The 70765-nt window shown below is 33.4% G+C and overlaps 10 protein-coding genes and 1 non-coding gene across 20 annotated transcripts; 5 read left to right on the forward strand and 6 right to left on the reverse strand.

Annotated features, from left to right (window-relative positions):
• Positions 1–2194: 2194 nt before the first annotated feature.
• LOC140976262 (uncharacterized) lies at positions 2195–5807 on the reverse strand. The gene is made up of 9 exons (XM_073440273.1): positions 5353–5807; positions 4890–4936; positions 3865–3967; positions 3523–3609; positions 3111–3194; positions 2931–2984; positions 2607–2687; positions 2445–2490; positions 2195–2357 (listed from the first exon to the last, which is right to left on the reverse strand). Exons 1-9 carry the CDS (start codon positions 5686–5688, stop codon positions 2302–2304), a joined length of 894 nt encoding a protein of 297 aa, XP_073296374.1. The 5' UTR covers positions 5689–5807; the 3' UTR covers positions 2195–2301.
• Positions 5808–6668: 861 nt separating this feature from the next.
• Positions 6669–9163, reverse strand: LOC140976261 (uncharacterized). The gene is made up of 5 exons (XM_073440272.1): positions 8552–9163; positions 8437–8481; positions 8067–8351; positions 7797–7975; positions 6669–6968 (listed from the first exon to the last, which is right to left on the reverse strand). Exons 1-5 carry the CDS (start codon positions 8778–8780, stop codon positions 6777–6779), a joined length of 930 nt encoding a protein of 309 aa, XP_073296373.1. The 5' UTR covers positions 8781–9163; the 3' UTR covers positions 6669–6776.
• A 2585-nt stretch (positions 9164–11748) lies between these two features.
• LOC140976263 (uncharacterized) lies at positions 11749–17080 on the reverse strand. Of its 6 annotated transcripts, none has more exons than XM_073440278.1 (7): positions 16034–17080; positions 14548–14847; positions 14290–14391; positions 13710–13790; positions 12989–13090; positions 12759–12844; positions 11749–12120 (listed from the first exon to the last, which is right to left on the reverse strand). In XM_073440278.1, exons 1-5 carry the CDS (start codon positions 16854–16856, stop codon positions 13062–13064), a joined length of 1335 nt encoding a protein of 444 aa, XP_073296379.1. In that variant the 5' UTR covers positions 16857–17080; the 3' UTR covers positions 11749–12120; positions 12759–12844; positions 12989–13061. The 6 variants fall into 6 exon arrangements, with proteins under 6 accessions (XP_073296379.1, XP_073296381.1, XP_073296380.1 ...); XM_073440280.1 differs by lacking the exon at positions 13710–13790 and adding an exon at positions 13648–13709 and having other exon boundaries at positions 11750–12120; positions 12759–12839; positions 14290–14415; positions 16034–17079; XM_073440279.1 differs by lacking the exon at positions 13710–13790 and adding an exon at positions 13648–13709 and having other exon boundaries at positions 11750–12120; positions 14290–14415; positions 16034–17079.
• A 3515-nt stretch (positions 17081–20595) lies between these two features.
• Positions 20596–22259, forward strand: LOC140976264 (transcription factor AS1-like). Its single transcript, XM_073440281.1, has one exon. It carries the CDS (start codon positions 20887–20889, stop codon positions 22051–22053), a length of 1167 nt encoding a protein of 388 aa, XP_073296382.1. The 5' UTR covers positions 20596–20886; the 3' UTR covers positions 22054–22259.
• A 66-nt stretch (positions 22260–22325) lies between these two features.
• Positions 22326–22397, forward strand: TRNAD-GUC (transfer RNA aspartic acid (anticodon GUC)). The gene has a single exon. It is a non-coding gene; the product is annotated as a tRNA-Asp (tRNA).
• A 487-nt stretch (positions 22398–22884) lies between these two features.
• On the reverse strand, positions 22885–27302 carry LOC140976265 (dolichyl-diphosphooligosaccharide--protein glycosyltransferase 48 kDa subunit-like). Its single transcript, XM_073440282.1, has 13 exons — positions 26938–27302; positions 26685–26821; positions 25854–25979; positions 25432–25485; positions 25179–25292; positions 24950–25005; positions 24785–24826; positions 24243–24318; positions 24067–24138; positions 23781–23906; positions 23597–23701; positions 23223–23306; positions 22885–23108 (listed from the first exon to the last, which is right to left on the reverse strand). The coding sequence occupies exons 1-13, from the start codon at positions 27221–27223 to the stop codon at positions 23061–23063; spliced, it is 1326 nt and encodes a 441-aa protein (XP_073296383.1). The 5' UTR covers positions 27224–27302; the 3' UTR covers positions 22885–23060.
• A 646-nt stretch (positions 27303–27948) lies between these two features.
• Positions 27949–29098, forward strand: LOC140977740 (BES1/BZR1 homolog protein 2-like). Its single transcript, XM_073442480.1, has one exon. It carries the CDS (start codon positions 27982–27984, stop codon positions 28858–28860), a length of 879 nt encoding a protein of 292 aa, XP_073298581.1. The 5' UTR covers positions 27949–27981; the 3' UTR covers positions 28861–29098.
• Positions 29099–30665: 1567 nt separating this feature from the next.
• On the forward strand, positions 30666–32366 carry LOC140976266 (anthocyanidin 3-O-glucosyltransferase 5-like). The gene has a single exon (XM_073440283.1). It carries the CDS (start codon positions 30797–30799, stop codon positions 32246–32248), a length of 1452 nt encoding a protein of 483 aa, XP_073296384.1. The 5' UTR covers positions 30666–30796; the 3' UTR covers positions 32249–32366.
• Positions 32367–37107: 4741 nt separating this feature from the next.
• Positions 37108–55315, reverse strand: LOC140976267 (aminopeptidase P1-like). 4 transcript variants are annotated; one of them, XM_073440284.1, is made up of 16 exons: positions 55082–55315; positions 54819–54882; positions 54266–54405; positions 53274–53558; positions 53047–53169; positions 52665–52979; positions 51636–51722; positions 50563–50627; positions 49642–49708; positions 49261–49395; positions 49055–49135; positions 48021–48075; positions 47771–47875; positions 45200–45271; positions 44540–44664; positions 44032–44418 (listed from the first exon to the last, which is right to left on the reverse strand). In XM_073440284.1, the coding sequence occupies exons 1-16, from the start codon at positions 55175–55177 to the stop codon at positions 44257–44259; spliced, it is 1977 nt and encodes a 658-aa protein (XP_073296385.1). In that variant the 5' UTR covers positions 55178–55315; the 3' UTR covers positions 44032–44256. The 4 variants fall into 4 exon arrangements, with proteins under 4 accessions (XP_073296389.1, XP_073296385.1, XP_073296387.1 ...); XM_073440286.1 differs by having other exon boundaries at positions 54266–54399; positions 54813–54882; XM_073440288.1 differs by lacking the exons at positions 44032–44418; positions 44540–44664 and adding an exon at positions 37108–37442.
• LOC140976268 (uncharacterized) lies at positions 37449–38676 on the forward strand. Its single transcript, XM_073440289.1, has 2 exons — positions 37449–38464; positions 38595–38676. The coding sequence occupies exons 1-2, from the start codon at positions 37743–37745 to the stop codon at positions 38596–38598; spliced, it is 726 nt and encodes a 241-aa protein (XP_073296390.1). The 5' UTR covers positions 37449–37742; the 3' UTR covers positions 38599–38676.
• LOC140977511 (serine/threonine-protein phosphatase 7 long form homolog) lies at positions 38914–41226 on the reverse strand. Of its 2 annotated transcripts, none has more exons than XM_073442254.1 (5): positions 40389–41226; positions 40186–40304; positions 40057–40099; positions 39465–39908; positions 38914–39374 (listed from the first exon to the last, which is right to left on the reverse strand). In XM_073442254.1, the coding sequence occupies exons 1-5, from the start codon at positions 41133–41135 to the stop codon at positions 38967–38969; spliced, it is 1761 nt and encodes a 586-aa protein (XP_073298355.1). In that variant the 5' UTR covers positions 41136–41226; the 3' UTR covers positions 38914–38966. The 2 variants fall into 2 exon arrangements, with proteins under 2 accessions (XP_073298355.1, XP_073298354.1); XM_073442253.1 differs by having other exon boundaries at positions 38915–39374; positions 40012–40099; positions 40389–41224.
• Positions 55316–70765: the final 15450 nt, after the last annotated feature.

The raw sequence follows: 70765 nt of genomic DNA on the forward strand, positions 1-70765 counted from the left end.
TTATTATTATCATTAAATAATATTCATTATTATATGTCTCTTTGTTTATTTTCATATATTAATTCATTGATGAAATCTATATCTAACACGGTTTTAAAATAAATCAAATGAAGATGAAGTTTACACTCTTATTCAAAATTTTATGATTATCTAATTTTTGAGTAGGTCTTCTGTGAGACGGTTTCATGGATATATATCTATTATACAGGTCGATCCAGTCATTTATGGAATGAAAAAAAATGTTTTTTCATGGTTCGGATCGGATAAGAGACATGTTTCAAAAAATTGACTCGTGAAACAAAATCATAAGAGTTTATATCTCAATATTATTTTTAATTTGAGTAAATTAACATTCATGAATAATGTAAATAATAAAAATAATTAATAAATATCTCGTTGTTTGTTTGTTTTTTCCATGTATTAATTAATATATTCTAAAATAAATTGAAAAAAAATGAAATATAGTATATTTTTTTAAATGAAATTTGCATTCTATTTTTAAAATAGTAAATTGAAAAAAATAAATGTTTTTTTCCGTCTATTAATGGACAAAAACTTGTGTGAGACGGTCTCCCGGGTCGTATTTTGTGAGACGAATCTATTATTTGAGTCAACCATGAAAAAATATTACTTTTATGCTAAGAGTATTAATTTTTATTGTGAATATTGGTAGGATTGACCCATCTCACAGATAAAGATTTGTGAGATCATCTGACAAGAGACATACTCCTATTAATGACTTGTAAAATAAATTGAAGAAAAATAAAATTTAACCACATTTTTTTGGAATGAAATTTAAATTTAACCTTTATTTTTTGAAATGAAATTTACACTACATTTTTTTAAAAAAAAACTATATCTATAATGAAATTTAAAATAATAATGATAATACTAATAATAATAATAATAATAATAAACACATGTTTTATTGTTAGTTTTTCCCAATTAATATATGAAAACGAACAGAAAAAAGACATGCGTTTATTAATATTATTTAACGAAGATAAGGACATATATGTAAATTCACACAATTATATTAGAGTTTTCAAATTTATTAGTCGTGTATTATTTACGTTATTAATAGATCTTAATTTACTCAATTTAAAAATAAAAATTAGCCCAAAAACTCTTATGAGACTGTTTCACGAGTCAGCAGCTTGACGCACGAGAACTTCTCAGGAGTTCACCCATAATACATGCTTAATCCAACAAAATTGAATGATAGTAAAAGATTAATATTTTAGTTCAAACATTTCTTGATCTTTATGTTAAAAGTTATATTTGTTAACCAAAACACGACTTTTATTTATTACAATTGTGCTCTACCGTGCAAAGCTCTACACTAAGCTAATGATGAACATGATGAGGATTGCACTGACGCGAGTGTCAATAGGCCAAACAGTAAAACCTTATGTGTGACTAACATAAATAATTGTTTGATACCATAAGAGAACATTTCAAAAAAAAAAAAAACAAAATGAGTTTAAACTGATTATATGTGTAATAATTACTCTTATATACATCAAAGTGATAGAAAAATGAGGAATAAAAATGAATTCAAATCATTTTAGGTGAAACAAATTGCTCTTACATTTACGGTTACTTAAAATGATTCATAAAATTTTTAAAATTTTATTATGTTTTTTTAAATATTTTTTTCTCGAAAAATAAAAGTTTTTTAAAAAAGTACAATTATATTCAGGTTTTATGTCTTGTCAAATTTCCACCAATAAACACTTGTAGAACTTGTAGCTACTTTTTCAAGGACGTGGTTTATGTATATAATTTTATAACTTCAAAATATATTATGAGGATCAAAATTTTTTTTTACTTTGAATACTCATACTCTAATTATTATTATTATTATTTTTATAGATTTAAGGTTGTGATATTAAAATAGGCGTCACAGTGATATTCAAAATATATTTCTGATTATGAATCACATTAATAAATATTTTTATGTTAAGACAGAATATTACAACAATATATACTTATATATATAACCTAAAACAATTCAATTATATTATTATCCAAGAACTCAGACAAAAATAAAATTTAAACTTTATCTAGGTATTATAGATTGAATTTATTTTTGAAAAATAAAAGATAGTGAAAGTAAATTGATATTTATTATCTTCATATCATCTTTTTATGTTCCACACGTGCACGTGCGCACGTGCGCATCTTCTAGTATATATATATATATATTGCTGTACATATTGCCATAAAAATGTACATTGTTCATTTAGAAAGTATTACAGTCGGGTTTCCATAGAGGACTTGTAAAACTTGCCTAAATATTTACGGTGTTGTGTTGGAAATTAGCTTGACCTCGTATAAATTGTTCTGTCCCTCGGCTGCATCCACAAACTCAAAGCCGTTTTACTTAAAACTTGAAACAGATATATATTATGTACTTTAATAGACAAGGTGACAGTACTTACCAATTTCAGCTGTGATTCCTGGTCCGAAGAATGTAGTAAACTTTGCCTGGAAGTGAGCAAATTTTGAACTTAGCTAGGGGACATTTGGAATTTCAGAAGAGTAGCAATATCATGGAGAATCATAATATTAATTTTGTTTACATAGGATTACTGTTATCCTACCTGTCTTTGCTCAAAATCAGACAGACTCAGGGCTTTAGCCTCAAATACCAATGTCAAACAGTATAGACCATCCTCAATAACCTAAAACAAACAAATAAACCACAAGTTCAATAAGAACAGCCTGTCAAAATTTGCAAAACAAAAATCATGACAGTAATCCAAAGTGCAACTTATCAATAAAAATTAAGTTGTCGAGTATAATTGTAGATGACTGTCTATTAGTGAAAAAGCTCATAAATACAAGTTTGATATGGGAGATTAAACTTATTGATATAGTCACATTCGCATAGCATTAGGAACATAAAGCAAGTTTTGGGCTCATACTTCTTCCCGGATACTTTGTAGAATAGGAGCACTCCTGCGCGATATTCCTCCACCCTAACAGACAATGGAGATCCCATATCAATTGTTCGAAGTTCAAAATTTTAATTTGTTAATGATTAAATCTTTTGAATTTGGACCGAGTTTGGAAGGATGCAAAAGAAAACCAAGGGGTTTAACTACCTGGCCATATTGGAAAATTCGCTTTAATGCTTCTTCCAGATGCTGTTCGTCCCCATACCGGTATCTTGTAACATCATTTCTAACCTAACAAATATGAGGAAATGGTGTTATTGGGCATAACAAGGCAGGGAAAACTAGAAGTGCATGGATGATGATATAAAGCTTGCAATTATAACCGAGAATATGTTAGTTCATTATGATATCTAAACATGTCAATTAAAATAATAGCCCTTCAAAAACGAACTGATTACCTAAATACAGAAAGCAGGGGAAGATCATGTGCTGTAATGCAAAGTTGAGGGGATCTAGTAGTATCTTAGAGTATGGACGTTGAGAATAGTAACAAGCAATGACCAAAACAAATTACGAAGAAGAAACTCTACTAGGAATATGATATAAAGATGAAACTTGCCTGCTTAAGAATTTCAGTTGCACATTTTTCTCTCAGCTTCTGAGCATCCGAGTAGGTCAAGCAGGGCACTGGCTTAAGCTCTGCATACTAGAAAATAATATAAAGCTACGAACATCATAAGTAAGGCAAGGACAAGATAGCATGATAAGTGTTTCGTTCTCAACTTCAGCAAGTAAAATGAGCAGAGATCTTCCTTGTGCATCATGCATAGGTAAAATTACGAACAAATATTACGATGTAAAAATAAGTATACAAGCATAATCTACAGCAAATGGACAAGTATTTATAATGATCTAATGAAATACAATGTGGAGTGTACATCAAAACCAAGAAGATATTAACCTTCAGAGCCATGCCAATTACTCCGAGAGGAAAGCCGTAGGTCAGCATCAGCGCCGACCATTCAGATCCTGGGAGGACGTTGAAGTATGCCCCGAAGCCATAGCTGTGTAAGAACATCAATCAAAATAATCAATTTTATTCATGACATATTTACTACTTGAAAATCATGTTTAGCAAAACATATGAACAGAAGTCTACGAAAACAACCAACGTTAGAAACACTCTTATAAATAAATATTCAAAATTTTGATGCACACACAAAAATATAGAGCAATTGTATGGTATTTTGTAAAGACCACAAAACACAAAAAGTTTAAATTTTTCACGTGACTGCTGCAAGAATGGTTAGAAACTTAGAATGTTGTTTGTATATGGAATCACTTCATTACTGGAGAAGATGAAAAAGAAATCACTTTTTTCCAAAATACATAAACTTGTCAAAATTTTAGAGTCCACAACCTCACATTCAAGTGTAAGTCCAAGTAATATATGGAAAGATCACATAATACATTGGACTGTTTTTTGAATGGCTTGGTCTGGGGAGTGCCTCAACATCAGCCTCGAGGCAGGATGCACAAATAAACCCCAAGGCAGAAATATTTGACCAGTCCTAGAAAATCATATATATTTAAAAAAGACTAAATAAAGCAAGTGAACTCGATGCACACTTTGGCTAATCTCTTCTGAAGGACCGAATGTGACCAGTCATCCTATGACCTATCCCTCATGCTTCAAACAACATGTAAGTTGGAAAGAAATGATTGCAGTCCTTCAACTCCGCCACAATAATTTTCATATTGGTGGCGTAAATTCCAAGTAGAAAAAATTGTTAGTTTCTTTTCCTTTTCTGGAACCTCTCTTTCATGTTCTCTTTTAATTGTGAAAAGTAGTCTAGCCTATGTACCTGGGGGGAAAAAACAAGAAAAGCCTTGATTATGTGGATGCGGTGGTCTTTTTCCTCTCAACGATGAAATTAGGTTAGACAAGACACAAGCTTTCACACAAAAAGAAAAGAATATACTCACGAGAGAAGCGTCACGCCAACACCTAATCCAATGACACCAAAAGAAACCTGTACATAACAATAGGAAGTTAGTCGTCGTGAAGGAAAATGCTTACTATCTTGAGGTTTCACAAATGATTGGAAATTTGTCAGATAAATAGAAGCAGACATAAACTCTTATCTGATATCCTTAACATGTGATTACAAGAGCTAAATATTAATCTTTAATTCTGTATGCAATTAACTGAGTGAATCTTGAAAGTTGAAACAAACAGAATAATACTGAATTAACACATCCTATACAGCATCTCCTTTTGAAAACTGAAAATTTTGAAAAACATAAAGCAGCACACGGCTCAAAAGGCTTTCATAGTTTGATAACGTGGATTGAAAAGCTCTAGAAGCTCGGCAAAACAAATCCAAATGCAAAAACTCGAAACAGCCGAAACATTAGGAAACACATTACAGAAAAAGTAAACAGGTACCTTGGCGAGCGAAAACTCATTATCCGGAACAGTGTCTTTCTTGATGTTTGCAGCAGCATTGGCCACAGAAGAGGACGGCTGAGTCGATTCTGCAGCTCTGGGGACAAGTTTGAGTTTCATTGCAGCTTGATTTTTTAACAAAATTGAACCTTGATTTCTGGCAGTAAAGCAAACTACATCGGAGAGGTCGGGTTCGATAGACTTTGATGAAGGCAACAGCCGTAAATAGGTGCGTCCGGAAGTCCCGAAACGCAGAGCGCTGAGTGTCATTCCTCCTCCTCCTCCTCCGCCACCACTAGACATAGTCGCCGCCGCGGCCGCCGGTTTCATTTGCATCCGTGAGAAGCGAGTGGTGGTGTTATCCAGAGATTGGAGGGAAGGAAAAATTAATTGTGGCCACTCTTTAACAGCCAAATCTTTGGGGTGAGTCCATGCTGCACAGGCACTTCCTTGTTTTTAAACAAGATAATTAGGTAATCATTTCAATTGAACTTCATCAATTTTTTTTTATTTTATAATGAGACGATCGATCGATCTATCTTATACAATATTTCAAGGTTCTAGTCTCGTCCTCTTCAACTCACCCATATTTGATGACGTGACCATTTTGAGGGTTCGATATGCATATTCTACTAGCGAAAGTCATTTAAGAAAATCTATCCATTGGATTGAGCTGAAATACGCTATTAAAGAAGTCTTTAAAGTATATTTTGAACACTCTTGTTATGTCAAAATTGAGATATCATGATTGGAGATTATTTTGATGGATTACGATTGTATGGTTTTTACTGGTAGAGGTTTTCCAAGTTTGAATTCCTCGTATCCCTTATATTTTGTCATTGTGCCTGCATGAATATAGTTGCTCTATTTGTCATAGTTTCTTGTTAAGCTCACACAAAAGAAGGATTGTCGTTGTTTGTTTGAACTATTAGTTAAGCTGTGTAAACCTTTGCCACGCTCGTTCCTAGTTGATTGGTCTATGTCTTTGAGCATTTCGAAGTGGCCACCATCTCAATTATATTACAATGTTGCTAAACGATCATGGATGATATTGCATACAACTTAAGTTGAATGATCATTAATAATTCATATTTTTCATCAGCTAGCAACTCCTGTCCTGAAATGGACCAACCAAACTTACTTGAGCCAACAATTGCAGATTACTGTAATGGGATGTTTGTTTCACAGAAAATCAAGCAAGTAAAGAAAAGAAAGAAGATTATAGTTTCGAAGCACAAAGGACAAAATTTATTTATCTAAACCAGACGATTGTGCTGCCAGCCCATCCNGGTGGGGGGTGGGTTTGGAATAGTTGAAAATGGAGCACCTTTCTGTTTTAGGATGAACAAGTTACAATGCATTGTTTTTTAGCAACCACTTATTTATAGGGTAAAAAATGGTAGAATGGTCAGTCTTTTATTGGTTTATTTTTGGCCCTTTTTCGTCTTTGTTCTCATCCACAAACCCTTCAATGATATAATTGATAGGCATCCCACAGCTCCCTGGCTGCTGCTGCTGCTGCACATGATGCACATTATCTGCTTCCTCATTTTCTTTGTCTCTGCTGCTTCGTTTCTTTCTGTGTACTGTTTGTCTGTTGTTTCTTTCTCTTCTAGCTAACGGGGCCATTTGCACCAGAAGCATTCATGTCAGATTTGAGTGCTATGTGATAGATTTCTTGGTGTTATCTTGAAATTCTCGTGGGGTGGATAATGGATTTGTGAAGTAAAAAGATTAACTTACAAGTAACAAAAGGTTGTTCTTATCCTCCAATAAGAACAGATTTTGACCATTGGTGAAAGGGGAAAAGACAAAAAGTATAATCTATGGAAGATGAAGATACAGAACAAGATCAAGAGTGTGACCACATAAGTACACATGTGCTCTGGCACATGCTTGAGGGACCATTTGTGAGCCCCCCACCCCCAAAATCATTTGGAAAGGTTGCTAAATTCATTTTAGTCCTGTACCCCCAAAATTTACGGTTGATAGTAAAAATAATTTAGCGATATCTGAGTCGAATGTATAATACTAGTAGAAAACAAAGTTCTTGATCCGTTCCTAATATAAAGCGCATAGGAACCATTCAACATATAAGAAGACGTGTCAGAGAAAAACTTTGAATAGGAGATCTATGTGACTTGAAAGTTTGGAGTCATGCTATAACATGGTGCGAGAAGAAAGGTCGAGGCGTATCGAATTTCCCAATTAGAACGCAACTTAAAGTAAACTGTACAACTTTCCTAGACTATTGCATGTGATAATCTTTCAAGCTTAGGATACCTGTAGAAATTCATTTGGGACCATTTTTTCTACAACTTGCTAGCTTTATTGGGACCAAGAAAGTGTTGCTTCTGATTTTATTCATTTCTTGAACCTCTAACTCTGCATAGATGCTAACTCTTCAATTTAATATAAGATACTTATGGTAACTTAATTTTTACCTCTGTCTCCGACTTCGAGTTTTCACTGAAGCAAGCAGATGAATCTCCACCTTCTACATCACTATGTTTTATTGACCTTTCTTCAATTGAAGGAGTTGGAGCAGGACTAGGACTGCTTGAACTAACATCAACTGGAGTGCTCTGCGTGCCCACATCTCTAGTCGTGCGCCGTTGTTTCTCTAAGTTCGAACGAAAACATAACCGTGACTAATGCAAATCAACACTATAGAAATTGGAAGTTACAAAAAAAAAAAAAAACAAAGATAAGACCTTGAACTATGATTTTCGTTTCATCCTCAAGTTCAATTATTGGGGACTTGGCATGAAACTGCTGCAAGTGAGAAGGATAAATGAGTGGTGCGGACATTGTGATCCTACTCGTTACGTTTCGAAACGTTCTCCCGCTTAGTGTCTTTGCAGATAAACATTCCAAAGGGACTTCTCCTGATAAGGGATTGCTGATATACTTTTCTGCGTCGTTCCATTTGGAGCTGAGGGTGGCAACTCCGTCGGTTGGTATATACTCCCACGAATACACAGTTCTGGCCTGTAATGCTGCACACAAATAGCCAAACTTGTTCTTTAAAAGTGGAAACAAGAAATCTGTGATGTAAATTCAATTTTCCTCGTGAATTCTTACCTTTTAAGGCAGTGGTAAATGAATACGTTGAAGGGTTAATTTCCTCTGCATCAGTTCAAGAAAATAAGAACTCGGAAAAGTTTTAAGAACTCGGAAAATAAGAAATATGTGTTACCTCTTGCTGTGTATCCTGGTGAGGAAGCAGTACTAGAAATGGCCATATTTGATGCTAGATCTTCTCTAAAACTCCTTAAATTTGACGCCGAAAATCTTCTCGAATGCGTGTTTTCGCGGGAAATCCGGGCCTTGAGTGCCCATTCTTTCAAGCTGAAATCCGTGTCGTCGTGTCGCCGTGAAGTAATCTGGCATTGCTCCATGGAATCTCTAGTCAAAATGGATGACATGTTTGGTTTGGCTTCACTTTATAGAACATGCTGCAACTTGGTGTGTGCTCTTGTAGGAATGCTGCAGAAGATGCCTTAGAGCTCAGCTGCTTTTCAAGAAACTTTAAAATTTGGCCAAAGAATTCAAATTTATCAATTCTCTGCTCTCAGATTCAAACTTTCTTGTTTCTTTTTTCGGGCAATGCAGGAAAAAAGACCCCTTTCCTGAATTTAGAGAGTAAAAAGTGAAAATTTTCAAGAATATTCAATGCTTAAATATTTGTCTATAACTTTTTATCTATTATAATGATACTGTCGAATATGAACGAAAATTGCGTAGAGGGTTGGTGCAGAAGCATTGTTACAAGTTGGCTAATTGATTGACCAAAATATGCTCGGTCGGCCAATGGACGACTCCATATTAGTTCTTGTGATAACGAGGTTCCCTCCTTTGTCATGTGTCATGAATCTCTCTCGAATGATGGCGAAAAAACCCTCCACTCTCGTATAATCGAAAATAAGTTCACTCAGTTCACAAAAGATATCAAGTTCGAGTCTTTACCAATAATGAATCCGATCAAACTCGGCTTCAAGTTCATTAGTTTAAATCTAAATGTTTATTAAGTTGATATCTTTAAAGTTTGACAAAATATCAAAGTATTGTTTAGACAGTTGGTCAGATCAATTTAGAATCAATGTAAAAATCATTGTCCTCTGTTCTTTCTAAGCATTCAAGGCCAAGGAAACTGACCCATTGGTGCTATAATGACACCCTTGCATTTGTGGGACATCATTGATTAATTGTGCTTCTTGATTTGGGAATTGAGACGTACTTCTGTCATGCATGTCCAGAATTTTTTTTTAAAAAAAAATTTGCATGTCCTGGATTTTTGGTTAAGGTGTACACGATAGGTTAAATTTTGAATTACGAGTGGGTCTAATGTGAGATCGTCTCACGGATCTTAATCTGTGAGACGGGTCAACCCTACCGATATTCACAATAAAAAATAACACTCTTAGTATAAAAAGTAATATTTTTTTATGGATGACCCAAATAAGATATATGTCTCACAAAATACGACCCGTGAGACCGTCTCACATAAGTTTTTGTCTTGAATTACAGTTCATTTCAAATAGTTTCTTTTTTTTCTTTTGAAAATTCTATGATCTTTTTTAGAAGAAAAAAGAAGAAAGAAATGTTCTTTATTTTGATTGTAAAAAAAAAAAAAGATGCACCCTGAGAGAGTCACCAGTGTATTTGTCCAATCAAAAGAATATTATGGAATATCAAAGTGTGTAGAATTAAGTTAAATGTACGCAAAAAGAAGACAAAAACTTCTGTGAGACGGTCTCATGAGTCGTATTTTTTGAGACAGATATCTTATTTGGGTCATCCATGAAAAAGTATTACTTTTTATGTTAAGAGTATTACTTTTTATTGTGAATATCGGTAGGGTTGACCCGTCTCACAGATAAAAATTTGTGAGACCGTCTCACAAAAGACTTATTCCGAAAAAAAAGGAGTTATTCCTATCATGTAAGCATTTTATGTCCATTTGGTCTATATTTGAAATACATTTCATTTGATATATCATTGAATTACCATATTCATGTAAATCAATAGTTTAACTCAACTTATCGATTTTTTTAAAAAATAATACATGATATTTACACCTAATAACGATCTTAATTAATCAAATTAAAGTTATTATTGTTTATCTATAATTGCTCTATATCGTATCCAATTATTTTAATAATTACACTATAAGTTATCGCTACATAATCATATCCTCTGAAAGTAAACACAACCTTACTATTTTATTAATTAAGACAGGTTTAAAGTGATTATAATTCCATATTTTGGTATATTTTTTCAATACTTTTTAAAAATTACTCTATTCTTTAATAGTCAATAAAATACAATCTTACGTTTATAAATCACTCATGTTTTACACGAGTAATGAATTATCATTTTTTTTTTAAAATTATTTGTAGATTATATTAAATTTCAACTTTTAGAATTACCATTATCGATTTATTATGTATATATTATATACATAATAAAATATGTTCCTTATTACTAGTTTGTAATAAAAGGTAACCTCAGTATTCTACTGGCGAAATAGCTTTTGTTTTTAAAAAATTATAATCCTCCTACTTTGCAATTTGTATATGTTTTATTCGACATTTGAATTTTCTTACGATCAAATGTCTATGTCATCTCAACTTAAAGTTGAAATTTTCATGTTTATAACTATATTTTGACCTCGATTACATATTAATCCAACTTACATTCATCATAAACGATACGACTCAAATATTATAACCGTCGTAAATCAACTATCAAACTAAGTGATTGGAATCTACTAATATTGTAAGGTAAGAAGTTAATATGTTAGGGCAGATAAATATACGAGGGTTTCAAATTATAGAGATGAGAATGTTTATATTGCAAGTGCAGATGGGGACAAGTCATGGTCATCATCATGGCATTGGCATTTACACCCTTATCAACTCATTTCCACTCTTCTGCCATGATGATGACCATGAATGCCAATGCCATGATGATGGTGTACATTTATAAATATCAATAATCCCGATAATAGAGAAAAATTTGTTGTCTTGGCCTGGTTTTTTTTTTTTATTTTTTTTTATTTTATGATTTCAAATTGTGACATGACCCTTCATTAATTTTTTTACAATTATGATAATTACAAAAAATTATACACGCACGAAGTTTGTGCGTAAAACAATTGTGTTTGTTGCCTCCAAAGTTGCAGAGGATATTCCCACAATTTTGTTTGCTACATGTGTTTTCACCATCTCTAGGCTCTACTAGATTATGGTTTTTGTCTTACTTTTCTGCCTCAAAGCGTTGGTTTTATATGATCTTCTGAGATTCCGTTGTTAAATCATCAAATACATCAAACAAAATTTTACCCTCGCAATATTTAAAATTTCGGAGACATGTGAAAGTCTTTGGGTTTATTTTTCCTTGCAAATTCAAAAAAATCCCCACATGTAAGAAACAATTGTATAGAGATGGATTAAAGTTGAACATAAGAAAAATTCATGTGCAGAAACACTTCCGATCTTGGAAATGAAACCGAACGACATAAATCAATTTTGTAGTTTATTTTCCAAGAATAAAATATACGTCCATCCATTTTCACCTCTCACGGATATCTATCACATGAGACATTCTTCTCCTCCCACACCCCAGTAAGAAAATATGGTAGAATCCTCGGTGAATAAACATGCGTCCGGAACACCAGCCAAGAGCGAGCCCATGGCGCAGAGAAGGCTCATCGTGTTATCTGGTGTAACGCCATTGAGAGCCACCGGGCAGATCCTTCAAATTCTGCAGATGAAAAAGTTTACTGAAAAAAAAAGGAGAAAAAAGAAACAGATTGCATGCAAGTTCTGTATAGAAAATAAATCACTTTGTGGGGATTTCAGGAAATTGTTTGGTGCATTATAGAGCAGCATAATGAGGATTTTGATTGAATAAAGACAAGGGAACCTCTAAACGAACTTATTTGGAGTGTAACAAAATTAAAAGAAAAATAAAAATTTAAATAATATCTTCCGACCGCCGACGTATATTACAAGGGTCATTCATGCACTTTCGTAAACAACATACAATATGGCAAACTAGTGCATGATGTGATGCCTGAGACACCTGTGACAATGCAACTTCAGGCTACAACACATAATCACATAATAGGTGAAGATATGCTATCAATTTAAAAATCTTTAACTATATCTAAGATTTAAGTTAAAAAAGAATTGAATTAAATAAATAAATGAAATGTACAAACATCTTGATAAAGAGAAGATCTATCGATGAGATTAAAGTTCTTTCTCCAGGCCTAAATAATTTATCAAAAGACTTCAGCTTGTTCGAACCGTTCTCGGTGTTCTTGGTTGGACACTATGCCAGCCAATTTTGTAACATTCAATAATAAGTTCTATGGCACGAGAAGAAGAAAAACTAACCTTTTCAGGCAAAACAATGGTGCATGGATCCAGTTAAACAATAGCCTGAAGAATAACTCCGGTGTTCCTAGGCACCGATAACTACACTGATGAGCAAATCAGTACTACACTGACGAGCAAAGCAGTAGTACGTTCAGAATAAAGAATGCTGCAAGTATCGAGAAATTTTGCACATCAAACTTGAAAAAAATCATCAATTTTGTGGCAGAACAACATGAGCACATATTCACCTGAAAAATGTAGAATCTTTGGCATGTGACGAACTACTCACTCCTCACTCCCAAAACATAATCACCAGCAAGTTTAATAAATTGCATAAGCAAACAAGCTTCCTGCAAAATTTAAAAAAAAAAAAAGATAAAAAAACACATAAAAAAGGATAGCAAGAAGAAAATAGTACATCCTTTGGTAAAATCCCTACATGGGCCCAACAGGAAGTGGTGAATTCAAAGATTGTCATATCCTACAGTGACTACAAAAGATAAACTCAATTTTATCTGGAAAAACGAACCTAAATATCATGTTTTATCAGGAAAAGGGGAAAAATAGAAACTCAACACCGGAAATGCAATCAAAAGACATTGGAATACAAGGAAAATAGTCCCATAGATTTTTAGATAGGCAATCATATTTTTTAAAACTGCAAAACAGCCCAAATAAATGTTAGCTCAGTTAAGTAACTGGAAGATGATAATTTTTAATAAAATGCTATTATTTATAACTGGAACAGAGAAACAAAATTAGCACTTTTGTAACGTCAAGAAAAAATGTATTACTCCATGATAAAAAATAGGGTATAAAATCCATGTTCGCAAGAATCAAATGTCCATCTCCATCTAAAACTCACAAGCCAAAGTTCAGTACTAAGAAAAAGTAAGCATCCACTCATTCTTGAATATCATGCTCGCTCCTTTGATCAGTAAAAAGTGAATGGGGTTAGAATCGGCATACCTTGACCCAAGATGAGGACAGCGTTAGCATCCATAGGCACCATATCATGGATCTTTTCACTGGTCAAAATTGCTTGAGTGACTAAAAAAGCAGATGATTTAGTTTCAGAGCATAAAAGATGAGTTGAAGATAGTTATAGAAGGAAAGCTTCGGTAGACAGCATAAAAAAACCTGAGAAACATAAAAAAAACTGTAGTGAATGCACAAATCCAACTTAATACCCAAACACAATTTGAATCTTATTTCATGATTGGATCCCAACATTAAAAGATCTAGTTCAGATCCAACCAATTGTTCCGACATAAGATCTAATCCCTTGGGCTGTATGTGTTTTTTCCCATGTTAATGTAGCAACACATAATCAAAGTAAAACAAATCCCCAGAAGATAATGAAGGTCGTGGTCATAAAATAATGAATGCTGGCTGAAACAGATCATCCAAATAAAACATAATTTCATGATGGCAACACATTCTGCCTCAAACCTAACTGATGAAGCCACATGGAGCATATGATCATCTCTCACAGAAGTCAGTAAGTATGATGAAGAATAAGGGGACAATACAAGACAGTCATCAGAACCTGAAGTTGTTACTAGTTTTTCATCTGTACCCTCCACTTCAGATTCATCAACAGAAGCATCCACGCCAGAAACTGCCATCAGGTGCACGGTATAGCATCCATCTGAGATCCAGACGGTTTGTGTCACTGAACATCGACAACAAGTGTATTTAGTACAGAAAATAACAATACATGACATCAGGCCTTTCAGTTTTCTCCTGAAACCTATGCTTAGTGCTACATATAAATATGAACAATTTATAAGCTTCGAAAATCTACCTGCGGAAACATCATGAAAAACAGCCATCTTAAGAACTTTCATTGTTTGAATTGACTGCTTCATTACGCAGCAGGCATCCAATCCATGGAGAGAAGATGAGAGACACAACTCGTGTAAATTTCCTATAGAGTCTAAGATCACAAATTTGTTTACAGACAATGCCTCGACAGAAATTGCCTTCACTGATTTGCCAGGCATATTCACTGATACAGAGCCATTAAAATCCTTATCCTTGAAAGCCACAAATACACCACCAGCATCTTTAGAGTCTTGTCTCAGTTTCATAACCCTCGACTTTACTGCAAGTTATAGTGCACAATAAGAAGCTGGAGAAAATGGCAAAGTTTAGAGTTCTCAACTTTATAGAATCAAATAGAAGTATAGATTTCCCAATTTTTCTTTATGCACAACTGAACATACAAAAAAATTTGGAAGGAAAATGGCATATATTAAAGAAAGTTCATTGCCAATTATCACATATGACATAACCACATTGTAAAAAATTGAAAAGTTGATAAGAAAGAAAATAACCAAATATACCATGTTCCAAGGTCTTACGAAATCAAACAATTGTTATTTATACACCTACATAAGTAGACATACTTTTCCAAGAAAGCTCCAAATGTATTCCGGAACAACATAATACATAAATTATAAACACGCTCTATGTGGAATTAAACACTTACGACCGTTTTTTCACTCTCCTCAGAGAGCTTATGCAGAATGCTTAATCAAGACTCTCAAGTATAAAAGTCCCATAATTCCCGAAAAATCTCACCATACGAATGCCATGGATTTGGAATGAAAAAAGAGGTTGCAACAACCAAAACGCTAAGTCAAGGCATACGAAATGATAGGCGTTATAAGAATCATAACTTCAGCCACAAAATTTTTCAAATGAAAAACGTGCAACAAATTTCACACAATCCTACCCCTCCAATAATTGAAGATGTCAGCTCAGCCACCTTATTGTTGGGGAGATTCCATAAACAGCAATTCCTCCAAAAACCAAGAAACTCCAAAGGCTTGCAAATTAAAATAAGGATAACTTTAATCTATAGCCACCCGCTCCAGAATCCACATGATTAGACAAAAATGTCAACGATGAATACAAATACAATAAAAGGAACATACAAGCACCCAGATTAGCCATTTTAAGGAATTTTCTTCCCACTACTAATGCATTTTCACAAGATTAAACTGTAGCATTGATCTATAGAAGGAAGATTCGACATGTGCAGGATACTTATCTGCAGCAGATTCCATACAAAGTAGCCAGGTAAGAATATGAAACCCGATTACTACAGACAACATATCAAAAACTTGATCTTTCTATACTACTAACTAAAACATCTTTAGGAAGAAAGGAGGAAAAGTGGAAGAACTAAAGTTCAAAATTATACATGGCTTGGTGATAATCGGTTGCAGCTGAACAAAGCAAAACACTGAAGAAAATCGATACACGCCAGAAACTAATAAACTCACCCGAATCATTGTGCTTCTCTCTCTTTTCAATCTTGACAGATAACAAATTCGATTCTTCATCTGTAACCAAAGTTTTCCCTCCATTACTCGATCCACATTGCAAATTGGATCTTCTACCACCACTCTTCTTCTCCTTTCTCTGCTTACCCTTAACCAAGGGCCGGAGCGGGAAAACTCTGACCCCGTTCTCTTCCCCAAGAATTAAGAACCCAAACAAAATCCTAATTTCGAATATGGGGAAACAACAATCAATCACCGCACACTTCATGAGCTTCAAAGCCTCGGGGCCAACTTGATCACAAATCAATCTCACAGCAAAAACCCATATCTTAGAGTTGGAAACCGAGTACAGCGAGAAAACATTAATCCCACCAGACAATTTCATCGAAACCCCATGATCAGTATTAAACACCATACCTCCCTTACTCTGATCCCAGACCAAATCCCTGTGATTGGATAAAACCTTGATTTTCCCGAAACGGTCGTCCCGCAAAACGTAGAAGCGGAAGAGGGTGGATGAGGAAGGACGGAGAATAGGGGAGCACGTGAGGAAAAGGGTGGTGGCGGATTCAGGAGATGTTTGGAGGTGGAGGAAGGTGGCGGAGGAGGTGGGGGAAGGAATAAGGGTTTGTGGGGAGGGAAAAGATGAAAGACGCAAAGGATTAACACAAGGGTACAGAGAAAACGATGAATCAAAGTGGCGAAAGGCGAGTGAACTGGACTTGGAATCGTACATAAGGGATGATAGATGTGGGGTGGAAGTGTGAAGTAGCTTGGGAAGAGTTAACTGCCGGGCTTCACATGGCGGAGAAGACGATGACATAATAAACGGAATCCAAATCGGGATTCGGGATTGGTATTAACGAATGAGAAATTTGTATCAAGAAACAGATTTTGCTTTTGTCGGGGAAAAGGGTGGAATTGGGTTTGACGACGGCTGGGAGACGAGAAGACACTGTGAGAGTACTATGAGTGGCAGCGGCGCGGCGGTGGGCGTTACATGTACTTGAAGACCTCGGTTGGACAAACTAGGACTTAGGAATGTGTACTTCAACAAACGACATAGTAGATCCGACCATGGTTCATGGATCATTAATAGGTCACGGGCCGAGCAGTTTTTATTAAAAAAACCCGAACCCGAGTTATTAATTTAGGGTTGGTTGTTTTCGTACAATGGAAGATAATTTTTATGCCTAAAATTTCGGAACCCGTCAATTAGGGATGGCAATTTCCTCCGAATCCATTGGAGGATCCGATATCCGACCCGAATAGAATAGGGTATGGAGATATTTTTAGACCCGATTAAATAATTTAGTAATCGGATATGAGGATTTTCGGGTTCGGCTATGGAGGCGGGTTTGATATAATCCGACCCACACCCGACCCGAATACCCGTTTAAATTAATTTATATAAATATAAATATATATGTATGTATATATATATATATAGTAATTATATTTATTTATATTAAATATTCATCAGTCAATCTACCGATTTTCGGAGTTTTCAATACATATAATCATAAATTTGAAAATTAAAGAAAACGATGCTTTGTATATTAAAAGATATATATATATATATATACTTATTATAAAGCGTGAATAAATTTTTTTATTGTTCATTGAAATAATTTTTTAAATATTCATAACTTCATTGAAACAATTTAAATTTAAAAAAATTCAATTGTATATGATAATTGGGTATTTGGGTAGTGTATGTGTATCCGATAATCCGATGGATATGTGGATGGGGATGAATTAAATAAATGAGTATGGGTATGGATGTATGAAATCCGATGCATACCCTACCCATTGTCATCCCTACCGTCAATCTAACGCTACTCGGATTTTTTCTGGTATCTAAAAGTCATGTAGTTAATTTCCCATCTGGTTCGGTTAGTAAAAAAATTACTAGATTTTTTCGGATACCCGTCCCGACGCCCGCCCTATTCGAAATAAATAACTTGGAAGGACCAAATTTTTCCGACTCTTGACGGTAAGTGATGGTCCCTGTTATAGTTCCGATTATTTATCGCTTTTGTTTCCAATATAACCAATAATTTTTAAAATTTTAATCTTAAATTTCATTTACAAAGAATTTTAATTAAATTTAACTCTAAAGATTTTTTAACAAAAAAAACTTTCAAGACTTGAAATTTTGGAGTTAACTGTCATAAATATATTGAACTTTTAAATTTGAAAAATAAATTAGTTTTAGTTAATCTTAATCATACAAATTTGAAATAATAAGAAGTTTGGGATTCAATTTAAATTATAAGCTATCTATGCATCAACACAATGTTTAAGATAAAAAAAATTAGTTATTTTCAAAATTTGGGAAATGAATATGATAATGATAAGGGAGTACTTATATTTATTAAAATAGCATTTTGTAATTTTTTTATTAAATGAAAATAGAGTTTTTTTTTTATAATTTTAAAGATATATTTTTTATATTTTAAATAAATATTTTAACATGACATAAAAATTAGTTATTTTAAATATCTAAACCTTACTAACATATTAAGTATAAAAAAATAAAATAAAATATAGATAGATCTAATAACACAACCCATTAATTTAGAACCGTTTAGTTGAAGGGAAAGGTCCGAAGTCCGAACATTGGAAATATGAACCCAATTAACCAAATCATTGACCATGGTCCCAATTCTAGGTCGAAATTCGAATCGAATCCGATTCAAAATTGGACCGTGGTTAATTCTGGACTCGAATACTAAGATATTTTGACAAGCTATTCCATCGTCTTATTCGCTAAGGATGGACTTTTCGGGATTAAGAACGTCAAGAAAGAGTTTTAAGCCTTTGGATTTCTTTTATTTACGGAGGGAAATTAAGCTTTAAAAATTTTTTTCGCAAACTTTTAAACAGTGGGATATTTTTTTATTTAAAACTTAAAATATTTTTCTAAAAAACTATTTTTGCACATAAAATGAAGCTAGATGTTCAAACTTTCAGCTTAATCACGTTTAATTATAGTTTTTTCGCCTTTTTTTAAGACTATCTACGACATCAGTATTTTTGAATATGTTTATTTTGAGATCATCGCATGAATCTATAATCAGAAAATATATGATCCCGAATCATATTTATAATGAAAAATAATATTTTTTTTTCACGATTTGAATCGGATTGATGATCCGTCTTATAAAAATGATATGTTTGACGTACTTACACATTTTTTTTAATTTTATATTTAAAATCTTTAATTCATATTTAACGAACGGAATGTTACAGTATTCAATTGACTTAATCACAATCAATACATGTTTATTCTTTCTAGTAGGGTTTAATTATAGTAAGAGTTGTAATTTTTTCATGTATATTTATCTCATAACGATTTTGAAAAAAAATCGTATATATATTTTTTATTTATGATTTTGATTTTATATGTTATCAAATTTATATACTAGTTAATCTAGACAAATATTCATTGATTTGATATGTTATCAAATTTATATACTAATTAATGTAGACAAATATTCATCAAATGATAAATTACATAGTCAAATATGATCTATTTCAAAATATTTGCAAATACATAGTAAAATGAAAAATTTATCTCTATCTATATTAAAATATAATAGTTATATATTAATAAAATTTCAGCTCAATAAATAAATCATATACATAACTAAAATATATTTTATTTATATTAAATTAAGGTACAAGTCAGAAAAACCAAATAACCTATCGGAAAATTTAAGGAAAATTTAAATCTAAACGTAGAAAATGTTGGTAATCGGAATAACTCACACATCAAGAAAATAGTGAGATTTTTCGTGTGCCATCGATATTTCAAAAATAATATTTTTTCATTGTCTGCAACTTTCATATTTAAATATTTTCTAAATCCACGACGGATTAATAAACTAGTTCAAAAAATTAAAACAATGATTCTATATTATATTATCTATATTCACTTTATATAATATAAATAAAATAAAATGCCAAAAGCACATCACATACGTGTGCAAAAACAAAATGTTGATTAAAATGAGAAATAGGAAAAAGTGGGCATGAAATTAAAATACCAATCCCGAGGGGGGAAATTTGTAATTGTGCACGCGACACACCAAAAAATGAGAATGGGGCCCGCCACTTCCTCCAGGGACCAAAACAATAAATACGAGTCTCCTTACAACAGATCCGAGAAATGCGTTGATGCGTCTCCCACCCCCCTACTCGCTTCTCTCTCGCGTTTCATCCACGCGCGTCCCCATTTAAATCAAATGCTTTTGACATTTAATTTAAAGCATGTCTATCTAGATCGACAAGTTCAGATTTTAGAACATATTTTCATATTCTAAACAATAACATGTCTCAAACTTGGAAGAGAAATTTCCAATCCACCCAAATGTAAAAAGATAAACTTGGATCCAAAACACATCCGGGGCCAACAAACTTAAGTTAAATTGTTTATATTTTGAAATACCCTTTTGATTTATGGCGTGTGTAATGATTGGAGCGTGGGAGCAAAGCAAGTGTTTCCACACAGCTCATATTTAACTTGGCATCTTTTTACACAGTACACTGTGCACTATACTAGTAGTAGCCCCCCTCCCTGTCCTGTCATTTCCACCACAATTCTGAATCATCACTCAGCCACCTCTGGATGTCCCCACTCTTGTTATCTTAACCAAATCTTATTATATTGCCCCAAACTACTATATAATCCATTTTTCATCCCCTGTTCTTGTGCTTTGGGGAAACAGTAAAGAGTACCTTTTTGCTATATATTTCACGCTTCTACTTTGGCTCAAGAATCGATCTTTTTGAATGAGGAGTTGAGGGTGGTGATTTGGGGTGTTTGCTGTTTAGAAAATGGTGAAGAGATGAAGGAGAGACAGAGGTGGCAGCCGGAAGAAGATGCACTTCTCCGCGCCTATGTCAAGCAATACGGTCCTAAGGAATGGAATCTCATCTCGCAGAAAATGGGGAAGCCTCTTGATAGGGACCCGAAATCTTGTCTCGAGAGGTGGAAGAATTACCTCAAGCCTGGGATAAAGAAGGGTTCGCTGACCCCGGAGGAGCAGAGTCTGGTCATTTCTCTGCAGGCCAAGTACGGGAACAAGTGGAAGAAGATCGCCGCAGAGGTGCCCGGCCGCACAGCCAAGCGTCTGGGGAAGTGGTGGGAGGTGTTCAAGGAGAAGCAGCTGAAGCAGCTGCAGAAGTCGCAGAAGGGTAATCAGGATTACGGCAACCCCCCCGCTGTATCCGTCGCGAACGGCAGTGTGTCGCCGGAGAAAGCCGCTCAGGGGAAGTACGACCATATCTTGGAGACCTTTGCGGAGAAATACGTGCAGCCGAAGCTTTTCGCTTATCAGTCTCCTTCCACTATTCTTATGCCTGGGACTCTCCCGCTTCCCGAACCACCACCGATTCTCTCCCTCGGATCCGCTGCGGCGGCGGCCACAGATACCGACCCGGTGAATCCCGTTTCCGGAACAGGAGCTGGGCTTCCGCCGTGGATGAATATGAACAATACGCCGACAACAACGTCCTCTCTGACATCAACTTCCTCCACTCCATCTCCATCCGTGAGCCTGACGCTCTCGCCTTCCGAACCGGCGGTCCTCGAACCGGCCCACCCGGATACGGTCATCCAGTCCCAGTTCTTCCCGGTTCAGCAGATGGGCACCTTGATCCAACTCTGCAAAGACCTAGAAGAGGGGAAAGAAAACTGGATGCGGCACAAGAAAGAAGCGACGTGGAGACTGAACAGGCTGGAGCAGCAGCTGGAGTCCGAGAAGGGGCGGCGGAGGAGGGAGAAGACCGAGGAGATAGAGGAGAGGATAAGATGCATGAGGGAGGAGGAAACAACATTCTTGAGCAGAATGGAGGGGGAGTACAGGGAGCAACTGAACGCATTACAGAGGGACGCTGAAGCTAAAGAGGCGAGGCTAATGGAAGCATGGTGCAGCAAACACTTGAAGCTGGAGAAGGTGCTGGAGCAAATCGGGATACATGCTTCTAATGGGTTTCTCCACAATGCCCCATAAATGAGAGAAGATTTTGTACTTTGCAGTCCCAATCATCATGATTATCAGATTTTGATACGCTGTGTTTTATAGGATTTGAACAGTTGCGATATGTTCCTACAAGTCTTGTGATGAAATCGTATATTATGAGATATGTAATAAAATCACTTTATGTCACAATGTGAATTGATCTGCTGTAATGGAAATTTGCTTGGAGTTTGTATTGTCGTTAAAGAATTTGATACAGTGAGATAAACATTTAAATATAATTAGATGTGAAATTTTCTCAACAAGTCGTTGTAGTATAGTGGTGAGTATTCCCGCCTGTCACGCGGGTGACCCGGGTTCGATCCCCGGCAACGGCGAAATTTTTTAAACGAGAAAATGGGTCTTATCAATCACTTCAGCGGCTAACCTTTAAGCCAAAACACACACAATCTCTTTTACACTAATCAGTTTGCTCTCTTCAAAATAATATTTGAGTTATAAATATTATATTATTAACCATAATATAAATTTATTATTTATTAATTTTGTCTTGTAATAATAAGAATTTTATTATCAACCCATTTTCAAAAAACATAAAATAATAATACATATACATTTTGATTGTTAAAATCACTAGTATTTTTAAATAATTTTAATCATATGGTATTTAAATGCAACATATTTTGGAACTTCTCCCAATGGAATCATTTTTTGATGAAATATTAATATAAAAAATGAAAATTCAGTAAAAGATATAACCAATAAAAATTTTAAGTGAACATGTTGTAAGGGACTAGTGATCAAATATTGATCTTGAAAATTTCAACAATAGAACATAAATTATATAAATTCCTAATCGACGAGTTAGAACTTGAAACTCCTGTAATTTTTAATCCAAAATTGTCCTTAAAGCTACAATAAATGTTGGTATCTATAAAGTTAGACCTTCAATAAACCTCAGAAAATATCTTCAACAATCAGGCCAGAAGAACTTAAGAGGTAATGTAATCAAAAGCAAGCTTGTCTACAGAAGACAGCTTTTACTTGTGGTAAAGGTAAATGAAACTGAAGATGAAGAATCCAGCCATCTGCAGACATCAATCATCGTAGCTACGTTAAAACGTCAAACAATTGCCGACGAGGGCATAAAATTTTGAAAATAACAGAGCCCAGATTAAGAGAGACAGAGGTAGAGAGTTTACCATGGAGAATGAAGCACCATAGTAGGGGAACGCCGTAACAATAAACCTCTCATATTCGTTGTGTCTGAAAGGTCGAACAGGAATCTGCAGTAAAATAGAAAATCTCATTCATGGCTGCTATTCTTTTTTCTTTTTGATGGTTACATAGAAAGATGAACACTCCAGCAACTAAAATTTAAACAGCTCACACAGAGCATCTCTCAGCACACAGCGAATAACTCTCACTGGATATTTTAAGATGTTTTTTTGCAAGTTAAATTGACATCTTTGTCGACATATAACAGTAATCATTTTAGCTTGTCTTCTAACTTCTAAATCGCAAGTTTGTAAAACGCATAGGTGAATACTACCAAAATAGTAAGGAATAAACATACCTGCTTTGAAAGAGATAAGCTAGTATATCCTAGCCTCTGATATTCAATCTTAAACTGGAAAACTCCATAAACATCAGGTACCTTGAATGAAGTGTGATACTTCCCCTGCAGCAAATTCACGTATACAAGATATGAGTACACTTTCACTAGAGAGTTTAATGGACGTATGTATTGGTAAAACTACCTTCTGATCTGTTGACAATGTTTTCAAGACATACGGGCTCATCATGTAGAACTGTACTTGGACGTCATTTGCAACATGTGGTACCCAACTAGTACCAGACCACTCAAAGATTTCAACAGAAAATTCCTAGAAGATATTATCATAATCATCAAACGATCTTGTAATATTCCAGAAGAAATAGTTCAGGTGGATTAGGAAAGTCAGTTATTTTATTGACCAGTAGACTTTAAAAGACAATGGCAGTCAAAAAGGTAACAGGGTTTAGCACGGGAAAAAGTAGAATTACCAGGTCATCGTTGATCCGATAAGTTTGAGGCTCTTCTGTTTCACCAACTTTGTTGTGCTTAATGTTGACAGACTATGGCAAGAATGAAAAAAAAGTTCCAAGTTGTTTGATTGTGGAAAAATGAATGCCAAAAAAATTGAAGGATGCTATTTCTACAGAATTCTGAAATAAATAACCTTAAGATGACCCCTTTCATGGAAGATCCATTTGCTAAGTTCAGTAACAAACTGTTCATTTCCAGATTTTACATACCTGTCCCCATACATCACATTTTCTGTTAGTTGAAAAGCAGAAACATAAACATCTTCTAACATAACGAACAACAGATGGAAAAAATTATAATCCTGCTTCATAGCAAAACTTGCAAATAACTACACCTTAACGGAAATTTGCAGGAAAACAATACAATTTCATAACCTAACAAAGACAAGAATGAGGCAGGAATTCTATTTGTGTCCTACGAATCAAATAACATTATGCAGTGATTATATGACTCCATGATTCTGATAAAATCACAATCATAAACTTACACAAGACTGTATAAATGCTTACTTCAGGCATAAAAACGTAACTTCGTAATATGACATGCGAAAGCAGGTCAAATGAATACATCGGCATCAATTTACATAAAGAAATCAACGGGTCCTGCATTTTTAGATGAAAATGCAAACAACGCGCAAGACAAATCAACAGTGCTATTGCACATAAATCCACTCACTTATTAGAGTTTCCAGCCTTTTGCACCCCTGATCTGAACAACCTGGTGCAACAAACAAACAAATTCTCATTGCAAAAAGGAGTCTACTTGAGCAATTCCAAGTACTATTTCTTATATTAATGACACAGAATATATCATAAAATTAAACTTCACAGCAAAGCATACCTGTTGCTAAACATGTTTAATGAACCGGAGATCATAATCCGTGCATTATTTCTAGCCTGTAATGCATAATTTCACGTTATGCTAGATATATGCTGGAGATTTATGTATTATCTTATAAAATGTTGGAGGAAAAAATAGAACCTCATATTGAATGCAAATTTAAATCTATTCTAGCACAATTGTTCATGAGTATTTATCGAGGTAAAAATATGAAAAATGGATAACTAGCCTGCACAATTGAAACTAGAGAGATAGCAGTTCCGGTAAGCGATGGTGGGCTAGACAACTTCATGTTTGGATTCGCAGAGTATGCAGAAGCAGATGCGGAAAGAACCTTTAAAACCTACAAATTGGATCGGGAACAACAGAGGAGAAGGTTATCACGGAAAACCTATCATCAGTGAAAGTTCATTCTGTGGTTTGTTTCATGAACTTTAGAGGTGAAAAAACCCAAAGACAAACATAATAATAAACCACGTTACCAAGCTATTTTCTGGATTCAGTGAATGGCCAATACCTTTGAAAAGCACAGGCGCCTGTTTCGCAAATACCAAGAGTTAGAAAAACAAGCTCCTGATAATCATTGTGAAAGATAATATAAGTTTAAAGTTGACGCATAAATACACAAACCACAGGTGGCAGATACACAGTCAAGCAATGTACAATTATGAAATCAGCATATGCAATAGTACATGCACCAGTCATATGTCTCTCAATAACCATCTCTTCACCATTATACTCCACCAAAAATCAGACCGAATAAAATTTCATCAGAAATATCGTAATAGACACATAAACAGTCACAAATGAGTATGGAAGTTACAAAATCCAGAAACGCACGTCCGTGATACCAGAATATGTTCATCAAAAAACTATACCAGACATTCAATTATCAAAATCTGACCTCGATCTTTTTAGTTCCCAAAATAACATCAGACTGAATAAAATCATCAGCTGCAATTAACGTGTGGTCTCCCTCTGTGTCTGAGACAGCATAACTAGAATGATCTATGACCACGCTGGTGGGACCCTGTGCAATAGTGCAAACACATAAACAGCATAGATATATAAATACCAGGTTAACTAGCAGGTATATTATTGCATGACATCACAATACACAACTAGTTAGATAGCAAAAGACATCCAAACGGGAATTGAGTCTTCCCTGTCACTGCATCATAATTTTAGTAAACAAAAATGCTTCTTCCTTTCCAAGTGCTTTCCAATTGATTATCTCAAAGTAATGATAAAAAAACCGAGGTTTCTAGCCAGGCCCAACCTTTGTGGGTCAGCGGGTGATTCTATTCTCTGATCTTTTTTGGAACAAAGACACCAGTATTAAAAGGTAATAAGAAGGTTGATTTAAGAATTATCTTTCTTCTGTTGGAACTAACAGTGTTATCATTTCGAGTACATAAAATTAATACTTTTTTTTCATTAGCATATGGACTGGCATAAACTGCGTATATTGCAATGCAAAAATTGCTATCTTTACTTGACAATTGTATGTTCATGTACTAAAAAATGTCAATAATTAACGACATTGAAGAACCCTGGTAGCTGCAAAAAGGGTATGCGGGGTATGATAAGCACGGAATTAGGAGTCAAAATTCTAGGAAATCGGATCTTAATCAAATGAATTTCAATCCCATTAGCTTGCTTTCAAGTAACAATTCATGCACCAGCTTATTCTGCAACAGAAAATCCAAAACAAAGAAGGAACAGAATCACCCACCTCATCGAAATCGACCCCACATTCAGCAGCAATGTTCCGGATCAAATCGGAGGCATTTGAATCCGCAGCCAAAATCAAATCATGCCCCGAGTCGACAAAATCCAAAACCCCCTCCACATCCAACGACCCTCCAAACCCTACACAAATCCCTCAACAATTAAAAAACCCAAAAGATTAAACCAAAAAAAGAAATGAAATGAACCCGATCAAAATTTCCACTAATCCACCCATCATACAAACAAATCAAACTTACTGTCACTAGAGGGAGAGAAGATGATTAGGCCGTCGTACAAATACTGGCCATAGCGCTTGACCGCGATGGTGGGATCACCCGATAGCTTGAAATCAACGTCGTAGCCGCGTGATTGGAGGGATGAAAAGAACAGAGAGTGTGATGATTTAAGCGACAGATCTTCGAGCAATACCAGAATGCGGCGATCGGTGGGACGTTCTGGGGAGAATGCGTAGCAACGAAAAGGTAGAATTGAAAGTAGATTCAGAACGAGGAGGAAAATGGGGGAGGATTTTGACCCTGCCATTGTATGTGTTCTTGTGAGGGTTTAGGGCGAAGACTTGGGCTTGAATAGTTGAAGAAGGGGAGTGTGGCCGTGGGGGTTATTGAACGAATAAGGGTAAAATTTGGGAGTGCATTTTTATAGCTAGGGAAAATGTGGGTTGATTGAAAGATTTACAGACATTATTTTTTTAGATCAAAATACTTTCATGGATTTCCAAATAAATAAATTATGCTCAAGAAGGAATAATGTTAATGAACATTTTCAGGTAAGTATATATCTAGGTATATCTATCAATTTATTTTTTGTAATAAATAACCATAAATTTAAATATTTAATTTTGACATTACTCATTTTCATATGTTAGCATAATATATCACATAAATGTAATAATTATTTTGATTGTTGTATAAATTTAATAATTGTCTTGAAAGGATAGAGTTAATAAATTTGTTTTTAAAGGATACATTTAATAAGGAATAAACTACATTTTTAGTAATTTAAAATTAATTTTTTACGATTTTGATAATTTATTATGAATTTATTTTGTTACATATATATTTTTTAATTTTGATTGTCGATGTTTTGTCGACATAATTTTTATGCCTCCAATTCTTGGAGGTAAATTTGCCTTTCTTATTGCTTATCTACTGATATATGATCAATTGCACTTTGTGTTATAGCCTGAAAAATTGAAGGATCTAAAAGATGATCTTTGAAGGTGATGATGTTTTGCAATTGTTTTGTTGAAAACTAGTAGGCAAGTTTTATCTTTTGCTCTAATGGCTTTGACCAAATACTTGTTCTTTAGCCATACTGCTGGCTCACTTGATTTACTTCGACATTCACAGAGATCCAATCGACCAATGTCCGAGACACCATTGCCTTCTTCCAGTATGAGCTTGCCTCCATCAATCCAACCGAGTCCGAATTCTTCAGCACTCCCCAGTCCAGCACCTTCTTATCATGCCAGCCCCACATCCTCGTCCTTTCCGAATCCATCACGCTGTGATGGAAACTCAACCTCATACAATCTCCCTATCATTAGAAAATTAGCATCCTTCACCTCCACCCTTCCTCCTCTCCGCATATCAAATCGTGCCCCCATTACTCCTCCACTTTCTTCTCCAAACAGAACTTCAATACCCAAGCCACATTGGAGATCCATTCCCAATGTTCCACTAAATTCTTTTGTCCACCCATTTTTCGCTTCTTCGGCCCCATCTAGTCCAAAACACCCTCGCCGATTCACACCGTTCCCGATTCCAGAAGGTGACAAATCTGAGTTTTCCACAGTAAATGCTGCTCGTTGGGTCAGTTTCCAGACAGTACCAGCCTCGGCTCCTCCCCTTTCACCAACTTATAACCTCGTGAAACCCCTGGCTCACCCAAATTTTCTCCAAGATACATTTGATGGCTGTGGTGAATATAGACGGAGAGCAGCCGCAAAGACGTCATGCGGCCCTGCGCTCGAGTTTGGTAAGGGTGCTGTTAACGCGTGGGAGGGTAAAAGAATACATGACGTTGGAATGGATGATTTGGAACTAACACTTGGGAGCAGAAAGGCTTGTGCGTATAGTCTCGAATTCGTTTGTGCTGATCAGCAAGATATGCCCATTTGTGCCGCATTGCCTCGAGGTGTCATACCTGCATTATCGTAGCCGACGATGATCAGATACAAACATGGCTCGTCTGACGAGTTAGGCAATGATTTCATTAGTTAGTAATATTACAACTATCTTTTGTATTAGGCTTGAGGCGAGTGCACAGGGAAATACACTGTTTTTCCCTTGTTTGTTGTTAAAAGAACCCGGTTTCCACAATTTGTGACATTTGCTACACAAGCTTGTATTATGGAAACTCTTGATTCTGAAAAAAAATGGTATTATTTGAACTCCATTTTATCTTAATAAAATTTATACATTAAGTGAATATCGACTTAAGTAACACGGAGTGTGAAATAAGATTGCTCTGGAATGAACTTGTTGACTTTATTCTAAAATTAAGTAGTTAGTTTTATATTGAATTATTGTAGTGTTGGTTGTATAAAATAAACTATTCACTCTCCACACGGGCCCTTCTTTTTATTTGATTTTTTCTAAAAAAAAATAACCAAAATCGAACTGAAATAATTGATTTTTTTAAGAATATAATAACAAAAATCAACTGAGGTCACTTGCATTTTAAAATCTGCATAAATTTTCAAAGAATTTGTTCATCTCCTATAAACTCTTTTCGATTCCAACAACGACGATTCTAAATTGATTGAATTAGATAAAAAAGTACACCAACCTACATGGTCGAGATGATCATAAAATTTGGATTAATGGGAAAGAAAACGAATGTATAGTAAGAAAACTAAAAGCTCAACAATTCATTATTAAAATCCCAACCAAACAAATTTAAACTTTTTTCATATAAAAATTTGTTGATTCACTATATGAAATCGAGTTTGTTTATACACAATATCTAGCTCAAATGATGTGCCTAAACCAAGAATTCCAAAATATAATTTTAATTTTGAAATGATATATGATTTTTTTTACCATAAGCAAATAAAAGTAACAAAATTTCTAGCCTTTGAAATGATGTATTTGACCATAGGAAATTAACAATTTTTCTTCTGCACAGAAAAGGTAAGAAATCAGACAATTTTCTTAAATTCAAAGCCTACAATACTAAATACATTTCGATAATTTCATTAGACTCATTCCTAAAAACCACTGATGGAATTCACGGAATAAAGATTGTCAACCCAGTGAAACAAGGAGCCAAATACCGAAATTTTCTATACATATAACTAGCATATCTATTATATCGAAATTATACGATATACCGAAATTTCGGTACGGTATCGGTATATATTGTTTTATACCGAAAAAAACCTTACATTTTAAATTTTTTTTTTATAAATTTATTGTTTTAAAATATTATATATTTTAAAAATTTTGTATATTTTTTCGGTATTTCGGTATTCCGATATATACCGAAATTTTCAAATTGCATACCGTTATCGTACCGAAAAATTCGGTATTATTACCGTCCCGTACCGAAATCTTTGGTATACCGAAAAATCGATAAATTCGGTATTTTTTCGGCACGATAATGTCGGTATACCGAAATTTTCGATATTTTTTCTCACCCCTAATTGTACCAGTGATAAAGAAAAGGAATTTTCATATTTTTATGTGAATGACTTTATGCTTACATATTTTTGTTAGGTTCTATGCTGATTTCATTCTCACACATCCATTAAATTCGAAAATATTAATAAGAGTTATATTTATATTTCATTTCTTGATATTTATATTTCATATATAAATTAATTTGACGCATATTTTATATATAAAAGAAAATATAAATAACACAAAATAAAGAACGAGACTCTCGTGTCTATATATATATGTGTGTGTGTGAAATGTCAGTGCATATCATTTTCAGATACAATCATGTCTTATAAAATAATAAATGAGTGTTTCACGAGGAATCTTTTCAATACTATAATAACATGCGTTTATTTCCGAGGTTTCTTCACAATTTTTGTCAAACGTTGCTGTGTTGTTCATCCCTGCAAGAAAGTGTCTTGAATCTTGGTTAATGGAAAGGTCAGCCATGGATAACTCCTCAACCAATAATCTCCACGTCGTTATGCTCTCCAGTCCCGAGGCGGGACACGTTGTCCCGATTATCGCCCTCGCCAACCGCCTTGCCGAACAACACCATGTCCGTTCCACCGTTCTTCTAGTCACAACCGGCGCACCCTCAGAATCCAAACTTATGAACCCTCCCAGGGAGAGGGGACTCGTCGAAATTATCTGGCTTCCTCCTGTTGATATTTCAAACCTCGTAGACCCTTCTACGAAGATGATGACGCAAATGTGCTTGATGATGCGGGAAGCTGTGCCCCTCGTCCGCTCCGCAATCGCCGCCATGGACCGCCTTCCGGACGCCCTCATCGTGGTTTATTTCGGGACTGACTCGCTTCAAATTGCGGCTGAGTTTAACATGCCCAAGTTCATCCTATGTACTTCTACTGCATGGTTTCTTGCTTTGTCTGTGTATTTCCCGATTCTTGACGAACAAATAAAGGGCTTGTTCGTTGATGAAACGAGGCACTTGAAAATTCCTGGTTGCAAACCGGTTCGACACGAGGACGCCGTGGACATGATGATGGACCGGGATGATCAACAGTATCACGAGTATCTAAGAATTGGGAGAGGGTTATCTTTATCTGATGGAATTTTGGTGAACAGTTGTGAAGATTTGGAAGCCAAAACCCTCCAAGCTTTCACGGAAAACGATGCTATGAAATCAGTATGTAAGTCTCCGGTTTATCCCATCGGTCCACTAACGAGACCCGTCGAATCGACCGGTTTACGAAGTGATTTGATGGATTGGTTAGACAAACAGCCCAATCATAGTGTTCTTTTTGTGTCATTTGGAAGCGGTGGGGTGCTATCGGCCGAGCAAACCACGGAGCTAGCTTGTGGATTGGAGCTGAGCCAACAGAGGTTTGTATGGGTGATCCGGCCACCGAAGAAAGGACATGTGAATGATGCGTTTTTCCCCGACAACATCGAAGGGACTGAAGATGACTATTTGCCAGAAGGGTTTTTGAACCGGACCAAAAATATCGGAATACTCGTGCCTACGTGGGGGCAACAGGTTGAAATCCTTGCGCATCCATCTATAGGAGGATTCATGTCGCACTGTGGATGGAACTCGACTTTAGAGAGCATAGTGAGTGGCGTGCCGATGATAGCTTGGCCGCTGTATGCCGAACAAAGGATGAACGCCACCTTTTTGGTGGAGGATCTCGGGGTGGCGGTGCGGCCGGAGGTGTTGCCGACGAAGAAAGTGGTGGGGAGGGAGGAGATAGAGAAGATGGTGAGGACTTTGATGGAGCACAAAGATGGGCAAGGAATGAGAGATAGGATGATGCAATTGAAAACTAGAGCTACAAATGGCCTAAACGAAGGTGGCTCGTCTCACACATCCATGCGCAAGATCCTGTCAATTATTGAGGCCAAAAAGAATGCCACGAATTAAGAATAATGATCCTGTCTTGTATGCTTTAATCTTATGATCCTATATTGTCACAGGGTTTGTGATGTTTGATCTAATAATTGTGTCGCTGTAACTTTTAATTTACTTGCAAATCATGGACTAAAACTTTATATTAATTAAGACCGCATTCTATTACGTTGAATTAAAATCATACTTTTAAGTTAAATATGGTCGAATTAAATAGTCTGTATACCAGCAAGCTTTTGTGGGTAATATGTCCTAGCAAAATAATTAACGAAGCCAAAATGGTGTAAATGGCCTACTTTAGGATTTATTCGATCAGATTAAATATAATCTCGTTATAATATATCTATATTATTATATTAAACGGGTATCTTTTTTCCTGAATAATTTGTTTTATATACAAACACAAAAGTAATATGATAATCGTAAAAAATAATGAAATGTCATAATATCTTGAATTGATCATATTTATATCATATGGGGACAACGTTGGGTAGCCTAATTATATTTGAGAGTGGCGCAGGGATGATAACTTCAACATGACGAGCAAAGGTTGAATGCCATCTTGTCGGTGGAGGAGCTTGTTGATCCCGACTGACTCGATGAATCTGAAGAGGTTGCGTTTTGATTGAAGTTGATCGTACTGCTGTAAAAACCTTCGTTTATGAATTTGAAATATATCATAATGATTCAAAAATTAACTATATGATATTTGAAATCAATTATCAAGTTAATTTAACCAAACATGTCAATGAATTTTTTATTATGAATTTGAAATCCCTAACTTCAAATTCATCAATCTAAATGCAACATATAGAAATATTTGAGAGATGAATTTCGAATGACGCATGTGTAGCCAAATAAAAAAGCTAACTAAATTATGAAGATTCAAGCGAATGTTAGACAATAGAGATCAAAATTAGTTCAGTTGTCGGAAGTTTGTTTGGCGAACTAAGCACCTTCCCGTTGCGTGGGACATGTTGTGCAAACCGTTGGTTGATGAAGGCTTGAGACTCAAAAATTTGAAAGCATGGAACAAGGCTCTGATTGCTAAAACCCTTTGGAAAATACATTTCAGGAAAGAGAGCCTTTGGATTCGATGGATTAATCACATCTATAACATATTTGAGTGTGTTTGGAATTGGGGTTGGCATAAAGATGAATCACCACTTATCAAACATATTTTAAACATTTGTGATGAGATGTTCGTTGCACGGGCTCTGTAGATGCTGCCACACATACACTGGATAATTGGTTTCGCACAAGCGCAAGACTAAATCGAGCCTACGATTTTTTCGTCCATTCAACAAGGAGATGGCCATGGAAGCCTCTCTTGAGTAGGTATTGTGTTCTTCCTAAGCACAGATTTGTACTATGAATGTTTGCCCATATGAAGCTTCTTACAAGAGACAGACTTCCGCATGTGACAGATAAATTGTGTATTCTATGTAACAGTACCGATGATGAATCTGTCCAACACCTCTTTTTTGAGTGCCCAATCTCGCTGTGCATTTGGAAGGAAATACGTAAATGGCTCGGCATGGTGAAGACTATGGGTTATCATACGACGATCTTGAAGGCTTTCAGAACAAATTATGGGGGAAATTCTATCCTATATATCTAAGATGAGAGTGACGGCATGTGCAGCTACTATCTATAACATTTGGAACATTCGGAATCGAGCCATTTTCGAGAATGAAAAACCAAATGTGGACGAGACTATCAAGAAGATACAGATTATGACTTTTCGTTGCATCCTTAATTCTAGTCATGTACTTGATGTATTGATGTAAATTTGAAGTTTAGTTGGTTACAATTTTATTATCTTTTTGGCATGTCTAATGTAATTATATTCACATTTTTACCCCTTCTTTTAATGAATGTTAAATTTGTTTTTTAAAAAAAAAAAAAAAAGCTACCCTGAGTGCAAAGCTAAGAGAGCTTGAATAAGCAAAATGAAAATTGTTAAGAGAACATACATTTGATACGTGGAGAATTGATCTATTTATAGATCTTGTTTTTGGCCTAAAACCTTTAATTATGACCTTTAATATATTTAAGAAAGATTTAAAGTCCAATTTAATTGATTCTATTGTTTAAATATTTTAAAATATCATGATACCCATAAATACATAATAAATTTGAAATCTAACACAAGTTCTATTAAATTGTATTACTTCATTTGAAATTATATTTAAACTTTATTTAAAATTTGTTCAATCAAATAATTAAAAAAATTAAAATTAATAGATATGTAATCGAGAATCTTAAATTTATCATTCGACCAACAACCGAATATCACATATTCAATTAGTCCACGCCAATTCGGAGGCATATAAGTTAATAATACTGCATTACTATTTAGGGTTTTTTTTAAAAATAATATAAAATAAAAAAAGGTTTATTAAAATATGGCAAAAAAAAAAGTTATATGGAAATAGTACAATATGTGGAACACTGCTGCGGATTCCATCTGTTTTTCAAAAAAAATAAATAAAAGCACTAGAGTGGCACGGATTCACGGATTCACCATTAAAAAAATAAATAAAAGTCACATGGTGAATCCGTGCCAGACTGTCCCGGATTCAGAATCCGGGACAGTCTTTTGCGGACACTGACATGTCACTGTCCGTGTGAAATCCGTGTATAATCTGTGGCCACTTTTTCTCCGCGTGATCTCTTTTTTTCTATAAATTGCACTCAGTGTTCGACATTTTCTCATCGGCGCAAATATTTATTCATCAATCCTTCGGCACAAATATTCGACATTCTTCGTACTCAGATATATTTTTTCTTCGCTCCGTGTTATTTTTTGTTAGTTATAATTTTTAGAATTTTGCTGAGTATTAGAATTTGAGAGAATTCCGTCGAGTCTCAGTCGAATCTTCTTTTTTTTTTTTGTATATTGAATATTTTTTTGTATAATATTTATGATAATGTTTTTAATTTATTGCAGATATTAAAAATCGTTCGCTGATTAAATTACAAATTCCGTACAACCACGTTTGAAAAGGTAATTTCAATATTTTTTTTATATTGTAATTATGTTATTTATGTTTTATTATTATAAATAAAATTGTTTTCGGTTGTATTTTAATATTATGTATAATTTTGTTATATTTAATATTTTTAATATTAATATATTATAAAATAACTAATACGAATACTAATAATAAAGTAATAATAAATATAAATTGTTGATATGTGTAAAAAATTTCAAAGTTCGTATTTAAAATGTAAGTATATTATATTATTTAAATATGAGAATAAGTTAATATTAACGACTTTTTCACTGTTTAGTATATTAATTATAATAATGTAATAAAATAAAGAAAGAAAAAATTAATTGTAAAATTAATGTATCACGCCTACTTGTAATTTTATTATGATGGTCTACATTATGTCATAGTTTTAATATATGTGTACGAAATACATAATTAAATTTTGTTATGATTGTATACATTATGTCATATTTGTCGATGCAGATATGGATACTGTGAGGGCCTTACTTTACGTAGGAGGCTATGTCATTATTGAAGATGGTAGGGTTGGATATAGTATCCCAGCGACCAGGCCCATTAAAATCCCTCGGTCTACTACATTTTCCCAACTGGTGAATTTTGTGCATCGCAAGCTGGACATCGACCCATCAAAATTCTACATCAAATTGTCAACGAAATATTGTTATAGTTCGTTGTCTCGTTACATTGAAGAGCATGTCTATATCAGTGATGATGATAGTCTACAATTTATGTTTGAGTTGCCGACACTGGATTGCATATACTTGTATGTTGATTCATCGCCAGTGTTACATAATGTAAGTGATTACGATTTTGATGCATTCATGCCGGTGATAACGCAAGGTTTGGGAACAATAGGTTTAAATGAAGCGGGACCTTCTATGTATCACGTCGATGAACAGTCAGGTCAGCCATACTCTGGTATCGACACTGGTCCTTGGGATCACCATATCACGGCTAACGCTGAAGACGACTATGCATGGGGGATGAATAGAACACGAGAATGTGATTTTACCTCAGGGGGTTGGGATCATCATATCACGGTTCCACCAGGAGTTGATGTCGCATGGGGTTCTAGTAGAACAGGCCAATTGGATTTAAATTCATTGGCTGATGAAGAGAATACCACAAATGTCAGACATTTTGATAGTTCTGCTGAGGCTGCAAATATTCCCGCCCCAATTACAGAACACATTGATGAACAAGATGACTTATTTGGGGACAGTTCACATCATGTCATGAGTAGCGATGATGATTTGTATACTACATCAATTGACGGAGAAGATAATGATCATGATGACAGTGCAAATGAAGGGACATCGGCGCGTGTGTTAATGTCTGGAGCAACAATGACAGAGAACATTCCTATTGCACCGGAGCAACATTTACGTGAAATTCCCCAATTTTTCAATGAAGTCTATGACGAACAAATTCCAGATTCATTTGGTATACCTTCTGCAGCACGAACAAACTTTTACAATCTTGAAAGACCAGAGCTCGGTGTAAAAATGGTTTTTAAGAGCAAAGCTGATTTAATAGCTTCAGTGAAGGATTTTTCTGTTCGGGTTTTGCGACGTGAATATATCGTTGTCCAAAGTTCTCCGACAATTTGGAAGGTCAAATGCAAGAACTGGTCTGAAGGTGGCAATTGTGGGTGGGGACTTCGAGCATCGTTGAAAAAAAGTTTAGGCTACTTCATGATCACAAAATATGGTGATGATCATACATGCATGTCTACCCAAGTCGGTATAGATCACCACAACCTTGACGTAAACATGATAGCCAGTACACTTTTTGGAATCGTGCGTTGTGATCCTGCATACGAGATCAAATATGTGCGAGAAAGTATTAAAGGAAAATATGGGTATGATATATCGTATGCTAAGGCATGGCAGAGTTTGAAACGCGCGGTGGAGGTAATCTATGGCACATGGGAAAGCTCTGTAACTTTTCTTCCTAAATATATGGGAGCTTTGTCGAAGTACAATCCAGGAACTATTGTAGAATGGAAGCATCTTCGACCGTATGACCATCCACATAAAATTTTGAACTTTGTATTTTGGGCCTTCAAACCATGTATAGATGGTTTCCGACATTGTCGCAACATAATCAGCGTAGACGGTACCCATATGTACACCAAATATAAGCACAAACTACTCATAGCAGTAACTTTGGATGCCAATAACCAGGTTTTACCGCTAGCATTTGCGCTCGTTGACGAAGAAAATTATGAGTCTTGGCATTGGTTCCTCAGTAATGTTGCACGACATGTTACCAGAGGGTGTAGTGGTGTGTGCCTTATATCTGATAGACATGCGGGTATAACAAGTGCAGTGCAAGATCTCCCTGATTTCAAGCCTCCTCGTGGTGTTCATCGTTTTTGTTTGAGGCATGTTTGCTCTAATTTCAACAGTAAGTTCAAAAACATTCACTTGAAAGACTTATGTTGGGAAGCAGGGATACAACACCAAGTAGCAAAATTTAATGCGACAATGGAGGCAATTAGAACAAATAATGCTGCAGCTTTCACGTATTTGTCTAACATTCCAAAAGAAAAATGGTCACTGGCTCATGATGGTGGATGGAGACGAGGGATAATGACGACAAATATGTCTGAGTGTATTAATGGTGTATTGAAAGGGGTTCGACGTCTTCCAATAACTGCAATAGTGGAGCTGACATTACAGCGATGCGTGCACTATTTCATTCAACGGCGAGCGCGAAGTGATAAGATGCTGGAAAAAAATCAACCGTGGACCGACTATGCATACTCTAAATTTGATATGTGGTCAAAAAAGTCAATTGAACATCGAGTAGTAAGATTTGACCAAAGGGATAAAACAGCATCCGTCGCGACAGGAGGAAGACCAGGTCGTCAACATCACGTACAAGCTGTCAACATTTCTACCCGTGATTGCACATGTGGTAAATTCACAATATTTGGGATTCCTTGTTCACATGTTATATGTGCAGCGAAATGGTTTGGTTTAAATCCCGCACAACTTGTACAACCATGGTTTACACTGAGCGAATACGTGAACACATACGATGGAAGATTCTACCCTATTCATGATGAACAATATTGGGATGAACCTACATTCCAATTACAACACAATACTGTTCGTCGACAAAGGAGGCAGGCTGGTAGAGATCGCACGACACGCATAAGAAATGAGATGGATCAACCATCATCGAGGGACAGACAACGTGGGAGGTAAGACATTTATAATAGCGTATTGTACCTTATTTTTACTTAATAACATGTGAGGTTATTTATGTAATTACAAAAAATTGTGTTTTAAAATTTTATATTTAAATTTATTAATAATTTTTGTACATTGCAGGTAGGTGCAGGTGACAAGATCGAGTTATGGTGCCACATAGTTATGTTTGTGACGCAGATTTTACATTGTAATAGAAGTAGTAAAAAATTGTATTCAGTGTTGTATTGTCATAAAGATGTTTTACTATCAAGTGTGTTGACTTATTTGACTTGATTTATTAATTATACTTATGTTTTCTTAGTACTATAACTTTATCCGTAAATTTATAGTAACAGAATAATAAATCACAATCACTACATTCCACACTTTTAAAAAATCAATAATAATTTGTATACACTATCCAAATTCAAATGTTGCAGTAACAACTTCAAATGAAATTAAAAAAACATACAACAATACGACGTAAGTAACTGTGCATCTCTAAATAAATAGTCAATGACGATGGTAACGATGCCCCCCAGTGCCACACGGTGGTCTTCTAATTACTCTACGTCCTCGACCTAACATCTGTTCAGCATCTCCATGCGTACTTGTTTGGGCTGCAGATGTACTGGTATCGGCAATGTTCCCACCAACGTCATACCCTTCTGTCTCAGAATATTGTTGAAATGGTATGGGCGACGTGTTAAAGGTAGGGCGACTCTCATTCATACCCGGTCGAAAATCACTTTGTAAAAATTGTGTAAAACTACCGACAAATGGAGTGTAGTAACCAGAGTCATACGATGGAAAGCTTGAAACCACAGGCGGAGTAGTGTATGCCATATTTGAAGATGATGGTCCGGGTTCAAACTCATTTCGTGTCCACATCGGTGGAGATTGCACATGACCTGGACGTGTCTGTGACATAGATGCATATGTTACGTAACCTATATTTAATACAATAACTTAAATTTACGTACATATGTAGAGAAATTGAACATGTCTTACGATAAATTGTCGGTAGTTTGCATCAACGGGATGGTAGCCCATGATGTTTGAAGGTACCACTTGCGGCGAGAGAAATATTTGTGAAATGCGATGATACCAACCAACATAGTCCACCGTGATGTCGGGTGTACCAGGAATGACATAATCCCCACCAATCACAAAACGATATCTGTCATTCCACATTTCTACAAAATCTTTGTGATATGTCGCCCAATCACAGTTATTACGACCTTGTCGCGTCAGTTTATGAAAATTATCGAAGTTAGTAGCAGGTGACGGGACACCCTGACGCATTCCAAATTGTCGGAGACACCGCTCTGGTCTATGCATCTCAACTATATGAAAATTGATCAATGCACATGCCGACCGACATAGATGAATTCTGTTTCCATCAAGAATTCCAGCAACCTCGGGGGACTCCATATCATAAACTGTCCATAGAAACTGAAGCAAATAAAATAATAAAAATATTAGCAAGTTGTTAATATAAAATTCAGACTGAATTTTTAAAATATTTAAAACTTTAAACAACTAATTTATATTTTACCTGCCCTTCTACCATCCTGTCAAGCATATCTCTCATTATACGGACCGAATGATGGGCCGTGTGTGTCCAAGAGAATCCACGTCTCCACCTGTAATTTATAAAAGCACACAATACAGTCATTAAAAGTACATAATAAAATAATACTAATAAATGTTAATTAATTCTTATTAGTACCGTGCGCCGTATGGTGGGAATGGTAGACCCTGAAGCATATCTGCAACCTGCTCTTGTGAAATAGGTACTTGTTGCGCTCTATCAGGGCAAAGAATAGTAATTCTAGACCATACCCAAATCTGGAATAACATACAACAGAAAATGTCAAAACATAAGAAAAATTAAGTACAACAAATATAACGATCGTAGAAGTGTAAAAATACCTGCAATATCTGAACAGGTCCACACAAATCGATCTTTAATCCCATTGATGTGTCGCACAACTCTCTATAAAGATATGCCAACACAGCAGAACCCCAGCTAAACGTATTCACCATTTCTATGTCTTCAAGAAATTGCAAATACATAAGTTTCACAGCAGCACCTTCGGAGTCCGGAAACATACAGCCACCAATGATCATTAATGCGACACAACGGGAATATTGTCCCACGTCCTCTTCAGTGCTTTGATCATTAATCATATTATTTAGGCAATGGTCTAGCAAAGCGGTCAGATAAAGATGTCCACCTTTAATCTGAGAAGATGTAGGCATAAAACCCAACCAAGTTGCGCAGCGCTGTTGTAAAGTATGTTTGTTGTACGCGGTATCTACACCAGTGATGGGCATGCCATCAATATTCAACCCCCAAATAAGGGCAACGTCCTGTAGGGTGATTGTTGCCTCGCCGACTGTAAGGTGAAATGTGTGTGTCTCACGACGCCATCTCTCAACAATGGCTGTAAGCAAATGATTATCATAATTTCTAATAGGACCACACTGAATGACACCATAGAAGCCCATGCGTGCTAGGCATAGGCGGACACGGAGGTGAATCCCAGCATTAAGCAATCTCCAAAGACATTTGTCAGACCGACGTGGCGGAATTAGTGCATCCATGTTTTCAGCGTTGATACTATTTGATATGTGTCTATCCCGCAAATACAACACATTATCCGTATTCTCAGCCATCTTGCAAAAAAAAATCAGTAATTAACAAATATTATATTTTTTATCAAATAAATGTAACTACGTATTACATATTCAACGAAATTTACTTGCAATTTTCGACTGTAAAAAATAAAACGTATATGTTTATGATAAATTGATAATAAAACTAATTACTGTAAATAAACTAATTTCTTTCAAATAAATAATACTTCATATTACGTAAATAATTATATTATCTTTACTTATAATAATAACATATAATTATAATAAATACAATTGTAATAAAAATAACTATACATATTCTAATTCCAATCATACAATTAATATTATAATTATTGTAATTATAATATTTATGATTACTATTATTACTGTTGTTATTACTAAAAACTAGTAAATGTGATGCGTTGATGAAGTGCTAGGTGATGCAAAAATTCTAAATTATAGTATTATAATTCCAATATTATAACTATTGTTATTAATATTGCTATTACTTAAAAATACTAGTATTAAAATTATTATAGTTATTATTATTATTACTGTTATTACTTAAAAATATTATAACTATTACTTATATTGCTATTGTGACTATTATTGCTACTGTTATAGTTTAAAATTATTGCTGGCCGAAATTATTATAGTTATTATTATAATTATTATAGTTTAAAATTATTATAGTTATTATTATTACTATTGTTATTACTTAAAAATATTATAATTAATATTATAAGTATTTTTATTACTTAAAAATAATTAATATTAAAAGTATTGTTATTACTTAAAAATACTATAATTAAAATTATTATAATTATTATTATTACTATTGTTATTACTTAAAAATATTATAACTATTGTTATTAATATTGCTATTACTTAAAAATACTAGTATTAAAATTATTATAGTTATTATTATTATTACTGTTATTACTTAAAAATATTATAACTATTACTTATATTGCTATTGTGACTATTATTGCTACTGTCAGACTTAGTAACAACACATTTGTGACTATTATTACCATTATTATTTAAAGTTAATCAGTGCAAATATAAAAATTTAAATTATTATCATTAATAGAACTAATGTAATTTAAAAAAAAACATATGTTAAAGATGTTGAACAATAATAAATATAAAAGATTACATTAAGCTAATTTTCATATTATTTATTGATTCAAGAATAAAATTCAATCAATCAAATTTAGTTCAATAAATCAACGAACAATAATAAATATATTAAACAAAAATAATAACATTACCTCGTAATATTGAGAAAAAAAATCTAAACACCGATGTTGGAAAAAAACGTCTTCGTTTGCTCGGTGATCGAAAGAAAATTGCACGTAAGGAGGAGGATTCGGTTGCTCGGTGATCGAAAGAAAATTGCTTGTAAGAGGGAGGAAACTTCGTGAGAAAATGAAAAAGAGTCATTTCATTTAAATAAGCAAGTGGGTAGTCACGGGTGTACCGGATTCATTTGAATCCGAGCTGTCCCCGTCAGAAGCCGGGACAGTCTGTCCCGGATTCAGGGACATCGTCACGGAGTCGACCAACCATATGTAAGCATGGTCCAAGTGGGTAGTCACGGGTGTACCGGATTCATTTGAATCCGAGCTGTCCCCGTCAGAAGCCGGGACAGTCTGTCCCGGATTCAGGGACAGCGTCACGGATTCAACCAACAAAATGTAAACATGGTTCAAAATTTATCAACCATAAATTATTATATGATTTAATTTTATATTTATCTATGCATATTTCATTTTCTTTATCAATAGTTTTAAAAATATTTGTACCCGTTTCGGATTACGTTCTAATATCTATATTTTCATCATCTCTCTACAAAATACATAAACATAAAAATAGTTTTAAAAAATTAAAAGAAGTGCATATCAATAAGTAAATAACATCCCTCAATAATTTGTAAAAAACAATTAATATTTTTAATAATTAATTAATAAAAAAAGGGGATGGAGCAACTCTTTTTTTTTTTTTTTTTGGGGGTTGACTCGAGGGGTCACATGCAAAGGGACTGCTCGAGTAATTTCGTCAGTTTATTCAGGTTCTTGAATGATAAAACAAACGAATTCACAGGCTGCAAACCCCCAACAAAAAACAAGGGGGGCTGCAGTGTCAGCTAACTTGGAAGGCAGCCGTTCCAATTTCCAATTATTAATGCAAATTATTTATTTATTTTTTATATAATTTTTTAAAAAACAAAACCCATAAAGCTGTGATGCACCGTGCCTTTTCAAAATAAATTTATCGAGACCAATGAAATCGTAATCGTTATTTGGCTGAATAATGATACCGCGAATCGTACATGGTTTCAATTATTTAATAAAACTAGTAACTTGTATAATATTTTTTTATAATTAATTTAATTTATATTCGAATAGAAATAATATGATAATAACAAAAAATAATGAAACACTATACTATTATTTGAAATAAATATATATAAATAAATATCATATCATAATTGTTAAAATCAACAAATGACTAAATTATAATTTGAAATAGCTTAAAAATTAAAAAGACAGAGAGATTAACTATAATTTGAAATAATGAAATAAAAGAAACCATAAAAAAGATGGAGAAAAACTAAACTACAATATGAAGTAATGAAAATTAAGATTTGCGTAACCTTGAATCCGCAAAGCCTGTGTAAAATAAGGGAAAATGGATTTTAAAAATTAAAAAAAAAATTGATTTTTTGTTGTTGCGGGGAGGGATTTGATAATTTAAGTTTCGGACCTGATCGTTCACAAACAAACTAGAACATGAAATTGTCCAAGATAATGATCGATTCTTCACACATTATTTCAAAACAAGAATCATCCTCCTTCATAATTATAACAATGAATATTCATACTCGACCATAATGAGAATATAAAATTCTCAAGAATTTGGCAAATAAGCGAACGGGTAGAGTGGCACCCACTCAAATCTCTTCATCTCATATTCGATGTATACATATGAATGATAAGTGTCAATAAAATTATTTTAAATTTATTTAGTAGACAAAGAGACACTTGCCCTTCATACATATACATATAATAATATAAAATGAAACAATGTTAAGAGAAGATGATTCATCTAACATTGGGGGCACCATATTCAACTTTGGCAAAAGGTAAAGAATGACTCAAGCAACAATAGGTTCAGTAGCTTTCCTCAGCCATTCAATCTCGGAAGTGTTCAAATATGGTGCCAGAATCTCCCTACATCTGGAATGGTAGTTGTTCAACCATTCGATTTCTTCGGGCACAAGGAGGCTCACATCTATCAGCTTGCTTTGATATGGTGCCTGAAAGTAGAAAGCTTCGTATATCAGCAAAGAAGGAAAAGCCGATATCTTGGAACGGAATCAAGTCACAAGAACAAGACGTACATACACAAGACATAAGATACAAAGCTGAAATCTTTACCCATGTGATATGCTCGAATTGTAAGTAGCCCTTGTCGCCAAAATTGAACTTTGTATCAGCCTCTTTAACTATTAGCACATTCTCCAGTCTAACACCAAATTTTCCGTCCTCATAATAACCGGGTTCTGTAAAAACAATTTCATTAATCAAATCTCAAGTCAAGAATGAAAGGTGTACCAAATTTAGGAAAATTCCATCAAGCACAATTGGGAACAATCCACAACTTCTGGCCATTTTAAATTTAGGAAAATTCCATCAAGCACAATTGGGAACAATCCACAACTTCTGGCCTTGAAAATGGCTATTCAAGCAACCCTAGTATAGCAAGCGCTACAAAATCATTCACCAATAGAAGAACACTGTCCTTGCCTTACAAAAAGGAACATAGCCTCAACTTTTTGACAACTAACGTTACACTCATTTTCAAGAAAAATATCAAGTGCTGAAGACAGCTGAGACACAATATGCAGTGTAGACCGTCACAGAAGTGATGTCATGCAAATAATTGATATCAAGAGACAATAGCCGAGAACTAAAAGGCCTGACATCATACCATTCTTAATTTTCCATCGATAATCACCTAGGTGGTTTAAAATTTGGTTTTAGTTGCTCAGGATAAAAGGACAAAAATCAACTGAATCAGAGAAACCATTGACATACCATCTGTCACAGCCATCGAAGGTTGTAATGGCACGTTCCGTGCAGCTGGCCTGAAGCTAATCTGATGAGGCCCTACAAAAAGCAGATATGAAGAGGGATTAGATTCAGCTATCTGGTTCATTCTTATCGTCCTACACAAGTAATCTATATATTTAAAAATTAAAAATGACGGCACCAGCTTGTTTTACATTATATAAGTAGATGTTCAATGCCCGTGAAATCCACTTCACGTCCATGCACAAAATACTATGAATTAACCTGTTTGATATGGAGTTCCTCGAAATAGGAAACATATATAAAGTAATTATAGTATAAAGCTTATTTTATTGTATGTATTTTCACGTTTCTCTATTTCTGTAATGGAGTGAGAAGTGGACGTGTCAGAACTCTATCCTAAAAACCAAAAACACTAAAAACAACTTTATGGGTTCCCCCTGGAACCCCCAATCTGTCTCATGAAGCAGGCTGGCTTACTTATCCTCTGTGAATGTATGGATGAGAAATTCGACTATACCCTCTCGTACTTAAAATTTACATGGCCAAAGTGAAATAGTGTTATACTCTTGATATTTTTCCTAAATAACAAAATTATATACAATGTTCAAAACAAATTATAAGTTGTTTCAGAGCTCATACTCTCTCAAAATGTGTGGTAATTTTTTTAGAAAATAGCTTATAAACTGCAAAAATAAGTTGTTTTAAAAAAAATTGAGTTACCCAATTTTACTTTTTAAGATCTTATTTGAACATTCTTGAAGACCAAATTATCCTTATTTTATCATATCTCAAATCTTTGTATTTATTAATTCATTTATTATTATAATAATTAATGATATTATTATAACGGCAAATTAGAATAACATTCATCCGTCAAAGTTTGTTTTAGAATTCAGTCCCTCTCAAATATAATTTGTTAATTGATACCTGACAATAACCAAGCTATAGTTTTCACTCCCTAGAAAACCCATTTTACGTTTTTACCCTTTGTTATTAATTCACCCAATTTGAGAACCAATTGCTCCATTGTTGGTAAAATTTTTGTTGGAGAACACCTTGAGTAACCTTCTTTTACAGTTGGTTCAATATCTCCATCGTTATCATCTGTATTTTTTTTAGTATTCGTCATTTCTAATTCACATAAAAAAAAAAGTACAATGTTAGAGCCGTGAAATAATTTGGCAATGTTACAAATATCAAATAACTCACAAAAAGTCAGTAATATGACAGGAATATATAGACAACTAATCAGAAAAATTATTCGGTAAAAACATGAATAACTCACTAAATTAGACAAATAATTCGGTAAAATTAAATCAATATCAAAACAAACTCTAAAGGCATAATATCGTTCAGATTAAATCAATATTAAAACAAACTCATAATCAATAAAAGCAGTATGATCACTACTGCCAACCGTGACTAGATTTTTGTTGACTACTCGAAAATCAATTATTTTCATAGATATTTTAATATTCAAAAGACAAAAGTAAGTATCTGGAAATTCAAATTAGGTACATTAAAGGTCAAAATAAATACTTACTCGAAACAAAATCATAACAATAAAACACAATCGGCTGAATTGCTTCTCACAACTAAAACAAATCATCAAACACGTAAAATGCATGACATGTGACCAACAATAGACTCATATTAATGATAACACAGATCCGCTATTTGCTTGACCATATAGGTTCAACACAAATCTCTCAAGAATTCTAAATAAGTAGCTAGGTTGAACAACAACACTCTCACATTCATTACTCACAGATAAAAACGATAAATGTGGAAAAGATCGGGATATCATTTTTCTATAAATTGAATTTCATACTCATTTAAACTTACTTTCAAAATAACTAAAACACAATCGGAATAAGAGCCTGATCTTTACCTTCAATCACCTTTTTCAAGCCAGAAAGAAGGATGATAGATCGGGCCGATGGATTTGGTTGAGGGGCGGAGAAAATTATTTGGGACGATGGATTTGGTTGAAGGAGAATATATTTACGTAAATAACAAAGGGTAAAAACGTAAAATGAGTTTTGTAGAGAGTGAAAACTATAGTTTGGTTATTGTCAGGTATCAATTCACAGATTATATTTGAGAGGGACTGAATTCTAAAACAAACTTTGACATATGAATTTCACTCTAATTTGCCCTTATTATAACATTGATTTTTATTAATATATAATTACAATAATTATTTTAATAAGTTTTATTATAATTATTATTATGAGTAATATTATTGTAATTATTACGAGTAATAATAAGTAATAAATAGCATTAAATTTAGTAACTAATAATTACAATTATAATTACATGTTATAAATTAAATTATAATTAAAATTAAAATAATTAAATATTAACATTCTTATAATACCTCTTCATTTTGACAAAAACTGAAGTCTGGCCACACGGTATTTACCAAATGTGTTGATATAAAGAAAATTATTGATCAAAAACCTTTCTGCAATTTCAGTGGTACAAGTATAAAAAAAATTTAGCAAAGAAAACATGCAGGGAAAAAATTAAGCTGAGAGACTGAAGAATCATGACAAAACAACCTAAACTTACCTTCATGAACATTTAGGAAAGACCCAATTCCATGGCCAGTGCCATGCCTGTAATCAAGACCATCTTTCCACAACGGAAGTCGTGCTAGAATATCAAGAACATGACCTGGAAACGAGAAATATCTGTCATGACTGCCAATGCTTGGGTTACTTGGCAAGAAAATAATCTAGTCCTAACTTCTGAAGCCTGCCCGATCTCTTCAAAAAGCATGTAATAAAATGAGATTTTTAATGTTAATATCAATCTTTACCTGTTGTTCCATTTGGAAATTTAGCATTTCCCAATCCGATATGGCCCTTGAGAACCTGCAATACAGGATTTAAATATACTGTGGCATGAATTAATGTTATAGCTTTTGAACTCGAAGTGAAGAGCGATAAATAAAAGTATTAATTCTTATACAAGGTAATACTTGAATATCTGGAGATGAAGAATCAACTAAGAGCATCCTTCAGCTTGAATTGAAGAGTAAAGAAATAAAACCATAAAATAGTTATACAGGTGATGACATTGTCAACAAAATGGACACCAGGATACACAAGGTAAAGTTAACTTTCTTGGAAAAAGATTGGGCTTGAAATGTACAGCCGCGAGTCACAAATGTCTTGAGCGCAATTAAGAAGGATAATGACTAAACATATGTGTCTATGATTACTTGAAATACATTCTATGCAAATTTTGGGCTGCGATAATTCCTAAGGGTCCATGTGTGGTTTAAAAATATATCACTGATGCTTTACGGCTTATGTTATTCTTGTCTTTTTTCTTACCAGCACAAAATGTGGAGTTCTATGGTTTGTATTCATAATAAAATAGGGAATTCAGACTATAGGAGTATCCAACATGTCAGACTCCTTATGTGTTACATCATACATGGATCAGAGCCAAATAACACTTCCCTATTTCTGAATTCCATTATTGATCTCGTAACAGCCCCCATTTTATGGTTAAATTTTCTTTGCAGGACATCAAAAAAATTATGACCAGATAAAAATATCAGGTTGATTAAGTCATGTAAACTATGTTGCAGAAGCAAGAGGTTTCAGCATACTGTTCATGCATGCTTCTTACCAATTTCCCAAGCCTAGTTACTGTTCTAGTCAAAGGGTAAAAGAGGAACTCAAATTCACTAATTTGTTGAAATCGTAACAGAAGGTAAAGGTCACCATCATACATATATGCACATACGAGATCCATATATATATTTCATGAAAACAGACTGAAATTTTCTCATGTTTTAAGCACATGTAGAATAAACCAATGAAACAAAGAAACACCACATACCGCTGAATAACTTGCTTTCTCATGTGCTGTAGGTTTTCCAAAATGTACCGTTCGAGTTATGTCAGTTGTTCCATCTAGATACTTTAGAGATACCATATTAATTTAAACCAAGGAAATCAACTTGAAAAAAAAATAAGGATGAAGGTTTTATGAAAAGAATAAGACAATTTTAAAACAGAAGAAAAAAAGACAGCTCATTTACACACCTGCGCTCCTGAATCAAACAAGTACATACTTTTTGGATCAAGTTCGGCACATGTTTCTGCCTCTGGACAATAATGGATAATTGCTCCATTAGGACCAACTGATGAAATGGTCGGAAAACTCAATCCCCTAAAATGCTGTTGATAAAAAAAACACAAAATATAAATAGAAAGATCTGAAGTTAGCAGCGTGTACAACTTTAGTTATTCCTCTTTGCCACTAAACTGTCCTGTGCACATAATATCTACGAGGAGTCTGCATTTATCCATTGTAGATGGAGATAAATGATACACAAACCCATGGAACTACTAAATAGTCCAACGTGAAAATTGGTATTCTTTATTGTATGAAATGCCGGGGAAGGCAAAAAACAAAAACAATACCTCTTTAGATGCGCGAAACTCCTCTAGTTTATCACTTACAGACACTTCAGTCAGCTTTGTTTTTTTCCTGTAAGTATTGTAAATAGAAACACTGGTGTAAGAATAGTTGATAGGTAATGCGTGTCCAGTCAAATAATAATACATAGCCAATTTGTTAAAAAAAAATCCTTAGTCATTAGTACTCTATAAAAGTCTATAAGCTGGTGTGGTGACACAACATATTTCTTTCCATAAATTTACTGTAAAAGCTCAAAGTATTTATCTCGTAAGGTGCTTCCATTAAATAATATACACCTGGATATAGAACTTCTTCAACTTCAAATTGGATGCCCACACAATATTTAAGTTCGTCTAAATTTTAACCCTTTCAGAGAAAAGTGTGCTCTTCAGGTCTACATCTCAAAGAAAAAAGACGATGACAAAAGGTAGGTTGGCACCAGCTATGCAGCAGAAGAAAAGGAAAAAATTAATGCATTACTTGCAAATACTTTTAAGCATAATCCAGTTTTATCATTACACGACATGCTTAGTTCTACTAGAAGTGCCGATATCCTTGACAGAGATTCTTCAAGAAGATTACATGTTTCATTGTTTTGATATTCTTTTAAGCTGTCTTAGATTGAAAAGTTAGGCAGTGAAATTGGAATTATAAAGCTTAAGCTTCAAGCTATAGTACAACATTGGGATCCAGCAGCTGTCGGACAATATCCATGTTAGCCTAAAATGGTCAGCGTAAATCTGACAATCACGACAGCATGTTAAATGAAGTGAAAAAGAAATGAAGAGAGGGACCAGCAAATGATCAACAGCAGGTTCAGAGAAAAAGTTGCCTAGGTTGAAACTAATGCCCAGGTGAGGAGAAACATATTTACAAAGAATTAACTTGATAGTTTATGCTAGGCAATGGAAAAACAAACTTACAATTGATGCTTCTTGTTGATATCACTTTCCAGAAAGTAACCAGAAGCACCATAAATATCCTGCATCTGAAGGCACACAGAAACATGTAATCAACATATATCAGTAGGTTGTTTAATGATAAAAGGTCCTGGAAACTCTTGCTTTCAACCAAAAAGCATACATGTATCACATATATCAGATTCAGAAGCAATCACATGCAATCAAATCACAATCGGAGATTTTCTGTGTATGCTTGGAGGCAATTCCATTTAACCAGCTCTTCTTCACCAATGAAATTCTCATTATATTTAAGAGAGAGTACCAGTTTGACCATCATTATCAGCTGAAAATCACGCAAAGCTTGTGGACCAGGAAAATAATAAATGGTCGGAAAATTTCCGAGAGTAGAAATAAATTGAATTGATAGTTGCATTATCATATAAGGCACAACTCTTGTGAACATTCCTATTTTTTCATTTCAAAGCAACAGTCAACAGTACAAAATATGCTGTCATCTTTCTCATGAGTGTCATCTCATGTCATAGAAGCATGAAATTCGACTTTTATAGTACCACGGAGAGAGCAGAGAACAAGTCCTAAGAACACAAGTTAGAAAGTCCAAAAATTTTCTACAGGTACCAAATACATTTATTTTGTGCATTCTCACTTTTCAAAAACAATTCTTTACACACACAGCACTCTTGGACATTCACGCTAAATTTAGGGAGCAGATCAGGATCACATCAATGCATCGATACATGGCCATAAGGTGCATGTGTAAATTTAAGAATATGCCTATGATATTTTCTTTCTCCAACTTAATGATTTTTCCCCAAGCTAAAACTATTTTTGACACTTCAACATATACACTGCTTTGCAGATGAGGATTCCAATATAAAACTAGCCAAAAATCTCCAGCTTTCGTAGTCATTAAAGCAGGGTTTCATCAAATTCAATTGTAATTCTGATTTCCTCTCAAGAGTAGGAAAATGGAGATAAAGCATAATGATTCACATCAGAGTAGTACAATAAACACAATCCTGTGACACAGAACAAAACCTATTATATCCAACCTACTATAGTTCTGAATATACCTTATTGTCTAGCCAAGCTAGGTATTGCACAACAGCGGCTCCATCCCGAACGTGTGCATTCTTCAATCCTTCCATCTCAACAGGATTCTGGGAAAATATGTGTAAGAGATACAGTTCACAGATATCAATGCCAATTAACAACTAAAACATTGAAGCTTATTAATTAAAAAGACAAAGATAGCTTTCAGAACGTCATGAGATACATAAAAATATTCATTAAATCATTTCTCTGTACACCTAAATCCCAATTTTCCATTTCACAGCAACATTCCAATAACATATGAAGAAAAAGAAGTCCTATATATTAGGAGGGAAAAGAAAGCACAGATCCAAAACAGAAATATTGATGAAAACATTAGAGCCTCCATGAAAATCAATTCATTTATCAGAAACAAAGTTAAATCTGCGGAACTAAGCATTCTCCTTTCTAAATATGATAGTAAGGCATTGAAACATCAATCAAAAATCTTGATGGAATATCTATCTCGAATAGAAAATGTTTCTTCATTAGATTTCCTGGATCACCATACTTTTTTTGGCTGTAGTGCTATGTGCAATTACAATGAGGACGATAGAAAATGCTTGTTCCTTATTTCAATGAACTTAGCATGATATTGCCAATAAATTAACTTTTCGAGTTCCCCTGATTGGAAAACCGGATAATATCATGAGATCTCCAACTATATAAGACAGTGAATCATTCACACGTTTCCAAGTCAAGTAATCAACACTGACGACATTTATCAAAAGTAGAAGAGTTATATGCAAATCAACAATTCATCCACTTAGAAGTTCAACCCATGGAAAAATAAAATTAACAAATGTAGTTCCCTCTGATACTAGAACAACAATGCAAAACAAGTAGTAGGGGAGCGGACTCTAAATCTCTACTAGATCCACGGGACTCAATACATGCCCTAAATACCATTACAACTTCGAGAACTTCGAAAACTTTAGATATGGTTCAGAACAGTCATATTACTTCAAGGACAACAATCACAGAAGAGGGGTGTTATAGAGAAGTTATACCTTCAAGGCTTTTGCAAGAGCTAAAGGCGATGACTGCTGGAAAACCTTGTCCATGTTTAGTTTTGAATACAATGCAAAGCAACATGCACCAGGATCGACCCATATGAGGTCATTAACACTCTCTTCTGCAGAATTATCACTCATTATCATCCCAGAATTGTCTTTATTATTGTCCAGGTTATATGAATTTTCATGATCAGATACTTTGTTTGAACGGGCGGAAGTAAGTTCATCAGATGCAAGTAAGACAACATCAGAGCTTACTGCACCGTAATCCCGCACTTCAACACCATTTTTCTCCATATATGAGATAACCTGTAAACATAGAATTTGAGACCAACAGATCAACAAATAAAGAAATGATCATGCACCAAGTTCTAACCTCAGCAGACAACTTTCTCCTGTCCACATAAAAGAAAGCCGAAGCCAAAGTTACTATAGCAAATGCATGAACAACAGGACAATAGGAAACATCAGCACCACGAATGTTGTACAACCAAGCCACCTGAGATAGTAATCATCAAAAGTAAGATCAAATAGAAATCTCTGGAATTTAGATTAAACAAAGGAATAATTGAGTGATGATATGGTGTTATATCATAGACTCGCCTCATCTAATGCTGTGAGTATCATAGCACGAGCTCTTTCAGGCACAAACTTTTCCCTCAAATCCTTTAATTTATCTTCAACAGAACGACCAGAAAATTCAAGTGGATGCACAACAACAGGATTTATTTCAGGTGGTGGCCTACTTGTCCAAACTTCATCTACTAAGTTTGATATCGTTGGAATCAGCTTCTGTTGTTTCTTAGCAAAAGCACGCTCCCATTTCTGCGCTGTGTCGACTGACACACACCAAGGATCAACACCAATAGCTGCATCTTTTGGTAGATTCTAGCAGTTCCCAAGAATTTTAATCAACACAGACAAGGAACATGGCAATCAAATTCAAAACAAGATCAACCGAAGCTAAGCTCTATTTACGACACAAACAGCTTAAGAACTATAATTTTCACAAATTTATGACAAAAATACGAAAGTCTAGTTCAGATAAAAGAAAATTTTATTAAATTCTTAAATGCAGCATGCTAGGAAATATAAAAAGAAGAGACTTATATAAATGTGAGGAGTTAAATAAAGCTAAAAGGTTGCATAATGCCTAACAGTCTTTTGAGATGGGATCTATACAAAGAAAAATAGTAATCATGCAATAGAGTTATCAGCATTAATGGCTGCAGATCTGAATGTTATTGAGAATAAGAAAGTAACCCATGCCTGAAGGATTGATCTTTTGGAGTAGAATTTGGAAGAGCATAAATAATAAATTATGTGTTTATCTTGAATCTTCTTTTAGTCATTAAAAGCATACCAAATCCATTCAGAACCTTTACTACATTATGGTGTTAGAGGCCACTGGAGATAGATAGAAGATGAAAATATGCATGTGATCTCAATTCAATCCTTGTCAGTAGTTTGCATGCCTGAGTAAGTTTACACAATAAAATTCATAGATAGATTGAGGATTGCTTCTTAAATAATTAAATAGATATTCAGACAGCTGATGATTAGTAATATGTGACCAAAAAGTAAAGAAAACTCACATCAGCCATCCAGATGTCAACAGTTGGGTCTTCTCCCATACGCATTAGCTTCCACTGACAGTTTAGTTGTTTTTCCGCCTGCAAAAAGTACCGCCCATCTGTCCAAAGTAGCGCCTCACTTGCAGTTATAAGTGCTAAACCTACAATATATTGAGATTTGACAAAATACATTACATTAGATTCAAGTAGATGGCCGCCAACAGAGCACAGATTCCTATAAACTAATCATGGATCAACATGCACCCTCCTCTTAACTTGCCAAACTAGGGGAAGTACACATAATATTACTTGAATTTGGAAAATAGACATGTAATTTTACATTATCTGATTGTTTGTAAATTATCCATGCACGGAATGGTATACTGCATCTAACAACTAACGCAATGGCAATGCTTCAAAGAAACAAACTAGTCAAAACAACAAGGCGACCGAATCCTGAAAAGTAGCAGCAAGATAATACATTTATCTCTTATACATGTAAAGAAAAACCCAAAATGATAAAGAAAAACCCAACCACACGTGAATTGATTAAGAGAAAAAAAAACACACAAACCCGCACTGCCGGTGAATCCAGACACGAATGCCCTTCGTTTGTCCCGCTTAGATACATACTCGCTCTGCCAAATCAATAATCGATCGATCACGAACATAACAAAATAATAAAAATAATCATAAACTCTATAAGCAACAAAATAATTGGAAACAGAAACAGAGACAGTAAATACGTCCAACACATCAAAACGAACATAGATAACAGTAATTGATCTACTTATCGACACTTAAATTGATGCGTAAATGATCAACAGACAAAGAAACCTGGTGATAATCTTCAGAAGGAACGACTAAAGCGTCGAGGGGCGGCGAATGGGCGGCCATTAAAGACCTAAGAGATAGCAGTGTTTCTTCCGCCATACCTGTTCTCTCGCTCCCGTAGAATCCGTTGAATCTTTGTACTTGTACGAGACTAGACTAACTGGAGCTCTGCTTGAGACATTTAAAGATGCGATTTATGATCGGACCGGGAAGTGCGGGAAGGATAAGGCAAAAATGCGATTTCCTCCCATTTTTTTTTAATGATATGATATGATTAGAGTTGTCTAGTGGGCTTAGCTCGCGCTCCCCTGCAACTCACCATTAAGTGGGCCGGCGTCGGGCCAAGCCACCTAATGGTTAGTTGAGAATTAGCCCAATCTATCTTGGATTGTCCGTTAGGCGGAATAGTCCGTCAATACATATTTTTTTAAAAAAAAAACTAAAAAATATAACGAAAAAACATTAATTAAATAGTTCGATACAATATTAAAATAACATTTCGAGTGCATAAAAAAAAAATTTTTAATATACCAGAACTCGATGAGGGAAATTATTGAAATTTTCGGTTCGATATCGGTATAATATTCGGTCACAGTGTCACAAATGCTCCTTAAAACACCCGAATCCGGTCAGATACCCCGACTAGTCGCATAACCTAAAAATCGTATAAGATGAATTTGAAAATTGCTATCGGACCCAAATTAACCGAGACTCGAAAGAGTCGAGCCATGCCCACCCCGATATCTTGATATAAGATTATATTTTTAAAAAAAAAATAAGTTGTTAAGATATTATAGGCGAATCAGGCCCAAACTAAAATTTAATTGGGCTCAAATAAGACTAACTCAACCCAATGCATAATCTTATTCAAGCTCACAGTAAATAAATTGGACTATGCCTTCTATAATAGGCTTCAAATTCTACACTATTTAATGATCTAATTTTGGGATTGGGTAGAAATTTTAATCTTGAATCAAAAGTAACTTTTGAATTATTGAAGCTATTGTTGTCCCAAATTGATAAGATTCTGTTAACAAAATTTCTTTGACTCTTTCCATTACAAGAAATTTATAGTAAAACACTCCAAATGTAACAAGAATGAGCATTTTCATTTTGGCTCCCGAGCGAAAACATAAATAGGCCACCCCAGTTTGAGATTCATTAAATATCAATAAGCTTAATTTCTTTGCGATCTTCTGATCTGTAATAAGGATCTATCCAATATGTTATAAACGTCATGTAAAAGCTATCAAAATTAGTTTTGAACTCTCTTGCATTAGTTTTATGTGTTACCTATTCAATTTTGGCAAAAACTTATGTGAGACGGTCTCACGGATCGTATTTTGTGAGACAGATATTTTATTTGGGTCATCTATGAAAAAATATTATTTTTTATGCTAAGAATATTACTTTTTATTGTGAATAGGGGTGGTATACCGTACCATACCCTACCGAAAATCTTATACCGTATACCGTACCGAAAATTACGGTATAAGAAAATTCATACCGATATCGTACCAAAAATTTGGGTATAGCGAAAATTTCGGTATATATAACTAGCATATCGATTAAACCGAAATTGTACAATATACTGAGATTTCGGTACGGTATCGGTATATACTGTTTTATATCGAAAAAAACCTTACATTTTAAAAATTTTATAAATTTATTGTTTTAAAATATTATAAATTTTAAAATTTTTGTATATTTTTTCGGTATTTCGATATATACCGAAATTATAAAATTGCATATCGTTATCGTACCGAAAAATTCGGTATTGTTACCGTACCGTACCGAAATCTTCGGTATACCAAAAATTCGATAAATTCGATATTTTTTAGGTACGGTAATCTCGGTATATCGATAATTCGGTATTTTTTCTCACCCCTAATTGTGAACCATGAAGAGTATTACTTTTTATGCTAAGATTATTACTTTTTATTGCGAATATCGGTTGAGTTGACCGTCTCACAGATAAAGATCCGTGAGACCGTCTCACAAAAGACATACTCATTCATTTTATAGTTGTGGCATAAATCACAAAATATATTACTCAATCATTTAATAAATAGAAAACAAATTAACGTTGAGATTTATCTCTCAACCCATCAATCTTAAATTTTTCATAGAAAAAAAAATGTTTTATACATGTTATATTATTGGGTTGGCTCCCAAAAATTTCAAATTTGCCAGTAAGTCTTGATGTGCCATCGATAGAAAAGACTGGAAGATAAAGTTTTAATATTGAGAAAAAAAAAAATCACATGATTACATTTAGATGAAATGACAGATTTCGAATGACTCTATCTTGAAGAGATTAGAAAAATATTAATAAAAAAAAAATCATTATATCAAATATCAGAGGAGTTTAAAATAAATAATTGGATCGAAAATATGAATTAAAAGAGAATTCACTCCGAAATACATCAACCCAATTGTTTCCACATGAAATTGAATTGGAGAACATAAGGATCGATTTTTTTAAAAAAAAAATCTTAAAGACTAAATTGAAATATATTTCGAGATGATAAAAACATACAACTTTCTTGCCAAAATTTACATGTAAAATGTTAGATAAAATTGTAGTTTTGTTCATGAAATTTCAGTCGTCTACTGTCTTTTCTTTTGGTTCATTTTCTGATTTGACATTGATGTTACATAACATATTATGCTCAAATGTGTTGTGTCACAACAACATTTCAGATCAAAAAATTAAAATCACTAAAATTTAAAAGATCGAGGTCAAAAATTCAATTTCCACAACATATACGATCAAAACTGAAAAAAAAACAAACATATTTGAAATATTTAACGTATAGACAAAAGACCACCATTGTAGGATGGGAATTTTACTCGATAATACCGAATAAAATGGACGACCATTGGAGAATGGGAACTCACACACAACTCTCAAAAAGAAGATAGAAAAAAAGTACACATTTTACAGCGCTGTCTTCGGATCTAGGACACCTGAAAGATCAATATATTAATGTCCAAAAATATATGCTGTCAATACCCATTGATCGAAACGTGTTCCAAAAATCATCAAAGTATTGAAAAAAATTAATAAAATAAAGACCCTTTTATTAATCTAAATAAATAAGAAAAAATAATTGAAATTTTAAGTGCAAACCATGTGCGGCTAAAGCTCGTGGAAGTTTACAGAAGAAAAGGAAACACATAATTTTAATTTTTTGTTTGTGTGTGTGCCGGGCTAATCAATCAATTTAATTAGGGTTTGCAAAATGTGTTTATATAATATTAAATGAAGGAACCTTGGAATGCCACATAGTACCTCGTTAATCGTCCACGTATTATAGTTCTTTGATAATTAATTAAAGGGGATTAATTAAATCCTCTATAAAGTGTGACACTTTAGTTGTTGAAAGATTTCTCACCTTTTAAGCTTACATCTATCTATATATGATAAGGATTAAATATATAGTTTTGTTATAAGTACTGATAGTAGAATCGAACATTTGTCGCTTTACGAAAAAATATAATCCAGGATAACAATACCATTGAAATCTTGTAAATCATGAAACAATTAATAATGACAGTACGTTTCGATTTGTGAGGCCCGGGGCCGAAGAGGGCGGGGGGTGATCGCCGGTGCCATCAGTTGCACGGACAATGAGCGGCTCCTGGCAGGCTTCTAGGTGGAGGGAACATGAATGAACCGATCCCACACGGGAATGAGAGGGATTCCGAGACTGTTCAATGTAATGAACTGTACAGTTGAAGAGGGTTTAAAAGATTTGATTTGTACTACTCATATAACGAAGGTGCATCTCCTTTTCGGTAGCTCATCACATAAGAACTCCAAAGTTAAGCGTGCTTGACTTGGGGAAATTTTGGGATGAGTGACCTCCTGGGAAGTTTCCTAAGGTGCGTGTGAGTGAGGGCATAAGCACGCTGGAAAGACTCGTCTTGGTACAGTGAGGACAGTCATCGAATCTGGGGCGTTACACGATTGCTCCTCATGTTAGGTCGATTGTTATTCTAGGACATAAAATTGACCTCATTATGTATTTTAAAATTTAAAACTATAGAAAAAATGGTTAAATGATTATTGTCCCTCCTTGAATATTTTTAAGGCCTTATATTTAGATAATTATCTTGGTTTTTATTTGGTGTTGGTAAGGGGGAAGATTTCTTTTCATACTTTAATGGAATGTGATCGTGGACTAAAGCTTGCCTACCAATAGGCAAGTTCATAGTGGGGCTTATTTTTAAGCATTTGACTAGAAAAAAAAACATTTAAATATGCATTAATCAAAAAGATAAAATCATATGATAATCAACCATTAGTGGAAAATGATTTTAGTTACTTTCGAGCAATAATATCCTGCTTTAAATATTATAATGTAATGAATTATCGGGGAAAAGTAAGTAAAAAAAACATTAGCAAATCAAGTATGTGGGAGAAAGGAAAAAAAATTGTAAGTGAAATGATGAAAATATAAAGGCATCAATTATGAATCTAAGTATTAAGCATTTCTAGAAAATAATTGAACACCAAAAGTATGATCATGAAAATTCATTTAATAAAAATAAAAAATGTCAGGCATAAATAATTTTTTGAATTATTGTCATTGTTTTTTTTAATTTTATTGTAAAAATAAGAGATAAATTTTTGCTCAATTTTTTTTATATAATAATGAAATATAGATTTATATACAAATAATACTAACATAAGAAATTATAAAGCTAGAATTTATTTATATAATTTGAAGGGCATAATATTTTTATTTAATTATTGAAATAGCGAAAGAAGCAATATCGAACTATCGAATCCTTAATAATCAGAAAATACATGTAACTTTTTTTAAAAAAAAAAAACTGAAAACAAAAATAATTTGTTTTTAGATATTACATGGCGTTGATAATTTCGTACTGAAAAATGGATTTATGGGTTAGGTTCGACCACGTAGAACCTGTCTATCTGGGTCTTGAATTGAGAATATTGATGCTAGCAATAAGCACCTAAATTATTCCCAAAATTAAGCCGTGAATTATGGGTTTTTTGTTTAAAAAAATATCATTTCTTAATCATGTATTACGTTGCACTTATACCATGTATGCACGTCGCACGAGTTTAATTTGTATGCATCTTAAATATTGTCGGGGATAGAGAAAACATGCATCTTATAGAGCGAGGGTTAGGGTTTTGATCACGATAAAAGATTATTTTAAAGTACGTGAGTCGAAAATGTATATTTAAAACGAATATTATATCGATGGTTTATAATTCATCTCACATCAAAATTCATAAGTTTAGAACGAGATATAGAGGGAAATCGGACCAAGACCTGTCGAAAAAACATTGACAATAATTCAAAAAATAGTGATAATTGAGTTCGACTTCGGCCTGATGTGAAATACACCTTGAATAGTTCTTTTATGAGACGATATGATATATATATTCAAATGAGGTTAAATGACTGATCGAACCAAGTTAGAGTCGTGGAGGCAGCTATGTCACTGAAGTTAATTACACCCATGTGACAAACGTAAATACAAACAAAATTGACCATGAAGAAATAGAAATGCGAATAGTGACAATTCTTTCTTGTTCATTAATTTCTCTCTAAAACTTTGCCGACATTAATAAATGGGTCAGGAATCGGAATCTGAGTGTCCATGCAGCTTTATAATTTGGCAAGTATGAACAAACTAATATGTTTGTTAGCCGTGACTTGCATGGCTCAGGTCCTACTTTTTTTAAAAAAAAATTGTACGGACTTGAAAATTGGTATTTTAAATACCAACATATATTTTGAGTTCAAACATTTATATTTCACAAACATATTTTTATTAACTAGGATATTTACTGTCGACGTGAGTACGTGACTATAGATCATCTTACATCAGACGATTTTTTAGATTCGAGATTTAATTATAATAAATTTCTCCTCCAACTAGAACATATGAGTATCGTCTATTATGTTTTTCAAGTGAGAAAAAAATATTTCTATTACGCTCAAATGTAGAAATAAGTTGGTTTTGTTATGAATTAAACCTTTTTATATGTCGACTCTTGAGTGGAGTTCATGCATCGATCGATGGGGGACATATTGAAAAAAAAATGGATAAAAATAAATATTATGCAATACATAAAAAATTTAGGATATTCCATAGCTAGTTGCTGCTTGCTTGAGCATATTCTTTACGGAAAAAGTTTCATTATCAATGCTAGATTTGCTCATCAATTCTATAATAATAGAAAAATTGCAAATTCGATTATATATGTTTGTATCTTTACGATTTTAGTCATTTATATAGATAATTTTTTGTCTTGTCGTCTATTTTTTATTTTAAAAAATTTTAGTTTTTTCCTGAGAGTCATAACTAGCAATACACATGTCAACATCATGTCGATGTCATGTCAATTTCATATCAATATTACATCCATGACAAATTTGATCGAGAATGTGAGATATTCTAAATAAAAATGCGGGAGATAAAAAAGATGCAGAGTCGTTTATTTGTTTAGCTGGTGAAGCATGGGATAATTCATAGATATTTAGGCTTTGATTATCAAGGAATCGAGACTTTACAAATAAAGTTTTATGATTGGCATTCCATTGCTGTCATTTTATATGTATATGGTTACAATTATCTACGCTCCCAATGTGCCTATGCTACACAGTCAAAAAATGATATATTTGCAAAAACAAATCCCATATGTCGGAATAAAACCAAAATCACTGCATAAAAAACTAAAATCACGAATAGATAAATATAAAACTAAAATTGCAGTTTTTTATATATAGAATTTGTATATCGATCTCTATGTTTGACTCCTCGTTATAAACATAAAAAATTCAAGCTAGTTATAAAGTCGTCAAGATAAACTCTAATTTCTATATTAAAAAATAAAATAAATTAAACAAATATCAAGAAAACAACATTTGCATCCACAGGAAAAGTTGGAAGATCGGAAACACGAGCATTATTTGTCGGGATAAACATGACACCAATTAATTAAATTCTGATTCATTATTTATCATGACAATCAATTAAATTATGCACATCGAGGAATCCTTCCCGTAGCATGCGGCATCGTTCTCAGTTCCTTAATTATTATCATTAAACAAATAACTAATCTTTCTAAAAAGAATGGATTAATTAATTAACTAATTATTGGGATTTGCCAATTCGAGCGAATCTCTAAGCTCGAGAACTTTGATAATATGGTTAGAACATGCATGTTGATTAGTGGACAAGCAAATATTATAAATATTAACACAAAAACCCCTACAAATCTTTTTCACGAGTCAATTTTATGAGACAGATCTCCAGTCCAACCCGGTATATAGGGTTCCACAGTTAAAATGTTCAATTTGGTTAAAAACGAAATTGGATATCATAGAAGATAAGGAATAATTAGTTTACGAGATGTATTAGCCATTTTTTTAAAAAACTAATCTAATTAATATATTGATAATTCGAAATCGAATGATAAACCTAACATGAATTATTTCGATGGGATGAAATCTTATGATACACAATATGGTTATATCTTATGATATACCAATTAGATTTAGACAAGTGGATGCTTTTTTATATCTATTATTATTACTCAAATTAACCATCCTAAATTCTTGCAATTCTTTCCTTCATTAGTTTCATTCCTTCATTAGATTAGATTTCATCTATTATTGTCTCGCTTTTAATGATATAGAATACATGTATATCTATTTTTCGAAGGTATCTATTTTTGTACCCGAATTACTTGCTACATATAATGTATTATTACATTAAGAACCCAAATATACAATATGTTTTTTTTTTAAAAAAAATTTCTAAAACATATCAAATTATTTCCAAAATTCCCATTTTCATGCTAATTCTATTCCGATTAGAAAAAAACGTCACGTTGGTGTACAATAATTGTCTCTACTAAGAGAACGATCGACAACTTGTGTTTGAGCTGTTATACAATTTAAAATATTAGAGTTACACCGTCACCAACAACTATAGTTTTTAGTAGAGTAACATGCATTCTGTCAAGTACATATTATAAAATAAAAACTCAACGATTACATTTTACTAATAAATATTTACATAAAATCATGTTTGGTAATAAAATTAATATACATATATATAGTAAACCTATAATAACTAGAGTATATGACATACATGCTCTTGAGTGTGAATGAGCTATTTATTCCCTATATTAACCTTTAACCTTTCCCTGGATTATAACCTTATCCATTGGTGCCACCACTTTCGGTGCAAATCCAAATATGAGCCCTAATCTATCCTCTATCTTATCCTTCTGCTTGAGATAACATGCAGCTACCTTGAAATAGAAATAATCTTTTCCAGAGTCATCTGGGATTTGCTATCCCATCCGTAGCAATGTCACAATCCCATTGGCCGGGAGCACGCAATTTTTTCAGTTTGCTTAATAATGGGAAATTTTGGTCCACATTCAATATAAATTTAAATTTCAAAGTATAACCTCCTGATTTTTCAAATGTCGTCATGTACTCAAATTATATATATCTGTCTATGCTATACATAAAGTTGGAGACCTTCAGAGTCCATCTTTATGACACCGATTAGTTTTTACAAAAATATCATATCCATTTAGACAAATAGTGTTTTTTTATATATCTAATTTACTAATAATTATAATATTTAATCCACTTTAAAAATTCACATATTATTTATTTAATATAATTACATTATCGTTATCTAAATAATTACAAAAACCTTTAACAAAATTTTATGATTCAACTCTACCTATTCATATATATATATAAGTATAGTCATTATTTTACACATACACATTACCACCGTGTATGTGTAAAGTCGGTAAACAAGAAGATCGCGAATAAATAATCTTTTGTTTATGCCATTTAATATCAATTTTTTTATCAAGTCAAATAATTAGGACAAATTATAACTGATGACAACTCATTAATCCAACCCTAATCGACTCAATCCTATCCCCTGACATGGTTATCCCATCCTTTAGTACGACTTCTTCAAATAAATGAGGGACCAAAAATATAATTACCACTTTTCTACATTTGTCACCATTTTATTCCATTGTGCATTTGTAGGAGAAATGTCATAATGTGCACATTCCCACCACTTGCCAATATAGGAACTTTATGTTCACGTTTGGCACCCTGTAAAATGTGGATCATGGACGTACAACTTTGACTACCCCCTCAAAATTTTAAACTTTTAATAAGAATAATTTCATCCCATTTCATTTAGAATTTTAATTTATATAAAATTTGGTTTTAGAGAGTAAAAAATATATATTTACTCCAACTAGAATTAAAAATATTCAACATGTACACCATTGTCTTTGTTCATCCTACTTGAAAATGAGCGGTAAGTGATGCATATAATCGATACACCCTTTTAACTTTATATATAAAAATTAACATCGTTTGGTAAAGTCCTGAGAGATCCACAACCGTTTCCTTTGGTTGTCCTATTCCAGCAGGCTTGCCGAGAGGAATTGGGATTTCTCTATTGATCCAGGTCATTTCGGGGCAATGTATTTGCGATCGAGCATTGACTCCACTGGTCTCATTCGATTCCTCCTATAAATAACTAGAGTTCGAATCCTCCCGTTCTTAGTTTAGGAATTTCAAAAAAAATTGTGTCTTAGACAAAAAAAAAACGTCTCACCTTTAACCCCTCGATTCTTGCAACGGTAGCCGCCGATATAAACTCATAACCTTAAAAATACAACTTTATCCCATTTACTAAAAAGTTGTGCAGTTCATTCGACTGACCTTCTCTCTTTAGTAAAGGGTAGAAATTAACTTAAACTACAAGGTGTATTTTTAAGTAAAGTTTTTATCATGTTGTATCCGACGATTGAGTGTATTAACAACGTATGATATTTAATATTTTCAAGTGCATATTGTACAAAAAATCTAAAGGTAGCATCCAGCACAGATCAAAAGTTATATACAAAGATAGTCCGAACACATGTTAATCTTACGTCGGCTTTGATATGGAAAATTTGAAAAGATAAAAATATAAATATTAGAAATTAATTAATTTAAATAAAACACAAGTAAAATATTTTAAAATATACTTAAACTTCTACTTAGATTGATGGATTCTAGATGATAATTTCAAATCTATTCATTTTGAATTATTCGACTTGTTGAGATGAATAAAATTCAAGTGAATTTCAAATTTATTTCGTATGAAATTAAACGATTTCAAATGCACTCAAAATGAGTGACAATTGAAATTCATCTATCAAATCAAATTCATCGATTAAACACAACCTTAAATTATATAATTTGTATTTTGCAAAAGAATTGACTGAATAATTCTATGAATGTAATTTGCAATATGGTATTTACAAAATTATCTTTCGGTTAATATTTTACTATTTAAGCCGAATCATATATAAACTTGTAACAACAATAATAATATTAATAGAAATAATAATATCGTTATATCATAGTTTAATCTATATTTGTATAGATAATTATTATACGTGAGATTTAAAAGTGTGATAAATAGATGAATAAAATATTTTTTGAATGTAAAAAAATAAAATAAACTAAAGATAAGAATAGTTCTAATATGTGTATAAAACCATATTTTGAAGGAAAATTTTAAATCATTTTATTTTAAGAAATGATAAATAAATTTTTTAGGATCGGTCAATGATTAGAATTAGGTTGAATAACGATCACACTAGTTTGTCCGAAATTCGGTTGGGTTAACAACTTTGAATTTTGTAATTCTCGTCAAGTCAATATCAGTTGGCTAATCAGATAAGTTCTGTGCAGAAGGAAGCTAGACTGACAGATTGAACATTCAAAAAATAAATAAGAAAGAAAAACAGCTGGATTATCAAAAGTATGTTGATTGAAATGTAAATAAAAGAAAGATGTTTCTGAATGTTCAGAGATTAGAGCAGCTTTTATGTCACTCTTTCTTCTGTTTGGGAAATATTTTTACTAGAAGATTCTGAAAATTACAATTTTTGTAACAACCCGATTCATTCAGACTTTATCACTATTTCACTGAAACTCCTAGTTTAGCTTACTGAAACAACACTGAACAATACGCTAACTGTCAGTTTACAAGTATTTCAAAATGATATATATTAAGCACAAAGTGATTTTTAATCTGATATAATATTTAAGCGTGTGCTAAAAAGTTTTGAAAACAGTTAAGTTATTGAAAAGCTTGAATATTTGACATAATGCAATAATTCCAAAGAGCCTAAAAAGTTCCTCTATTTATATATCCAGTGGTCAATAAAATCAAATATTATATCAGTTTCAAGTATGGTAGCCATTAATCTCGTATTTTTCACGTCATTGTCTCTTCCGACAAATCATACAGTGTAGGTAGACTATTTGTATTGAAGAGTATTTTATCCAATAATTCAACTTTATAACTCTGAATAGTCTAAATGATTCTTTAGAGAATTTCTCTTCAGTTTAACTCAACTATCTTCCAGTTGGTCTTCAACTGTTAGTTCGGTAGACTTAGATATCGGTTAAACTTCAAACAGATTTGTCTTACAAAACTTTCAGTTTAACTCGTGTCCAGTTTAACTCAATTTGTTAATCATAAAAAATTAATTTATATAACAAATTTTTATCAATAAAATAAAATGACAATTCTCGCAATAAAAAAAACAAATAAAAACATAATTTGGAGTGTCATATCGCACATGAAATAATTGTTGGGATTGATGTGAGGGGTCATGTACAGGGTTTTTAAGTGAGGTGTGTTACTGTGATAAGTGGTCCATCGGATTGTGCTTCTGGGGTTTTGGCACGTGTAATTGTAGGCTGGAACCCATGTGCAGCGTGGAAGCTTGTCATTTTTTAATACTTTCTTTTTTGGGTTATCTCCATCTATTTATTTATTTTTTTTCAATTTTTATAAAAGAAATTGTTATATATAAAACAACTATAATTTTAAATTACTTCACATCCTAATTTTTTTAACGACATCCAACCTTGATCGGAATTCTTGGAACTAGGTGGTGATCGGCGGCGAACCTGTTGGAATATATTTAAAAAATCGTGTTGAAACTGAGGGGAGATTAGAACTCGACTAGATGAATTAAGAGACTCTATGCCAAATATACGGTTGAAATAAGAGATTGTTTGTCTCAACTTATAAGCTATTCTATTTAGATATCTCAAAAAAAAAAATCCGCTTAGTTTATTTAGAAAAAATTTTAAGATGTCAAAATATTGTTTGACCGCTTATAAACTATTTTTTTTTTAAAATTTGGGTTATCATGACTTATTTTTTGAGATCTTATTTGAATAACCTTGAAGACTAAATAATCTTTATGCAAGTAATAATAATAATAATAAATAATAAAAATATAATATTAATAAATAATATTATAATAACTATTATGAATAAAAATAATAAATATCATTATATATAACAATTAAAATTTTTTATTATTTGCCATAAATAAAATTATAATTATAATAATTACATATTAATAATTTTTGTAATAAATAATATAATTGTAAATATTGTAATAATAATATTAATATTGTTATTGTTTATTAATATTTTTATTATTATAATATTGATAATAATTTATAATAACTATTATAATATTAGTAAATATAATATTGTTATTTATTATTAATATATTTATATTTATCATTGTAATTGCAATTATTATATATTAATTGTCATCAATATTATATTGTACAAAATTCAATATTGGCTAGTTTTCGGATATCCTTGCTCATTTGATAAGTGACCATTTCAAAAGTATTATTCTTCCACTTACTTTCACGTATAGAATATGTTTTATTTTGCACAAGACGAGTCATAAAATGAAATTAATCCCACTTTTTCAGGACCAAAAAAACAAAAACTCTATTTTTGTAAAAATTCGTGGGCAAAATTTACAAAATATTTGATCAAACCATTTAGAATTAAGTTCGAATGATGGCTAGTCTTTTTTTTTTTTTTTAACGTACATAACAAAAACAATGGTATCTGGCTTGATTTTATTTGTAAATTTCATTTTCAAATATTTCGAAATAGTCATTAATTTTTATTTAATCTTTTCCAAAAAGTACTTTTTTAAAATCGGTTTTCGGGGAAATGCTTTGATATTATATTATATTACAATATTAAAAAATGTTAATACATTTATAAAAGCAACAATGAAAGAAATTTGAATTTTAAAAAATGACCTTTATTCATTTAAATACATCCTGTGCTGAGGACCATAAAAATTTTAACAGAGAGGGATCATTTTTTCATATTAGTATTTGAACAAGATATATATTTTATCGCAATTCCTCGTATTTAATATGTGTAATATAAGTTTTATTCTTGTTACATAAGTCTAGTTCTGACAAAAAAATGAGTAAAAATAGAAAAAAAATTCAACTTACTGGATGAAAATCAAACTTTGATAAGTTAAAATACTAAAACAAAAAATATATCATTTTACATGACTAGAATTTTAATTTTTTTACTATTTAAAATCAAAATTAACAAATATTATTTTTCAGGGGAGTCGTGCAAGTTGAGGTTGAAAAGTGGTTTTTAGGACAGACAAAGTCTCGCTTATTTTCAAAAGAGTGCAGTGGCTCAGGCTCTACTCTATTCAAATCCATTATCCATCCACATACTTCCCACTCTTTTTATTGAAAATGACTTGCCACGACTTTTGTTCTTTCCACATGGGATACATCACGTCGGAAGCTATAGGCCGTCACATATAAGATATAACGTAAAAATCCCTAATATTTATTGATATCTCATAAGAGATCGAGTCATGGATGACTCGAGATGTTAAATAGATAGCTCAAATCAGGGTCAATTTACAGGATAAATTCTTTATTAAACCGGGCATGTGATTACCCGGGACATCTTCTCCCCGAGCTATCAGACGCCTGGGCTCTCATACAAGTTCTCGGGAAGCATTCTACCCGGACTATACCTCGAAAGCAACACACCACTCAAGTGCAGCAGTAAGAGCTACCTTAAGATTGACAATCATTATTGTCAGAATCACATGGGTTGGGGTGTCAGAGAAGTTGTCAAAAGTAGGGTATGAGTAACCATCTTACCAAAAGTAGTAAGTGAGCACTGAAAACAAGGTAATCACATGATTTCCTCCTATAAATAGGATGTATGTATTTCATTTCAAGGATTTTGATCTTTTTCATTCACATATATCCTCACATATATCGCAATTTTTCTTTCATCTTCACCTGCTGACTTAAGCATCGGAGTGACTACGTCAGACACCCTTCCGACGCTCATTCACGGGTTCATCTCATTGTTTGCAGGTTGCAGCTGAAGCTACATCCCTTACTCATTTTCCTTAAACACTACTCTTATCAAATCATGTGGATTGCCCCGACTCTACTTACCTAATTCATTCGGATCGTATCATTTATGTATTTGAGATATTTATTTCTTATAAATCGTAAAAATATAATATATTAGTCACCGAATCACATATATTACATATATATAATATAAAAACAAATATTATATCGTTGTATCATACAATGACATCAAACTCGAAAAAGATACTTATAAACATTAATATAGATATTTTTTCTCACCCCTAGTTTAATTAGCACCTATTACCTCTAAGAGACGGGATACATTAATTTGTTAAAACAACAAACAATCAATCTTATGAATTTGAATTATAACGTGATCGATCAATATGTCAATGAATAAAATATAACTTAAGGTATATTTTGGAAATCAAATTTATTTTTGTAACTTATCCATAATAATCGAGTGATTTGATTTTGGCGTGGCATTTAATTTGCAACGGAAAGTTCGTTATAAGGCCTAGTTTTCACCCCTATTACCCTAAGTTTTTCTCAACTCCAAAGCACCTCTCATTTATATGTGATTGATTGTGTGTGATCATTGTATTGTAAAATCAAAAATCTCATCCAAGTATTTTATTATTAAAAAAAGCTGAAAAATTTATATGAAATAGTCTTTCGTAAAATAAATGTTCAGTATTGTGAGAACCTGAAATTCCAGCAGAAGATAACAATTCCAGTAGCACTCAATAATTCTTTGTTCTTATTGCCTTGACCATCGTCTCTGACTCCGTTTCAAAAATAACACCCTGGAGTTCCAAAGAAGATGTCCATTGAATAGCATCAAGAAGAACGAGTGCTTCGACCTCTTTAATTTCAAACAATCCACTTGTCACACATATTTTGCTCACCATGAAGTTCTCAGTTGAGTCTATTACCACATTTCCAAAACCAATTGCTAATAAATAAGGGTAATAATACAAGTAACCATAGTTCTCTAGTACTACCTTGGTTCCCTCACTAGGTGGTCGGTTTTTTCTTCTTTCTAACGCCAATCCAACTTGCTGATCGAGAAAGATTACTCTTTTTAGGCCAAGACGTTAATAGCGAGATCTCAAATTACATGGACCGAGGAGGTTAGTGTTGGGATCGCCACCCAATCCTAATCCCAACCCTAATAATTTTGGGATTATTTTGCCACACCCAAAATTATTAATTTGACTGTACCCAATCACAGTTATTAGCAGTGAACAATTATAAGCTGTCAAATAACTTACATACATCATATAATTAGTTCTTTTTAAAAAATTTATCATACAAAATTTATAAGATTATAACCTCTGTCAATCATTCTCTAAATAAATTGCTGATATATGTTGGTTTCTGTCAA

The sequence above is a fragment of the Primulina huaijiensis genome, chromosome 5, assembly GCF_012295235.1.
Source record: "Primulina huaijiensis isolate GDHJ02 chromosome 5, ASM1229523v2, whole genome shotgun sequence".
NCBI lineage: Eukaryota > Viridiplantae > Streptophyta > Magnoliopsida > Lamiales > Gesneriaceae > Primulina > Primulina huaijiensis.

Coding starts and splice junctions, on each gene's coding strand:
- LOC140976262 (XM_073440273.1), bottom strand. CDS start 5,688: ATGCAAATGAAACCGGCGGCCGCGGCGGCGACTATGTCTAGTGGTGGC. Junction 2,985..3,110: donor GAATTTTCCAATATGGCCAG/GTAGTTAAACCC, acceptor ATTGTCTGTTAG/GGTGGAGGAATATCGCGCAG. Junction 2,358..2,444: donor AGGAATCACAGCTGAAATTG/GTAAGTACTGTC, acceptor TTGTGGATGCAG/CCGAGGGACAGAACAATTTA.
- LOC140976261 (XM_073440272.1), bottom strand. CDS start 8,780: ATGTCATCCATTTTGACTAGAGATTCCATGGAGCAATGCCAGATTACT. Junction 8,352..8,436: donor ATTTACCACTGCCTTAAAAG/GTAAGAATTCAC, acceptor ATTTGTGTGCAG/CATTACAGGCCAGAACTGTG. Junction 6,969..7,796: donor ACTCGAAGTCGGAGACAGAG/GTAAAAATTAAG, acceptor TGGCCCCGTTAG/CTAGAAGAGAAAGAAACAAC.
- LOC140976263 (XM_073440277.1), bottom strand. CDS start 16,856: ATGTCATCGTCTTCTCCGCCATGTGAAGCCCGGCAGTTAACTCTTCCC. Junction 14,848..16,033: donor AGAGAAGCACAATGATTCGG/GTGAGTTTATTA, acceptor TATAACTTGCAG/TAAAGTCGAGGGTTATGAAA. Junction 13,091..13,709: donor TGTCCTCATCTTGGGTCAAG/GTATGCCGATTC, acceptor TAAATTTTGCAG/GAAGCTTGTTTGCTTATGCA.
- LOC140976264 (XM_073440281.1), top strand. CDS start 20,887: ATGAAGGAGAGACAGAGGTGGCAGCCGGAAGAAGATGCACTTCTCCGC.
- LOC140976265 (XM_073440282.1), bottom strand. CDS start 27,223: ATGGCAGGGTCAAAATCCTCCCCCATTTTCCTCCTCGTTCTGAATCTA. Junction 24,139..24,242: donor ATGAAAGGGGTCATCTTAAG/GTTATTTATTTC, acceptor TTCTTGCCATAG/TCTGTCAACATTAAGCACAA. Junction 23,702..23,780: donor CATTGTCAACAGATCAGAAG/GTAGTTTTACCA, acceptor AATTTGCTGCAG/GGGAAGTATCACACTTCATT.
- LOC140977740 (XM_073442480.1), top strand. CDS start 27,982: ATGGCTTTGACCAAATACTTGTTCTTTAGCCATACTGCTGGCTCACTT.
- LOC140976266 (XM_073440283.1), top strand. CDS start 30,797: ATGGAAAGGTCAGCCATGGATAACTCCTCAACCAATAATCTCCACGTC.
- LOC140976268 (XM_073440289.1), top strand. CDS start 37,743: ATGGAGGCAATTAGAACAAATAATGCTGCAGCTTTCACGTATTTGTCT.
- LOC140977511 (XM_073442253.1), bottom strand. CDS start 41,135: ATGGCTGAGAATACGGATAATGTGTTGTATTTGCGGGATAGACACATA. Junction 40,100..40,185: donor TTCCCACCATACGGCGCACG/GTACTAATAAGA, acceptor TATAAATTACAG/GTGGAGACGTGGATTCTCTT. Junction 39,909..40,011: donor ACAGGATGGTAGAAGGGCAG/GTAAAATATAAA, acceptor TATTTGCTTCAG/TTTCTATGGACAGTTTATGA.
- LOC140976267 (XM_073440284.1), bottom strand. CDS start 55,177: ATGGCGGAAGAAACACTGCTATCTCTTAGGTCTTTAATGGCCGCCCAT. Junction 48,076..49,054: donor AGAAAGCAAGTTATTCAGCG/GTATGTGGTGTT, acceptor CCTGTATTGCAG/GTTCTCAAGGGCCATATCGG. Junction 44,419..44,539: donor AATTCGAGCATATCACATGG/GTAAAGATTTCA, acceptor TTCTACTTTCAG/GCACCATATCAAAGCAAGCT.